At 43.8% G+C, this 72,089-nt stretch overlaps 1 protein-coding gene across 2 annotated transcripts; it reads right to left on the minus strand.

The window, feature by feature from the left end:
- Positions 1 to 14,310: 14,310 nt before the first annotated feature.
- On the minus strand, positions 14,311 to 51,267 carry LOC112970750 (translation initiation factor IF-2-like). 2 transcript variants are annotated; one of them, XR_003255157.1, is made up of 5 exons: positions 51,150 to 51,267; positions 50,890 to 51,043; positions 46,758 to 46,886; positions 15,589 to 15,992; positions 14,311 to 14,421 (listed from the first exon to the last, which is right to left on the minus strand). XR_003255157.1 is itself a non-coding variant. In XM_026075482.1 (3 exons), exons 2-3 carry the CDS (start codon positions 15,898 to 15,900, stop codon positions 14,341 to 14,343), a joined length of 393 nt encoding a protein of 130 aa, XP_025931267.1. In that variant the 5' UTR covers positions 15,901 to 15,992; positions 21,195 to 21,281; the 3' UTR covers positions 14,311 to 14,340. The 2 variants fall into 2 exon arrangements, 1 of the variants encoding a protein (XP_025931267.1); XM_026075482.1 differs by lacking the exons at positions 46,758 to 46,886; positions 50,890 to 51,043; positions 51,150 to 51,267 and adding an exon at positions 21,195 to 21,281.
- Positions 51,268 to 72,089: the final 20,822 nt, after the last annotated feature.

Below are 72,089 nucleotides of genomic sequence, written 5' to 3' on the forward strand. Positions count from 1 at the left end.
GACTACATCAGTCTGTGGGATCATTCACAACTCACCTGGGAGATGATTTTATACTTCTATAAGACTACAGAAAACACCTTTTTCCCTCAGAAACATTCCTATCAGGTGCAAGTCGAACCTATTAATCTAATTTTTGCCTATCCTGGCTTTACATCCAAGTGCCAAGCCCAACTCCAAGCCACATGGCAGCAGATCTGGAGTCATTCATGACACTGACCTCTGTGTCAAGCACAAACTTGGGAACCAGAGCAGAATTTGACCTGTGGTATTTATTAATAACCTCCTTATTAATCATCTTTTGTCACTTCTCTATTGCCTCCCATCTGTGGATCCAGAAGCACTTTATGAGCTGCAGCGAACTAAAGCGATGGCGTGGGTTAAGAAGTGTATCTCCATTTTACAGCTGGGAACAGCAGAGCACATGGGGTTGTGTAATTAAGGCTCAGGAGACGCTGGCTTCTGGCAGAACACGCTCCCGCAGCCCGAGATAAGTCTCGCCGCAGCGCACGACCCGCTCCCACCGCCGCCCTGCACGCACGAGGGTACGTCCGCCCGTTGCCACGCCGTGCGAAAGGAGCACGCGACGCCGCAGCGGCGCTGCAACGGGCGTTTGAAAAGGACACTGAAAAACAACCGCACACATGGTCAGGGAGGGCATGTGCCGGACAGCGGGGATCAGGACAGCGGAACCATCGGGGAAGAAGTTTCCATCCTGCAACTGCAGGAATTTAACAGCCGTCGCCGCTGACAACAGGAGTGCGGAACAACGCACTCGAACGATCAAGTTGTTCTGTTTGGCAGCTGAGGTTATACGACCCGGCAGAGACGGTGTCTAGCTTTAGCACGGAGTTTTGCGGCACCCACGGAGCAGTTCAGCTCAGGCAGGTACTGCCGCGCTCCCGCCTCCCCTCGGCGCTGATGATACTTTGTGAAGGAAGGAAACACCTTTGGCGACATGAGCAAGGAGCCAGCAGCCAAGATGACTGCGGCCAGATCCTCCGCTGGGGTCAGGCTCTGCAGCTCCCCCAAGCCAACGGGTTTGAGCCAGAGTCCTGGACAGACCCAGATGAAAGGAAATGTTGCATCCAAATGTGCAATCCCAATTTTGCCACCAACTTGCTACTCGTTTGGCTACTTCTCTTGTGTCTGAGCTTCCCTGCCTGCCAGACTGGGGAATAACTGTGCCCAGGGGACACCGCAAGGCATTAACAGTCATACTGTGCTTTGGGAATCTCGGATGGAGGATGCTACAGGAGTGCTACAGCCCCAGCAAGACTGGGTAACACGTTCCAGCTTAACCTCATAACTCAGTCCCTCATAACTTTCAAAAATGAGAATTATGCACATGACATATTCTGTCCTCATGCAGAAGAGTGAGAGAATCTACAGGGTGAGGTATTCACTTTTGTTAGACCAACTGGAAGAGCTCAAAGGAAAAAACAGACAATTTATTAATAGCCAAGTTCTTCTTCAAATCATGTGCGTAATATTCCGTATTGTGGACTTCTACTGAATTTACTAATGATTCAATAATATCCTAAACAGATTTTCTGCTATCTTAATTGAACACTCTTAGCAGATCAGCACTGTTTTATGTGTATCAGGCAAAGAGCCTCACAAGTTAGCCACAAGAAAAGTGCAGAACAAGCCCTCAGTGTCTACATGTTATACTGCATAAGACCCTAAAGGGACTGGGCAAAAACTTTTTACATGACAAAACATGGCTTTTCAAATCAAAATGCTTTTTTAAAAAAAAAAAAAAAACAGAAACATTTCATTTAGACTGCTGCCTTTTTAACCAAAAAAGTTGAAAATGAAATTTAGAATGATTTTTCAGTACAAATTCAGGTTTCAAAAACCTTTAATCAAAGACTGGTCTTCAATTAAAAAAAAAAAAAGTCTGTCTTTGCCTTCTTCTGAAACACTGGAAAAATAATATCCCTTTAAGTTTTTAGTGAAAACTCAGTCTCCCCCCCAACTCCCAGTAAAACACATTTAAAAAAAGGGGGGAAAAATCAGCATACTTTAGCAATGCATATTTCCAGTAATGCTTTCTTTGTATTTAACCTCGCTAGCCTTAAACTGCAATGAAGAGAAGCTCAGATTGAAGAGATCTTACATAGGAGGTGTAACTCAGTAAAGATAGGCTGGATCATATATCAATAAAATTGGTCTAAGTGTTTGGATTGAAGCATATATTATCAGATATGACAGAAAGAAGAAAAGCTCCTAATAGCACCCTGTATTTGAGAAAGGGCAGATGATCCCACAAGGAAAGCGCAGGCTGCGCACGCAGAGCACCGAACAAAGGGTCCACGTGCAACCTTAACTTCTGCATCTCCCGTCTTCGGAGCAACTCACTCTGCAAGCTCGCTCTCAGCATTGCTTTAAGGTAGAATTATCTAGTAGTTTTTCCACACTGAGAGGCGCTTTTAATACAGCGGAATTTGCAGAAAGCCGTGTTGTGGGGAATGGGTTCAGCTACCCGCTATTAGGGATCGTAACAACAAAACACGGGTGACTGGAGGGATACGACGATCAGGGTGCCGGGTAGGAGTTGGGAGACTTCGGTTTCTTGGCTCGCTTTGCTCCAGGCTCTCTGTGTGATCCAAGCCAAGTGAACACACTATCTCTGTATCTCGCTTTCTGCAACGGTATAGCGAGACTATTTCACAAAAGTGTTAAGAGGCTAAATTCATAAATATTTGAAATTCGCTTTGAGATCTCTGAGGGACAGGAATTCAGAGTGCCAAACAACTATAGCGCTGTACACCTTCAAGGCACAGGGAAACGTTAGCCAATTAACTGCGGATTATTATGCTTAGAGGAATTAAAATAAACTCCTGCATTCTTACTTTGTGCAGGCAGGAGGGTGTAATGGTCCCTCCGTTGTGTAAATATCATTCCTGGGTCCACGAATGAGCGGTAGTCATGCCACGGAGGAGTCAAGACATGCACCAACACCGTTCGGCAGTTGGTTATCGCCCTTCTCTCTCCATCAGAGGCTGTTTGGGGAGGGCTGGGGGGGCGTTTGCCTGTTATCTGACCTCCTTTGAGGCACTCGTTCCTCCTTAGCCCAGCATCTCCCTTCAACACTTCGCTTTTGGGGGGGGGGGGGAAGTAGCAAACACCACAATTGATTAGAAAACTATATTGCGCGTGAATATTTGCTTTTAAAGCTGCCGGAGCGGAGTTTTGTGCCCAGGCATAACTGGAGCAGTGGTCAGTTTCCCAAGCACTGGATATCGCCGACTCCGGGAGCGAGAAGCAGAGCCATGCAGATAAGGCTGTCATCGGAGATAACAGCAGTCAACAGCCCTCAGCGTCATTATCTCAGCAAAGGGAAAAAGCAGGTAGCTCCCCTTAATATACAAAGCGCAGCAGTTATATATGTCTCCTTTACAATGATAGATGGGAAGGGATAAAGGGGAAATCCAACCCAAAACCTTCAAAGCCAGCCTGATTCACATCCTCTCGCTCCCAAATTGTGAGTGTGTTTTCATGAACGCAGTAAACAGCCTCCTCCCGGCTCTCACGCGCTCTGTCTCAGCGCACACAGAGCGAGGGAGCTTTGGCGAAACAATTTCGTTGACATGGATCTAAGTGAGGTCTTTTTTCTCCTTTGGTTAATGGAATTTCTTAAGACGGAATAATGAAGCAGCGATTGTCAAACACGCCTAACTGGAAGGCAAACAAATTGGCTGGATCAGGCCTTTTTAATTTGAAAAAATAAATAGAATAAATGTGAATTTATTTGCAGTGGTTTGATGGCTCTCTGAAACCATTACACTGTTAAGCCCCTTTTACCTTATAATCAAACTCCAGGAGCATAACACTCTTCAGAGTGTAACTGTGCTGTGCGAGCCGCCCCGGGATTTAACAGCCTGCGTCCTCCTCTCCGCACACACATGTACACCGCACAAAACCAAACACTTTGCCGCCACAGCCTGCTGCTTCCAAACAGTGACTTTTGTGTCAGCACCAAGACACCGAAACATGAACACAAATGTGACATGTTGTAATTGCCCTTTTCAGACACACAGGCCAGTTGCAAAGCCCCAGACTAGTCGATCCCCAAAGAAACACCTTAATCAAAGCCCCTACAGCAAGCAGAACAAATAAATAAGTAAAGACACAGGGAAAATAAAAGCAGCAAAATCCTAAATAAATGTCTGGGTCTGATTTCTTTATGTGCATTTCTGAAGTGAGAAGAAGCACACAGAAGGGCATTTAATTAAATCAAAGAGTAAAGGAGGGGGTTGCCATGCTGCTTGCTATTATGTTACAGTTCACTAAAATGAAAACTTATTTTTAAACCTCTGGTATTAATTTGAGATTATTCAGATACTTAATTAAAAGTGCAGCATGTGTTAAATATTATTTCAACAAAGATTATCATCAAAACCCTATGTAATAAGATCCTTCAATGCTTAGAGCGATATTTTATGCAAATTTTCTATGCCACCAAATGAAGGTCTCTTCAATTTTTTTCCCTTCTTCATTTTGCTACAACAAAATGTTCCAGGCAGGAAAAAAGTTTCTAGAATAACAAGGATACTACAGATAATGCAGTGCAACAAATAGCAGCTCAGTGGTAGTCACGTTTCTGTGATCAGCTCCCTTACTGATAGCACTTCACAGTAAATGAATAGATCAAACAGGCTCCCATAAGAGTTAAAGGGCTAAATTTTGCTCACACTGAGCAAGGCGTAAGTCAGGAGGCAGGAGAAAATTTGTCCTAGCAATATTCTGCTGGAGTAAGAAAGGCAGAATTTCACCCTTTGTGCATTAGGAATGAACCAACTATTTCTACCTGTATAAGATAACGAAGTTTTCGGGGCAAAGAATATGTTTTCCTGTGTGGGACTTCTCCTGTGGCCTTTACTCCTGTGAATAGAGCCAGTGAAGTTGGTGGGAATTACTCATGTAAGTTCAAGGTTCAGTGCCAAGCTTTCAGTGCCATTTACATGGCTTTCAATTTTTTTTCTATCTTTTTTATTTATCCTTTTGATTTATCCTTTTTTTTTTTAGAATTAATTACTTGCTCTAATTGACACCATTTTGCCTGAAAGCAAGCAAATAAAAAGCAGAACAAGTATCAAACACTTACATAGATTCTCCTCTCCTACAATGGCTTCATCAGTCCTGCCACAAACAAACTTCGTTTATTGACTGGGGCCAGTGTTGTACTTATTCTTTAACGAACGCGGAACCGTTCTCGAGTGAAGACTTCATTGTTTAAAGTGAACGTACTAGGCATGAGGCCTTATTTTTAAAATACAAAACATTGATACTTCACAATACAGAAGAATTCTAGAAAGAATCACACTTGTTACTCGGAATATATTCAATACGCTGATTTTCTAAATACAGAAGGCGCTTGTATGTTTTAGAAGCTGCTGTCAAAATATAGGAAAAGTAGCTACTTTCAGTTTGGGGAATAGTTCAAATCATCACTAAAAAAATAGCATAAAAAGCTTCCAGAGCAAATGATCAAAAATAATGTTTTCAGTGCATCAAAGAATATGCCCCTATCTAACACCCACCCTGACACACGTGCACACAGACTGTCGCCCAGATTCTTCAGTTTGAATTCACTGCTGTCGCCGAGTTTGAGAGCCCGGCTGAAATGACAAGCAATATATTCTGCTGAGATCACAAGCCCTGAAAATATGGTGATGGAAAACACTGAAATCAGATTATAAAAACTGGTACTCAGCCTCACGTTGTGGTAAGAGGTAAGCTGCAGAAGCGACTTGAACAATATCTAATATGGAATAATAATTAAAAAAAATAGCAAAGTCAACAAATTCGCAGAATGCCAGCCACGGCTTCAAGCTGAGAGCCAAGAGGGGATTCCTGTTTGTCAGATAAGAATTATTAGTGCCACTGTCCTCAGAACGAACTGCAGAAAAGGTGCAATAAAGCGTATTTAAGACAAACAGAAAATCATGGAACGAAGAAGCAGCGCTCGTTTGTAACCATTTGCTCAGTGCTTTCGACTGCTCACTCCTGTTCGTTTGTGCAGCATCTGTTCAGACTGCAGACTCTCCGGGGCTAGTATCTCCCTCATACTCGCCTGCAAAGTTCAGAGCAGGGCACTGAGGCTACAGAAGTGAGGGAAACAGTCCCACATTGGATCCAAAAGGGTCCTATTTAAAGGATCTTGTTAACAGGCAAAGAGTGGGTTGAGAAAGTAGCCATCATTGGCTTTTAATACTGAACGCGCACGTGCTGAAAACAGAAGAAGTGCTGAAATAACAACTACATGGCAATCCATCATGTAATCTACCCATAGCTATATTTTGAAACAAAGATCTGAGCATAACGTGATATATCATCTTGGGTTTCATACACATCTACCCACAAGTAAATAGCTATTTTCACAGGAGCATATATATATATATATATGTGTGTGTGTATATATATATATACACACACACGATATACGTATACTCAGACGATCTTCGGATGCAGCGGGTGTTTTTTGTACAAGCAACACAACATTGCTTCTAGTTTGTTAGCGATTCGGGGGAAAGCTGAGCGGGAACCCACCCCAGAAGCCTCCCCGCTGCGTATCCGCAGCTGGACACGACGCCACAAGACGCCCTTGGGCCGGCGTGTCGCCCTAAGGAGGGCGGACGAGCGGCATCGCGGTTCTCTGGGCGCGTGAAAACGACTCGAGCGGGACAACACGGCGCCTCCGCCCGCGGCCGCGGCCCGCAGCGCCCTGCGGAGCTGCCTGCGCGGCGGCAGCGCGCGGTGCGAGCCGAGCAGCCGGGAAAGCGGCAGGATGCTGCTGCCCTCTATTGGCCCCCCAAATGCAGGCAGCCCGCCGCAAGTTGGGAAAGCCGAGCCTCGCCCCTGCCTCCTCGCTGCTGTTCGGTAATTAATGACTTCTTGGACCGTCGCATTCCCCACGGAATCGCCGATACTTCTGCTCGTGTCGTTTGCAGCCCTCTGACAACGCAGCCCAAAGCACAATACAAATATGCAGCCTGATGAAGCTGTTAAACAAATATGAAATGCCTGTGTTTTGGCCCACCAGTCTAAACAACGTGATAATGGCAATAATAGCTCTATTCACAACATAGTGAAAGTTTACAAGAGCTGTACAGGGAAAGCGATCTGAACTGTTAAACAAAACTCGGACTTTATCAAGGGCCTTTTGTGCTTTATCTCACTACTTTATACACTACAAAAGGATCCCAAGGAGTGACCGAGGCTATCCGGGAAAAGAAGAGGGAGCACAAGATTCCTGCAAGAGCAGCTGATCAGATATATATAAAAAAAAAAAAGACTCGGGACTCGCTGCAACCAAAGCAGTGGAAAAAAAGGTTAACAGGAGGGAAGGCACAAAAGCAAAGCACAGAACTGCCGCACTTGCTGAGTGGAAGCGGCCCCGTCGCAGTAATTTTCCCGCACTGGGGATAAAAGCTGCGCGCTTACCCGTTCCCTTACGGCGGCTAACGTGCGAGTTTGCCTGCACACGAATGCTCACCTTCCAGGAGCGCGAATGTTCTTCTCGATCCTGTCTTCACTTCCACTGCTTATGAAAATCTGGAGAAACGCCACAAAATTCAGTTAAATCAGATTTCCAAATATAGTCATTTTAAAGGGTAAACTGCTGTTCCTCCTAATAATGTATAAATGTTGGGGTCAGTCCTATTTCCACTGAGGCCTACGGCAAGCCCTTATAAATGCACATATACAGATTGGTGTCTAAATAGAGAAAGAATTATATACGTGTGTGTATATCCAGATTGCATTAAAGATAATAAATACACACATTCTCTCTGCACAAACATACATACTGGGGTAAGCACTGAAGCACAAAGGAAATATTTTTTATTTTGCAGACATTTAAAGTAGCTGATGAGAACATAACTACTGGGCACTGTAAACTTACAGGGAAAGCTACAGATTACAACATAAAGCAACTAACATCGGACTGATCTTTTCAAAAAAGAAGTAAGACATCAGCTCCCAGATGTCGATGAATCCTGCCGCTCAGGTAATAGCGAGAAAAATAAACCAAACTCTGTTTTTGGTACTAATCAGGACGCGTGTGTGTGTGTTTCTCTGATGGGGGCCATGTAACTGCCACGGTCTCGGGACGAATTAATGCTTCAGGATGAACTCCCAGGCTGGTCAATGCTGAATAGCCATCCTCACTCTTAACACTACATTTAATAAAAACAAACTAAGTTAATCCCTTCCTGAAGGTCTTTCGGCCTTACCTGCATCCATCTGTTGGTCTATAAGAGCTTCAAGAGTAAGGGCTGCTCTTAATTTCTGTGTCTAGTGCGAGGCAGAAAACAGCATTCACGTTAAAAAGCAAGTTGTGGGGAGAGCGTGCTGCGTGACAAAAGCTGAACAAAATCAGTAACTTTGTGCTATACTTTGCAAACTTTATCCCATCTTTTTACTCCATTGCTTTACAAACAGATTAGCTTGCACAGATAGTAGGCGGTGAAGTGAAGCTCGCCTAAATGGCACAGTGAAATATATTTTAAGTCGTACTAGTAAAGATCTCAGTCGAAAGGTAGTCAGCATTCAGTGTAAAGAAATAAGAGCGTGAGCAGTTAGCAGGTCCTGTGGATTGAGTTTTATCTTTATAAATGAATGCATCGCTACAATAACTGTACATCTGTTTGCCTGTATGGAGTCCGTTAACAGCTGGGTCATACTTCAACTCCTAGAGCTTACAGCATATGCAGGGGAAATTATTTTTCGGATGATCTCTGGTCCTACTTCTCTGCAGACATTCAGAACCACCCACATAGCCTACACCCAGCCACGGTCCAGGCTGCGCAACGCTTGTTGATCTGTATTTTTAAACTGCCCACGTATGCAAGAGGTTTTCCATTAAGCAAGAGGATTGCTATTGGTCTTCCCCAATCTTAAAGAGACACCAGCAACATGAAACGTTGTTGAAATGGATTTGTCCGTTTGTTTTTTTTATCCTCTGAAACAAAGCAAAGAAGAAACACAGCTCTTCCAAGAAAAAACAAAAACCAAAAACGCATAGCCCAAACTTTAGCATGTTGGTTATTTACAGACTGCACAGTTCAACGTTAATTATCCAAACCTGCCTGCTCTCCAAACATGCTATGTCCCACTCTGTCTGTTAATTACGCTGAAAACTCTCCCAGTTATTTGAAACCTCGATTATCCAAAATTCTCCAGCGCTCCCCATTATGTTTAGATAATTGAGGTTGTATGGAGCACACTTGCAGACAGTTAGAACAGCAAGCATTATCTTTCAGTTGATACAACTATCAATAGCAAGTGTACAGCATATACTACAAAGGCTTTATTGTGCATATGTAGGGAGATAGAGATGAGATATAGTTCCGGGAGGCAGTTTGTCTAGTGGTTACAGTACAGAGTTGGGTGTCATGAGACCAGAGTTTTAATTACTACCTCTGCTACCGACTCTGTTACTCAGATAAACCACTTACTGTCTCTGCATGCCAGCATCCCAACCTGCAAAAAAGGGCACTGTGAGAATTACCCAGCTTTGTAAAGCACTTTGATATCCTTTGATAAAAGGCTTTTTATACATAACTGCTGAGTATTACTGTCCAGTTAATTGTATTTTTAAAACACTTTTGAAAGACAGGACTGAAAAAATAGCTGAAAACATCTGAGAGCCAGAACTTTAGTTGGTGGGCCCTGGCACAGAGCTGTGCTGATTGAGATCAAGTAGGACCTGGCCCTTTAAACATAGCTTGCCAAATGTAACGTGACCAGTACGAACAAGCTGTACCTATGCTTGGTACAGACTACTCAATGCAGATTCCTATTTATTGCTGCAAAGGGCTTATGCCTTACCACAGACTGGTACCAGTACTAACTACTTGAACAAGAATAATACAGATTTTGTTAAAGCAACAACCTGTTCGTGTTCAGCATTCCAGTATCACTGTGCTCAGAGAGTCCCAAAACTTTTGCATATGAGAATCAGCATTAAAATGCATCCTCATCTTGGGTGAAGCCAACCGATGTACAGCGTGCTGCATGCCATTACCGGGAAGGGTGCCAGAGTCAAAGAGCACATCTTAAAAAATTGCTATGGTACCATTAATGCTTGCATCATGTAAAATGCACAAGGATAATAGAAAATAAATGTCTTCAAATAACAATAAGCCTCCTGATTGCAGGTGAGCGACTACACAAGCTATCTACACAAAGCCGTAACTTCCAGCACAATACACCCGGATATACTGCAGACATATTTGTAATCACCATCTACCCAATTCCTTAAAAGCAGACAGAGTACAACCCCACGAGGTAAGGAGATGGCACCTGAACACTCTGCTATCTTTCTGCTTTGTCTTATAAGCATCTCAAATTCCGTTTTAAGGCTTTTCCATGTGGTGATTTCTGTAAATCACCCTTCTCCGATGGAGTGCTGAGGTGAGGGGAAAAAAAAAAAAAATCCTGCGCTCGCTTAAAGCCTTTTATTTCTCTTGTAACATGGACATCTTGGAGAGCAGATTAGCCAAAGGAGAAAAAATAAAAAGCAAACGGTATTACTGGTGACCTAATCCTTCCTCTCAGAAAAAGAAAGGGGAAAGAAAGCCTCTTGTGATCTCCAAGGAGGAACCTGCCTTGTAAACTAGTCTCCTGTTTGAAACGGAAACAAGAATGTGAATCCTGATACAGAGAGGCTACCAAAGCAGGGAACAGCTTAACAGACCCGAGATTTTCGTTTCAGTGTAACACAGGGTATCACACTACGGTCCTGCCTATGTTAGAAAAACAGGCAGGGAAAACTTAACAGGTTTTAAGATCCTTTAGACACAAAGGCATCCAAATGTGGTTATTTTTATACAGTAGGCAGGACCGTAATCTGTGTCCAAGTTTATAAACTGTGGACTTGTAGTTCATTAAAAGGATTCTGTTACTAACTCCTCTCTCGTAGGTTATGGTAACCAACCCCCACGACATACGTTTACAGCCCTTTCAAACCTGCCCCTCTATAAAACCAGGAATGCTGCCCCTGCCCCCTCCTCCCCTTAGGGAATGGGGGCAATCAGTGTTAGATTAACTAAATATTTGAAGAAGGGAACCATTTTTTTACTGGCAAACGCTATTTGGAATGAAAGTTTGTACTTCCTAAAGTGCTCAGATATAAGAACATGAAGTAAGCCACCTTTGCTGCCACTGTCCTCCTCTGACAGGTAGGAAAAATGAGGTCTGGGGTAAGTCCCTGGCAAAATGGAGCAGCACTGAAACCTCTTGATTTCAGCCCCGCTCAACCCACATTTGACCCCTCGGAGCCCCCTTTGCTGTACCAGAGCAGACAATTGGCCCATTGAGCCCAGTCTTGTCTCCAGCTTCAACCAGCTAAATCATTCCTATTAGCTAATGTACCAGACGAACTGAACTTCCCTTCCTGCATGTAAATACCCATGACCAGATTGCCGTTCCCTCCATTTTTAATTGTTTGGAAATATTCAGAGGGGTGGGTTTTTGGTAGCGTCTTTAAACTTCTAGGCTCGATTCTGCTTAAACACTGCAAACGGGCTCATCAGAGCACCGCTGCGGCATCACTTCCGTTCCTCTGCAGTAGCAGATGCAAGCACTGCTGGCCCAGACACGCGGACACAACTGGCACGAAGAGGTTCCAGAAATACTCACATGTGTATGTGCTTTTTTACTCTCCGGGAGCACGAATGCCAGAGAAAACCTGAACTGTGGGGAACACATGCAAAAAAAAAAAAAAAAAAAAAAGTCACTGCGGCTCCAGCTAATTCATTTTTTAAATTCCAGGTAATATCTTTGGACCTCTTTTTTGGCATACTTCCCCAGCTCCTACCCAAGTATCTGATCTCCATGGCTTCCTAAAGCATGGCGGCAGATGCCATTCTGATAGGAAAGCAGAAATTCCTTCCTGACCCAGCATATTACGTCATGCCTCTGAAATGCAGTATCAAATCCAATCCAGCTACCTGTCCATCTCAAGACTGCCTATCAATTAGCATTAGACACTAATTTGATTAAATCAGTATGTTGAAATTTTATTTGATTCCACCTAAGGAGTATAATTCCCCCTGCGTGTTCTCTGTAACCCACTAATTTTCCAATGGAATGGGAAACACAGGTTGGGATTTGGAGGCTATTTCTTCTACTTGTTAACATGTGAGCTTAAAACCGCAGTAAAAAATAAATCCATACAACTTTATAGAATGAGACTTGCCAGTTTAAGAGAAAACGGCTTTTTTACAGAAGAACCCAGATGGAAAAAAAATGTATACATTTAACTCTGAAACCTGAAGTGTTCTTTGAGGGAAAACGAATACGTTTTAGCCTTAAAGGGATCACAGACTGCAATTATATAATTCTTGTCAACTGATGTTAAAGATAGGCTGGAAAGAATGTATGCTGAGGCCCTGCAATAAAACGAGCTCCTTTACTCCTTTCAAATGTTTGCAAGCCTTGGAGGTTATCCAAAGGTCGAATACAGGAAAAGTCTTGGTGAACAGAAAACATAATCATGAGCTTTTTTAATATGGGCTCTTTTTGTAATAAAATAAAATTATTGTAAGGGAGGGGAGGGCGGGCTCTGTCTCCTCAGATCTAGAGCCAGGGGGGCTGAGTTTTAATCAGACGCTGCTGTTCTACCCTCCTCTCTCCACCCCAGCCTGTCACTACACGGAGAGAGGAGCCAGGGGAAGTGTGCCCCAGTGCCGTGCAGAGCACGTGGCTGGTCGTTGCAGAGGTGCCGACACACATCCAAGCCTGGCACTGAAGCCCCTTGGCTTCGTGGTGATACAAGGGCATGAATCCCAACAGAGAGATGCAGAGGCAGATCTTCATCGCCAGCCACCTCAGCACAGGGTAGCAGCAGAGCCCTGATGCCTTCCGGTTCTATCAGCGGGTCTTTTCCAACGCACCCATCACGTACAGAACAGCTCCGTACGATGCTGTATCCGCTACCAACACGCGACCACTTCTGGGGTGCACCGGAACAGCTGTTCAGCTTCTGACAGAAGCTCCACTGGAAGCAGTAAGCAGGATGTGAGGTAGATGGAGAATATCATATCCAGCTGCAGCTACAGAGGAGTTTAGGGAACTGGGTTGTCACTATTCACACGGATCTCGGGGCAGAATCCAGGGCTGCAATCTCTTAGCAAAAGTGCTATGGCTCCTTTCACAACCATCTGTGGTCAGGAAGCTAAGTTTTCACCTGGAGTACCTGGTGACATTGACTGAAGTCATACCCCACCTGGAGTGTAGCAACAAATCAGAGAGGCACTCACAGTATCACCTGAGTTTGGCTCAAAATTTTTCTGTCCAACTACTGATTTGACCCTCTCTCCCCCCAGGCTGCTAAATGCAAGTCTGAAGCTGCAAACCAGAAGCATTTGGAAGGAATTCATGAAGCAGTCATTTACTGAGGGCATCAGGCGCTTCTAAGTTGTGATCATCCTTCACAGGAAAATCTGGGAGGCACACATGAAGACTGGCTTTGTTCTAATCCCATACTCTCTCTAACACTTAATTACCATTTGCTTCCTATGGTGACTCCCCCATCATCCAACTCTTCCTACACTACAGATCCACCTATTCCTACAGGCTGAGAAAATAATCTTCCAACAAACTTCATGTTTTTTCTCTCAGATAGCAGAAGCCTGATTTCAGGATCAATCTGCACTGCTTGGGGACACATTTGCTTTCACAAGTCTGCCACCATTTTGAAGATGTTGTTTCCTATTTCTTGACTTTCTTGTGGATTTTTTCTGCCTCACATCTCATCATTACCATCTGGAGGGAGAGACCTTTTCCATTCCCTTCTCCAGATGAGTAACCAGAATTAGAGAAAATATGACAACACCTACCACTCCATCTACATGAGAAACTTGTTTCAGAACTGGAGCAAGCTGGATAGACCACCAGCAAATATACCTGCTCCATTTGGATGTGAAACTAACTCACATTAGCTGAGCTCCCATCAACCACCTCACAGACTATGGGCATGAAGGCTTGAATCCATGTTTGGAGTACTTCTTTTGATATCACTTCAGGCCAGCAACACGTTTCCCAAGATCAACTCTTGCTCATCAACTTTTGCTCTCCCTCATCTTAGAGGAGGGGGTATGGAGCTGTAATTTCATAAAGCCATGAGACAACAACTTTCTAAAGACTTTTGACACTATTGTGTGTGGAATATGACATATCTTTATTTTTAACAGTATGGGCACTCACAAAAGGGATGTAATTGGCAGTCCTGTTGCACTCCAGGAGCGGTCAATGGCACATACTGTTAGGGTACAAAGCACCCCTTTAGATATGATCCTGAATGCCACCTCTCCTTCATTTCATTTTACCTCACCATCTTTTACCCATTCCTTCTCCTCCTGTTGAGAGCTGTTCCTCGGCTTTAGCCATGCGCTCCTCCTTCTCTTTTAGCTGAAAAGTCAACAGAATAAATACATGAGCAATTTTATGAAATCACTGGAAAATAAGCTGCTGATATTTAAAAATAAAGGCCCCTATTCACAGTCTGACTTTACAAAAACTGTTTTGGTATGTGCCTAAATCCAGCTGATCTCCAGAAGGCTTAAACACACACTTAAACACAAATCGAAGCACCCTTTCTGAGTGAAGCTATTTGCCCAAATTGGGGGATATATTAAAAGGAGATATCCTACAGAAATGACATGTACTCAGGACAGCTCTGAGGTTCAGGAAACAGGGATAGTGGCAAGCTGACCCTGCAAACACAAAATGGAATCAGAGCCTAGGGAGATGAGATCCAGATTTTCCTGTGTGCGGTCCTGAACACAGAAGGTGGATACTCAGTGGTGCTGCAGGCAGTCAGCTTTTCAAATGAGCTCCACACATGGGAACAAATATGTCCAAAGGCCTCACACCCCATGGGGAGCTGCTGGGTGCCTAACACATCTGAAAATCTGGCTCTCAGAGTGGGCACTAAGCCCTGGCAAATTTGACTCCCAGCCCTGCTGAAAATCTGTCACCACATCGTCAATGTTAAAAGACAGGTTTTTCAAATGGGAAAAGTGCATTTATCACCCTCAGCAAACTCACGAACAGCACAAGGCATAATTTCTCAAATGTCAAATAAAAATTCTCGTCCAAGTAAACACCAAGCGTAGACCTTTTTTGATCCCCAAATATGAATGCTTTAGAACAGGATGAGCATGTGGCCAGCGGGGCTGTAATGGAGAGTGCTTTGTATCCTTAACTATACCAGGCATGATAAAGTGCCCGCTATCATGGGGGGGGGGGTGGAGGGGGAAAACACTCATCAGAAAGACAGAGGGAAACCAGATGGGGAAAGAACACAAAACTCCCAACAGGAATTTCAGGGATTTTTTTTTTGATTGCTTTCAAATTTTCCAAAATAAAGATCTCGCCCCTATCTCCAGGCTAAGCAGGAATATAATCCCATCCACCTGAGGCATTCAGAGGGCAAGGTTGAAAGGCCAGATTTAGCATCAGCTCTAGAGCTGCAGCCTCCCATACCATTGGGTATCTGTGAACCTAACCAAAGGGGAGCATGCATCCACATCCTGGTTCCCCCCAGAGGCAACCCGAGGCTGTGAGGGTCTCTACCTCAGCTATTGCTGATTGCAGCACCTTAGCCACTTCGGATTTTGCTATCCTTTCTGCTGCTCTGGCAAATGCTTCAGCAACTCTTTCTCCTTCCAGATCTTCTGATACTTCCACCACTACCATTGCCGCTTCTGCCTCCACCTGCCCTGCCGCTGCTCTTTCAGGGGTGATCGCCTTTCCACACGGGCCTGCTCCCTCTGGGATTTCCATCTCCCCTGTTGCTTCTGCCTTTTCTACTGCTTCCACCTCGTCTTGTGATGCTGTTGCATCCTTTGCTGCTCCCTCTGGTGCTGTGACAGCCAGGGCTTCCATTTCCCCTGCAAGGTCACCAATGCCCAATTTAGCTGGATGCCCCTTCTTGGTGGACAGCACAGGCCTGCAGAGTCCGAGAGCTGGTCTGGATCCTGTTGGTAGAAGATGCAAAGAGTAAGCAGTATAAGTACAAACAAGTGCATTTCCTAGCATCATGACAAGCGGTTTGGTGAGGGGACCTGGAAATGAGGCAGCCATCACGGGTTGCTTTTTAACAATCTGTGTTTTCTGCACAGACACAGAACAAGAGCCTGGGATTCAGAGCATCTGCTCCGTAGCACAGCTTTGACTCTCACATCCTAGTCCCATATTCTCCTGTGGGTGGCAGTCAATTTTGGGACCTGAACTGAGGCCAAGAATACAACTGTACACCAAAACATCTTCAGTGCCTCATATCAGGTGGTTTGTGAAACATTTAGAGACAAAGAAGACAAAAAAGGGAAGACTGGCTCTTTTCCAATATCTGCTTGCTTAATATCCTAGAAAAAATATTTTCTCCACCAGAGAAAACAGAGCATGAATTCCAGGGAACAACTTAAACGTGTTTGTTTGTTTGTTTTTCCAAACTATCATAACCTGGTGAACCTTCTGTGAAAAGAATCCAAAGGACTTCTCCACAGGAAGGAAATAGCAGGCTTGAGTCAAACAGACATTGTGCATCTTCTCCCAAAATTTCTGCCAATGCGTCTCACTTCTGACCTGCAACTGCTGCTGCAGTCCTGTGATCCCCATACACAGCTAGGCTGTTCTGTTTCAAAACCCCTGCTGTCATACTACGTCTTAAATCGGGATGTTCCTCCCAATACAATGGAAATTCCATCAGCCCAGAGAGGTAAAATTTTGACAATCAAATGATCATTTCTGGTAAATACACAAAGACACTGTCAGAATACATTTGTAACATTGTCTTATATACATATATTAATTGACTTTTTCATTAGAAAGATCCTCTGTCAAACGTACTTCTACTGTCAGGTCAAAAGAGAGACTGTAGTGAAACAAACTTTGAGAGAAATCATAACAGAGATGCTCCTCCACCTCAGAAGCCAGGAGAAGCCAGAGAGGTGATTCTTGATGGAGTAAGTTGTATGAATTCGGAGTTCATGAGTCAGAGACAGCCACCAGGTCTGTTCATACCCACCACTCTGGGCAAAGAATCACCATTTGACTCATTACCCTCCATTTTGTCTCTTCTTTCCCACGGAGACCAGCACAGGCAGTTGATCAGCCAACAAGTAACTTTTGGCATGTGATTATGCAATAATATAAAGGGATTCCTGTCGCATGGGAGGCATCCGCACACTCACAGTAACCCAGGCAGCACAGCACCAGGGTTTGGCACGGCTCGCAAATCCCCGGTACGCCTGCACAGGCAGTCTCAAGAAAGACACAAGTAACGCTTGTCAGATGTGCTAAGCAACTGTGATCCGTGGGGGATCCTAACGCAAGCACACTCAGGATAGCGCGAGGCAGGAGGTGCTGGCTGTTCCCAGCTCACACATGCTCCACAGACCAATAGCAGGGAACTCGGGGCAGCCCTTATGAAATAGTGTTGACACCACCATTCAATGCCATTTAGCATCAGTAACTGAAGAACAACTAATTGAAGACAAGAAAAAAAGTGAAAAGCTGTAAAAGAACAAGATGGAATAGACAAGAGGTGCTGGGGCAGGAGAAGGGGAAAAAGATGGGAGAGAAAAAAGGGAAAAGGAGAGCTGAGAAGACAGAAGAAAACCTGGAGAAGAGGAAAGAGGGGTGCAGTTCTCCACTGCTAAGGGAAGGACATTTGTGCTCAACAGCACTTGGAGAGGAGACCCAAAGGGCCGACAGCCACCTGAAGCACCCTGGCATGCACACCTACATCCTGTGGACACAAGTCACTCACTCACTTATGCCATTGAACAAGTTACCTGCATATCTGCTTCATTAAATAGTAACCCTGTAGGTCTGCTGACAACAACATACTTCTCTCTCCTTTGGTAATTAGCCCTGAAGGCTGGTCACGCTCACTGGCCATGAAACGCTGCAACAAGCAGCCTTTTCATGCCACAAGCTTTACCTTTGTCCCTGTCTGTTCCCATCAGCCAGGTGAAGGAAGGCTGACACCAGCACTCCTCAGCCACATTCATGCTCTCCCCTGCCGAGACACACGCAGATGTCTCTCAACAGGGCAAATATGAGCTTGTTAGCACAGTCGGCCTATGACCGCAGAAACCCGGAACTTTCAGCCTCTTCCTTTTGCTTGGGAAAAACAAGGCCAGAACCAAGAATGGCAATTCACTGCTAGTCAGCCTGATACAGCTGCAACTTGATATACTGGGAAGAGGAAGGGTCTTATGAGGCTCCAGAGATATAGGAGAGGAAGTGCAGGTTTTTGTTTAAGGAACTGGACAGGAACTGAAGACTCAGCCCTTCTGCACAACGCTGGGCACACTGTGTGCTTGCCAAACCTCACCTGAGGTCTGAGTGTCTTTCTGTAATTTATGCCACTGAGGGCAGGACTTGCCTCCCCACTGTATGTGCCAATCACGACAAGGCTCTGGTGCCAGTTAGTGGTATTCTCATAAAAGCAATAAATAACCAAAATCTACTTCCACCAAAGTAGAACTCCTTCTGAAGACCCTAAAATGTGTGTCGAGTTAAACTAAAGCTGATGTGAACTCAGCATAAGAGATTAAAATGGCTTTTTAAAATTACTCTCCTTGTCAAAACACAAAGGAGAAGGCAGGTTAGTAAAACTCGGCCCCTTCAAAGATGTCAGGAGCCTGAACCGAAGCATGCACAACCCAAAGCTCTAGCTTTATCATCACATTTCACCTCCCAAATACTTTGGAGATAAACTCCAGGCACCCCAGCAACTAGAACAATGGAAAAGATTAGAAGTAAACATCTTCCTAGTATTTCCTCCTGTTCCAGTGGTGAGACCACAAACCTGGGAATGAAACTTCAGCTGTACTCTGACTTGAGATATGGCCTTGAATAAGTCACACCTCTCTCAGGCTTGGAGTCCCTTATCTATAACACTCTGCAGTCAATGACTGGGAATTAGCAAAGGTTACCCCTTATTTAATGCTGTCTGAGGTTTGGTCACTGCAAGTTTGATTTTTCAAGAAGCTTGATATCCGCAGTTTTTATGTACACATTGGCATTTTCGACCACATTTGCACGGGGGCCAATTTAATCTCATAACCTCCAATTCAACCTCATAAATTGCCCCTGAAATACCGGAGTATTACCCTGCTCTCCCCAAGAGAGCAAGCTGGCAGACTCTTGGTTGAAGCAACCACTCACTCAGCTGCACTACAATGTCAAAAATCCACCGCCTTCCTACCCAGAGCACTTGAATGCTAGGTCTGAATGCTAAGAGCGTTCCCAGCCTCACTTGCCTTTTCTGAGCAATCACATACCTTGCTCAAGATTGTGCAACCTTCGTGCCTCCCATTTGTTGTACAAAATCCCTTTGTTCCGTGGGAGCCCAGGCTGAGGTCTGTTTTCTACTCTGCAGCAATTTCATTCACTGAGGGAAACAGTTTGCAAGGCCCCTTGTTAAAATCTCTCCCACCACTTGGCAGTTGCGTAGTTTGCCCCCAGCCCATTTGTTTATATCTGACTAATGCTCATTGCTTCAAAATGAGTTTGAACCTAATGCTGTGTCTCCCAATTAAGTGTTTGATGGAATGACATCAAAACCAAAACAGACAGAAAAAATTATTTCCTTTTGATAGGCTATGTTGTACAGAACTTGCTATAATAAGACTCCGGTTGCTTAGAATTTTGCCAGACTTTAATCTTTTGAATTAAAACTTTCCATGCTGATTATCTGCCTCAGTTGGAATCTGGGGTGAAATTTCAGCTAAAATAATTCATCCACTAGAGGAAAACTTTTTTTTTCCACATTAAAAAATATATACAGATATTTCTTACAAGCGTTCGGTTGAAAAGCCTCAGTGCTAGAGTTTGGAGCACTGATTTAAAATTTGGCAGGAAGGTCACAATAGTGCCACAGTATATATTTTACAATATTTAGGAGAGTGGCACATATTTGGCCAAGCTTTGAGCCCCTGAAAAATCACAGTTTGCATATGTTCTGTAGAGATTTGTGATAGTTTGGCCGCTAAAATATTTTTCAAAGTCCTGACTTCACAACCTGAATATTCTTTTTGTGTAGTTTGGTTTTCTTTAATATAATCTATAAAAATAGCCAGTGACCTTTAGTGACATCTAAACGGGCTCCCGGTTTCCTTCCATGGTTTGAAGACTTAAACAATAGCCCCAAAGAAATGACTCATTACTGCACACATATGTAGTCGATGCCTGGGAAACTCTGCTGGCTGTCGGTCAGCAGGAACAAGAAGGAGATTCACACAGTTCCAAAGTGTGGTGGGTTTGGGCAATTTGGGGATTCATGCATGAAAGGCCTAAGATTCAGCGAGCCAACTTCCCCCCAGCTGCTGCTCCACACACCAAGCCAGCTGCAGGGAGGGGATATCCACATGTCTGGGGGAAAGACGATGGGGGAAGAAACGTTCTGGGCTGCCAGGTCTCTTGGTGGCTATGCTCACCGAGCTCTTGACATAATGCTTTCCATGCCCCGAGCCTCCTGGCTTCTTAGCACAGGCTGCTAAATCTTTCAGCGTGGTAGAGTGGAGGACTTGTTTTCCAAAATAGCGTATTCATATAGGTCGGGCAGGAGCATTCATTTACCCTTATTCTTAAAGGAGGAGGAAAATTACAGAACCCTATTAGGTAGCGTTCACTTGATGCCAGCTTTTAACACGTGTCCTGTAACTTCAGCCAGAAAGAAACCTTCAGCAGCTCAGCTGGTGGAACTGTTGCCTTTAGACCACAAGTAACATGCTGAAATCCAAGAGAGGAAATATGCAGGTTTCTAAACAAATCAGGATTCTGGAAGTAGGGTCAGTCTGTTGGCTGATAGGCACAATATGACAACCGCCAGTGTTCAAGGAAAGTGGATTGTAGGCAAGTGAGTTATGCTGTCACTCCAAAACCCCTGTCTCCCAAGAACTTCTTTTCTATATACCTGCCAAAGCTATTTACCCAACATAGCTATAGCACTTGGGTCATTAAACAATACCGATGGCAATGCCCAGAGAACTCTGAGCACCTATTGTAGTATCACTGAATTCCTCCTTTGATCACCATGGTCAGAAATATCTGATTTTTATCACTCTTTAATAGCTCCCAATCAACTTTAAGAAGTTACCACAATGCTTATGGTAGAACCTTTGTCAGGCCAGGGTAATCATTGACAAAACTAGAACAGCAGATCTCACTAGCTCAGCGTTGTCAGTCACATGTGACCTTCTCCATGGACTCGCTACCCCAGGGACAGGGTTTCAGCTTCCACGTTGAAGATTACTCTGCCCATGTCAGAGCAGGAAAGGCTGTCAATGTGAAAGCCATTTTCTGAGTTTCCCGCAAGAGCCTGCAGAGATTGAAAAGGAAGAAAAGTTGAAGCACACTTGAATCATTTCTGGAGGAAATATATTCCTATGCATAAAGTAGGAGCTTTCATGTTCATATGTTGCCACTAGTTCAATTCCGGAGAAACAAAGCTTTCCCACTCCTATGACACAAAGACTCTTCCTTGCAAAAATCTGTCACCCTTCATCTATGTCTTAAACGATGCTTACAAATAATCTAGAAATATTTTGTTGTAGTTGTTACAACCTAGAGATACAGGTACCCACTACCACTTTTCCAGAGGTGGTCTAATTGGCACATACCTAACCAAACCCTGAGCAACTGTTCACTCAGTATGTGCTTAGTGTTGAAAGATGCTGCTTCTTTTTCAGACTTAAAGAGCAGCTCACATGCCTCAAAGTTTGCCTAAGTTTTCCAGCTATACCAGTTTGTCTAATAAAAGATATTACTATAAGCCTTGTCCAGCTGTAATCCGAGGGAAGTATCTTGTCTGATTCCAATATTTGTCAGTCAAAAGGAAACAAAAAGCCAGTACTCTGATACACACTTCTAAAACCAAAACGACCATCATTTGGATGAGGTTTATAAATGCCAAAAAATTACAGAAGTTAATTATTTCACAGATTTCAGTTCTCTGTATGCTGATGAGTGGCTCTCAAGAGGATTTTCTATCTTTGAAAACTCCAAATAAACTTTCAAGAAGTAAAAATGTTGAAAGTGAGTTTTAGGACTAGGCCCTCACAGACTTCTCCAGAAGGAGACACGAACACACTTGACTGCTTGGTTCAGTGGAAAAGAAATATTATCCTTGTTTCTGGATGCATTCTGTAAAATTAGTGATGATTACAGCTCAGTTGCAACAAATTTAACAAATCACACTGAGCAGCTGAGAACTCACTTCTGCAGAGGAAAGAATCAAATCTGCAGCTAGCATTTTAAGGGGAGCATTTTTAGGTAATCATAAATTATATAATTACATGATTAACCCACTATTTTTTAGGTAGTCAAAATCTAATAATAATACATATAATAACCCCTTTTATCCAACTCCTTAGTGTGGGGGTATGGATGCTATGTTCGGATAAGATTTTCTCCCTTTATTACCTAACTGGTGAGGTACACTGGGAATTTTTGGACTTGCACTGAAGCACCACGCATTAGCTACAGGCAATTTACTGGATTTGATGGGCAGCCATATGGTGCCTCTGCCAATTCACAGGTGACTTTCTAAAGAATTAAAATATAGTTTGAATTTACAAGACTTGCATGTTCCTGAGGAGCAAGAACAAAGGCAAAATTCACATGTTTCTAAATGAAGTACTTAGAACATGCAGGTTGGCACAAGCAAAACCTAGGAAAGACTAAGCAAAAATCAAGGAGCATATTAATTTCACTTTAAATAGCAGCTGTGTATCTGATGGAAGTGTCAGTTTCTTTCCTCTAACATGTGCACACATTTGTCCCCCTCAGTTACAGATCACAAATTGATTAGTCCAAATCCTTCATCTTGTACAGTTTACTAAATCGTAAGGACTTCATTCTCTGGTGCGTTTTGGGAACTCTGCAGACTTTCGTTCTCCTACTCAAGTCAGCCATGCAGCCAGATGATTAAGCTAAATTCCCTTAAAGGAAAAATCTTTGTTTAATATTTAAATGAAAACATTGAGCTGTAAAACATTAAAGCGTTATTTAATGACCATTATAGCAATATGAGAGCCAGATGGAAGCTGGTCTGTGCTGTCCAAGCTCAGCTTCCCAGGAGTGATGCTCCATACAACATAAGCCCTCTCCGCAGCACGGTCAACATCACAGAGCAGCTCTACAACGTCAGTCTGTTCACCAGAGGTCAAGTCCTCGACCCGACGTAGAGCCAAAGAGCACGTGAGTCTCCTCTTACTCTGGGTGGGACAGAGGGACCAAAACTCTCCTTCGCTAATTCCTTAACAAAAGCAGCCTTATGTTGCATCAGCCACTAAATCGCCTGAGCCACTCGTTGCATCAAACTGCAACAGCTTCCAGAGCTGCTTTTGGGCTCCATCTCTTCCCACTGAAGCCAATGGGCATCTTGCTACATGGCAAATGGGAAAAGGCTTGGACCAACATACTCCGTATGGCAGCAAAGTCCACATAGAGCATGCACAAGAAAAGAACAACTGAACCCTTTCCACAAAGCTGCTGTCACGGAGGTGGAAAGCAATGTCTGTTTACTAGTAAGGTAATAAAACAATCGAGGAGTAACAAAGAATGAACACCCATTCTCTCAATAAACACTTTATAATGAATCAATAATATACGGATGTACCAGGCATTTAATTCAGTCAGCTCTAATTACTGAAAATCCCACAGAACCAAGTAGCCAGACCTCTCGCTCTCCCAGGGACACCTGAAAAGCTCTCCTCTAATCACTACACTGGATCAGAGAAGCAGAGTCAGAAAAATTCAATCAATCCCCACTGGATTCTTAAAGAAAGCTCTAATCCAAATCCTACCGTCTAACGAGAAATTATGGTTTTGAAGGAAAAAGATCCGTCTCCCAGCATGGAAGCTTCCTCCAGCATTTGAGCTGAGCCAAGTGCAAATGAAACCTTGAACCTGTGCCTAGCATGATCATCAAGAATTGAAACTTTTGAATTAGGACAATATAAAAGATGCCAATAAAAATTTCTTTTCTGCAAGCCCTGTTCTGCTGCATAAATCTTGCCCCACTTCTCTTCCAACCCAGCTAAAACCTGGGCTGTGCCAAATCCCAGGGGAGACCCCACTCACAGTATTTCTGACACAAGCCAGGGAGCAGTTGAAATTACATAAGACAGTTCTCATGAGAATCCCAGATCAAAGAAACCCACCTCCATTTGCATGTAATTTTAGATAAACATCCAAAAAAGTCTGAAGTTCACTGAAGGACTGACCCTTTTCAGCAGTCACCCTCAAACAAACCTGCATTTGCCATTTGTCTCTATGGGTGGTAAGGTCTTTAGGGCAGGCACCAGGACTTCCTATGTATTACTAAAATGCCAGCACCATCAAACCCCGGATCTAAACGGAGTCTGCATCTCCTGCCACAGTATAAATAATTTTCATAATCCTTCTAGCCCTAACACATGACTTCATGATGACCCTCCCCTCATCCGTCCACACTACTCTAGGTCAATGAGGTCAAACTTAGCAAGATTTAACACGTGAAAATTAATCATAAACGGTACACCCAAATGATCGGAGACTGGGAAACAAGACACATGATCAAGTCTTATCAGAACAAAACGGAAAAATTTATAGCAAAAACTCGTCCATATGTCTGTCTCTCCTCCTTTGCTTTAAGCATCAGAAGTTCTCCATTCAACTACCTGCTGCCTTCTCTGAAATTTAAATTTAATGTAAGTACTCCCAGAGCAGTGAAAGGAGCACAGAAATGTCCTAGCAGAAATTTGCTTTTGCCTTGGCATATTATGCCTGGTAAAAAATAAAAAAAATATATATATATATAAATAAAAAGAGGTAAAAATCTTGTGATGACAAGCTAGGTTTGGGCACCCTAAGAGCTCAAAATCTCACTCTTTTCCTCGCATTAAAGTGAGCAGTTTCACAAAAACTCAAACCATAGATTATCTTCAGGGTTACTGTGATGTGACTATGAGGCTTTCTCATCAGGCTGCCAGTGGGGAGGAAAAAAAAAAGCTTTCTGAATCAGGCCCTTATCATTTATACCACATTACAATCCAAAATGAAAAATGACTTGCTCTAGATTTGATAGAATAAAGCATCTTGAGATGCCATAGAAGTACCCAATTTTCAACAAAGACATTAAACCTAAGCTTCAAAAAAAGGGGAATAATTACATCATTTTTGCTTTGAGTTTTAATGTTAAAAGTGTCAATTTATAAAACTAGGTGAACATCCACAATTCCTAAGCAGACTGCAGCTAATTAGACCCCTTTTGATCTTTTATTTTGCCTAGAAGCTTATTTAACAACTTTACACAAAACTCAAGGTTTTGACACACTAGTGGGCTGGGGGAGGGGAGAAGACAGCAGAAGAGAAAAACTCTTTCTGCTGCTTATTAAGGTAGGAAGCTCGTCATTCCCCAAGCCCACATGCCGTCAGCAAAACTGAGAAACACTTTCTAGTGATAAGATGGACTCTCATTTGAGCTGTCTGGATGGAGACATGATAGAGAATAAATATTAAAGAGTAAATTGCAATACAAATAGAGTCGTTACTAATGTTCTAGGATTACATACACAATTTGCGTGTATGAATTATTGTTTTAGGAGAAGGATATCAACACAGAAGAACAAACATCAAGGATCTAGAGCAACAAGATGGGTTGCCTTTAATTGCTTCTGCAAATAAACTGCGCACTGGTTTTGCAGGTGGGCAGCGTTCTTTGAAAAGACTGTGAAGTGCAGAGAGAAGAGGGCACTGCAGCCTCCCACCTCAGCAGCATCCACTTGCATTGCAGAGGGATTTCCAAAGGGGTCTGGTGGGAGAGGGACAGGCAGTGCTGAACATACAAGCAGAGAGCAGTGTGAGGTACCCTGCACCAAAACAAATCTTTAAGTAAGCTGACTCCATCTTGGGGCAGCAGGAGGGACTAGATAATTTCTCTAGGTCCCTTCCAGCTCTCTTTCCCATGAAGCTGAAGGATGGACAGTAAAATAACTGTGTAGGCCAGATGGCATAGAAGTCACTAGGACTTTTGCACTTGTCATTTCTGTGACTGCATTGCAACATCTCTTCCCTTTCTGTAACAGGGAAATTCTTGCCTCTGAGACCTCGATGTCTCCCAGGAGCTGAAGGCAGGAGTGTTAAGGGGAGAGAGCTCCTTGCTCAGTCCTGAAATGAAACAATATTATTAGATCTAAAGAATACAGGTCATCTGGCTCACACACACAGACCCTGAGGACCAGGGAGCCAGACTGACCCAGGAATGACTTAGTCACAGCCTGGAAAAGCATGAGTTTATTTATTTATTTCTGGAGCTGGAAGAGGATTTTTGACTCATAACATTGCTTCATTCCTTGTAATAAAGCATAGGGAGGGTGCAAATCAGCTTTCACATGTACACACTGTTGTGCAGCAATGTGAAGCTGGGGGGGTGCAATCTGAAAGGCAGCTGTTGGGCTTCCTGGGACCATGGATGGGCCAACAGCATGGGGCTGGGCCCTGCCCCCATCAGTGAGAAACAACTTGAAACTTGGAGTCCTGTGTAAACAGGCTTTTAGATGGTTTAGGAAAGGGTGCAAGTACTGTTGGATAGGGGCTTGTGGCCTTTTACATTAAATAACATCCAGAGTCAAGCCTAGCAACGCGGAGGTCAGATGTGTGTTGCTGGGTGGTTGCCTGGCACATTCATGACCTTGGTTTGCCCATTCAGAGAATGGAGAAGACCTACACCCTCCCAGTGCAAAGCAGGAGTCTCTAAAGCCCTTCAAGATCATGGGATGAAGCTGCTCAACATCAGCAATGATACTGCACCAGGGCTGAGAAACAGCCAACAGCAAGCGGAAACAGCCAAGAGGAAAGCCAGCCCCTCTCCTCTTCTCTCTTCCAGAGCAAAGGAGCTGGTACTAACATCCTCCCACCCCAATGCAACTGCAAGAGGAGACCATTCCCACTACGTATAATCTTCATCCTGCCTGGGCATCCTGGTGTCTCTCTCAGCACTTGTTAGCCGAGCCTGTACAATTTCACAGCATTTGCCTGCGGTGCAGTATCCTTCCCATTCCCTTGGGGTGAGAGACAGCCCTGAAAGTCAGCAGCCAGGCTAGAAAGCAGAGCATGGAGAAGGAAGGAAGAGTGTTAGAGGGAGGAGACAGGGGATGGGGGAAATCAGCTGCTTCCAACAGTATAGCTGAATCTGTTTCTTCTCTGCAGTAATGGGCTCCGGTCTTCAAGCAGTTCCTGTCAAACCGGGGAAGCTGGATAGATTTGAAATGACCACAACCCTTTGGATTTACTGATACATGCTTCAGTTGTGTTAATCTCCCTCTCCAAAGGGCATAAATCTGGGACCTGGTCTAAACCTCAGTTCAGTGACAGTAACACCCCTTCATTCCCACACTATCACCACTTACTTGTAACTATCTTCTGCCTCAGGGGGAAGGTCCTAGCTTACCTGATAACTCTGTTTAAGATTCATTGTTCAAATAGGCATAAACATGCTGATTACAGCTCTCATCCCCCACTGAACTGTTACAGCCTCCCCACATCCATGCTAGGCAACCACATAACCTTCTAGAGGATCCCAGCCTCCAGCCCTAGGCTGTGCTCTGACTCCCTTGCCCCAGACTCACAACCCCTAAGAAAGCCTTAACCATTGCATTCAATTTGTTGAAAATTTGGTTTTCCTCACCCAGTTCAGAGGCCATCCTGGCTTGCAATTTTACTTCCTTTTCTCCTTGCTCTCCTGGAGGTACATCAGCTGAATGGGACTTCAACAGAAGAAGGGAAGGAGGAAGTTATCACAGACAGTACCTATGCAACAGCAGCAAGAGCTATTTCGCCCCTTGTGCTGTGCATCACAATATTAATGATTTCAAAGAAAACCATTTGCAAAGCTAAAAGCTTAATGTAGTAACAAAAATCAATAGTGTGCTCAGAAAATCCCCTGATGCTGGAGACTTGGAAGCATCATTCAGGTAGACAGCACTGGGGCATTCCCTCTGGTAACGGCGGCACAGCAAGCCATTAGAGAGGGGAGGCTGCTTTAATTTATTCTCTTTGTCATTCTAATATAGATCTTCCCTTTTCAGATGCTGTTTGTACCTTCATACTGCGATGCGGGTGCATAAATAGAATGAGTCCTAAAAGCTAGGATCAATATATCTTGCATCCCCTTTCAGATGGCAGGCAAAGAGAGCGCAGCAAAAAGGAGATGGCCAAATGCCATACAGGCATAAACAGCAAGTTTCTTGACACTGCAGTTTTACCATTTAAAGTCCAAATATAGACTCAAAGTTAGTTAATAAGTATTAAAAAAATTACTAGTCATGCTTACATTCCTAGAACAGCTCTGTGCAAATAAATTCAAGCCTTTCCCAAATGCTAATAATTTATCATGTATCATTACTAATAATACTGCTAAATAGTACTGTTTAGATGCAGAAACTAAGCAGAGAGAGGCTGAGCTATCCAAGGCATCACAGAAAGTCAGTGTCAGATCAGAGAGAGAAGCCGGCTCACCTGCCTCCTGCCCATGCTGCCTTTGTCACGAAAGCATCCCTCCTTCCCTCCCAATGCTCCTTGGTTTCCAGGCAACTGGGAATTGCAACTAATTTACCTGGAACCATCACAGCCAAAACAGTAGTTGATAGAAATCATAAAAGCTCCTTTTGCCTGCACATACAAATGCTGTTTCAAGGAACAAAAGCAGTTGTGTGAATCCACGGGAATGCCAACCCCTGGTTTCAGTAGCAACTTCAAATGTGGCAAGTCTGCTCAGTCTGATCTGCCTCTTTTTAAGAGCTGATTATTCCCAATTTTTGGTTTGGTTGTTTCATACCCCAGACTGCTGCCCATCAAGCAGAGGTCATGCATAGGAAGGCATTTCCTTGACTTGGCCACAGTGGGCATGAAAATATTCCTAAAGGAAGCTTAACAAACAACAGCAAACAGCCTGGCATAGCTCTTGCTCATCTCCCAATAAACAAGGAGCAGAAGGAAGTGAGTCAAAAGAAAAATGAACCGGATGGAAGATTTTAAAAAGCAGCTACCTGTCAGTGTTTAATTCTGTCTCTATGTGTCAATTAAATTTGAAAGAATTTGCATATTCTGGGTAAATTCCAGAACAGAAATTGGTCCACACAAGTAAGAACTAGCTACAGACAGTTTATAGACACTGAAGTGATGTTGGTGTACTGAAGAAGATCTCTGGAGCTTGCAGGCAGAAGTAACAGGTCAGGGTGCACAAGCCACCCTTGGGTACCCTAGGGCATCCCTGTACCCCAGGATCATTTATGCATTCTTAGAGGAGGGTGTGCAGAAGGCCGCTGCATTGGTGACACAAGCCTTTTCTACAGTTTGTTTTTTCTGATATAGTTTATATGGGTTTCTTAATTTGACACTGCCCAATCTAAGGGGCAGAGATACTCTCTGCTTCCATTAAATATGCTTGCCAGATCCATATAGCCCTATTCTCTGTGCAAGAAATCTCCAAGGATTCCAATTGTTTCAAATAAAAAGCATAACTAAATGAAAAACAAACCCTCTTCTGCCACCTACTCAACAAGCATATGCAACCCTACCAAAACACACTGCTGCCTATGCTTTGCAGTAACACTTGCTCAACAAAAGCATGTATAAGTCACCAAGTCATTCGGCAAAATCACATCTAATATGTCAAAATATTTCACTTTCACTCAAATACTTTAAAATATTTAGTGCTATTTGTTCCATCTCTTAACCTTTCTGTCAGGCAAGCCAGATTTCCTGCTAGAAAACAAAGTCAAGTAACCTGCCTAGGATTATAGAGGAATGCTGCCTGAACCAAAATAATAACTAACATCTCATCCCTCAGTCTGTCCTCCTCCAAAGAATGAGGCTCCACTCCTTCCACTTCAGTACATTTCATCCTGGCTTTTATCCATTGCTTATTCCTCTTATTTCCTCTCACAAAATCCAAATAAATCTGTGCAGTGCTAACTGAGCTCCTACAAAGCAAAAGGTGGAAGAAAGGTGTCTTGTTCACTTATTCACCCACTAGCTCAGGCAGTCAGGACAGTGTGCTGCCACATGTCCCTCGGGGCCGTGCTCAGTCCTCTTGCAGTGACTAAGCAGGAAGGGCGCCCACCATTTCCCAGGAAGGGCCTTCCGCAACTCACTCGTTCTCACTGACGTTTCAGAGAGCAGCTGCATTAGCATTCAGGGATGGAAGCTTCAGTTCTGGCTTGCTGTGCTCTTTCTCCTGGGTTTGACTCAACCTTTCTACCCTTCATTTGGAGCTCAGACACACCAAGAAGTCTTAAGACACATTTACAAAGTGATGACTCAGAATTTGTCCAGAAAGCTCTATGAGTACAAGCACTTTTGTTTTTACAAGAGAAATGACTGCAAGGCTGCATTTAGAAAAATGGGGAAGAAACATCTGTGTACACACAGCAACAGCAGAGGCACAAGCTGCAGCTGTGAAGCCCCTCTAGCTCGGTTGATGCTGTCTACTAACTGCTGGCATAAATATAGTAACAGTGTTGCACATATGAAAGGCTGTTTAATTTTAGAAATCAAAACTATTGAGTGATTAAGTTAGTCATCCTTCCTCAATTTGGGACCAATACAACAGTACCAGAGGCAGTGGTCATAACCACTGTGGTTTGCAAGAGAGAAAGAAAGCGCGTGTGCATGCTCAGGCAGAGGCAGGGACTACCAGAAACACTATTCTGCTTCGCTCAGTCTGTTTTTCAAAGCAGCATCAGGCAAAAGGAAAAATTTAAAGCAGCCTTCAAATGAAAAACAGTGCCTGCAGATCTGCACGCATGTGCACGCACATCCTGCAACATGCTCTGTGCAAACACAGGCTTGATTCAATGTAGCAGAACCGCTGCTCTGAACACACACTTTGAAGAAGCGAAACTAAAATAATTTTGTGCCAATTGGCCTCCTGCCTCTGGAAGCAGGACACATTCAAATCGCAGTCGGTCCCCAAGGGAAACTAATGAAGAGGCAAGTGGGAGGTGAGTTCAGCCAGTGCAGCTGCCACAGTGCAAATGTGCCCACATCAGAAGCGAGGCAAGAGCGAGTTGTGTGTTCAGACGCTTCACAGATCCTTACCACCAGTTAATCTTGTCCTACTGCGCTCAACGGCCCTGTCTGCGCCAATGCTCACACACCTTGCACGCGTACAGCGGAGACCCTGATGCACCACAGAAGCAGCAGCTTCCTTCCCCAAACTCCGCACTTATCCTCAGACGCAGCGCCAGTTGCATCAGGAGGGCTGCAAAACCCAACGGTATCTTTCCCTTCCAGTGAAAGCCAACGAAGGAAGAAAGCAAACAAGCCATGGAGGGATTTTCTGTTTCTCTAGACAAACACACTAAGAGCAGTTCAAAAGAGGCTAATTAAATTCCAAAATCCCTGTGCAAATACATTAATAATGATTTTGAAATGAGCAGTTAACCAAGGAAGTTTGCAAGGTGGGAAGTGTTTGATACAGAGGAGCGCGAGGAAGAGCTGCTCAGCGCACGTTAGAGACAATCTCTCTGGATAGCACAAGTGTTCAGGGGAGTGGGCAAAAGCAAACGCTCCTGGGCGCAGGAAGAGCAGCGTCCCCAAGCCGCAGGGGGATAGAGAAGGCAATCCCCTTACTTCCCAATCGCTGGGAAGCAAAGCAAACACTAAATGCCATGGCTGTAAATCTGAATGATCACTGTGTAGCCCCATCAAAGAGCTCTTCTTACACGTTTCCAGCTTAGTTTAAGCCACTGTAGATCCAGGACATAGAAAAAGCTGAGATATTTCTTCCCTCCTGCTACCACTACAGGAAATTTCCAAAAGCCAGATAAATCTTTTTCCTCTTTCCTCACAATCCTAGTCAAATTAAAGAAAAAAAGAAATTCAATGGCACAACAGGTGTATAATAATTATACGTGGGGAAGTGTTTGCTCCGCAGTCAAAAAGACCTTTTACTTGATTTTTCTAGTTTCTGCAGCTTGCATCAATAACAGCACTGACAGAAAACGTGTATGAAATGCTACTATTCTAATAGGAACCAGAGTCTCCACTCCTCGTGCATGAAGCATGAAATGATGAAAAATGGATAATTTCTTATAATTGCTCATGTGGCAGGGTAGGAAATCTGACATTGTTACATGGTATCCGCTCCCATGGTTCGTGGAACCTCTCAATTTTAAATGCCACCATTCTCACAAGCCAGCAGGGCAATAGTACCATCTTCATTTTAAGGATGGTATACCAAGGTCCAGAGAAAGAAGGGAGGTGCCCTCATGAAGTCCGTGACAAAGCTTGGAATTAAGCCCACTGGTTGAGACCCTGAAGACCAGGCCATCCAGTCTTCTCAGTCAAATTTCCAGCCATAGTCACAGCATTACTCCCCCTTTCACCCTGTTTTCTTTCCCCTATTTCTTCTCTACATGTCCTTACTCAGTGCAATACAATGTTGTTTCAGGCAAGATCTCATGAGATATTGATTCACATGCTTGTTAAAATCCAGATCCATTATACCTTACTTTTTGCTTTCATTCACTAATTTTATTGTCCTGTAAAATAAAAGATTTTCTGATGAGATATATTCACCATGTCACCACTACTGCTAAAGGCATACAGCTGCATCATCTTCCGGAAACATGTTTATTTAGTTCATAAATCCTTGTTTTAATATTTTCCTAAATACAAAAATCACGCATACAGGACAATAAATTCCAGGGTCATTCTTCTTCTGGTTTTGACAATCACAACTACAGCTCTTTCCCCAGCCCTCAGGTACCTCTTTTAAAGAACAGTCAGCAGTGTGATAATTTTAGATAAACCATTTAACTTCCAGAGGGAGCTTCGTTCATGTATACATACAAGTTGTAGTCCTCTGGGTGCTCTCTTATTCTCACTGCTGCCTGCTGGGAAGCAGAGTTTGCGTGAGCGTGTTACTAGCAATCCCTGCTTTTTGTATCATGAACTTGTCTCATTCAAAATTTAAGAATCTCTTTCACGATCCATAAGTAGCTATATTTCTTACTGACCTCAGCAGCATGCTGAGTATGCTGCTATTCTGCAGTTTCAACAACTAGAAGAGATCCAACAATTGCTTTACCACTGTGTTATTTTTGCAGGAAACTGAGAAGCAATAAAGTGGGGAATAAAGATAGAACAAAAATGACCAAGAACTTGGTGGAAGTGATTTAGGAAGGAAAACAGTAAAGGAGGGGGAAACCTATCCAGCTTTGACTCATATTTGAATGCTACAAGAAAGGAGGAGAATTATTTAGGCCTAATCCAATTGGTAGAACCAGAAGAAAAGGAAGTTAACTGCAAAATTCAACTAGACCACCAGAAAAAGCCTTCAAGCAATTCAATTTGTTATGCCGTGGTGAATTCTGCCACAGAAAGGGATAGAACGCATATTTAAAAACAGCCCAGACAAAACAAATTAGAGGTGTGATTGCCGCATGTAAGTACACACAAAGTACCTTTAACTTAGCTAACTTGCACACTGATAGCAGCAAAGATGTGGCAAGAAATACTACTGCGCAAGTGAGATGCTCAAATACATCCCCAAGACTTCAAAATTGTAGACCCCTACAAATAGTATTTCTCCCCCCAGCGAAGGATCCCATTCCTGTTGGCTCTCCCTTTTCCTTGCTGAGCTTGAAAATACTAAGAAATCTTTAAAATCCTGTTAGCACAGATCTATCCCATGGTCTCGGAGGTGACGGGGTAGAAAAAATGCAAAAGTTTGATGGCTTGGAGAAAGGTGTAACCTAAAAATTCAGGTGCACCGCACAGGTATTTCAACACCTTCTAGGCTGCTCTTAGAGAGGAAAACCACTGGCTCAGTGCCACCATGCAAGTGGTGAGATGACAGCGAGCCTGGATGACCTAGCAGTACAGATGGTATGCAAGTACCCAGCTAAACACTGTGGCTTAGTAAAGGAAGGAGCTGGCAGATACACAGCATCAGTTGTTTGGGAACAGAGAGACCTCCTTGGCTGAGCTAAAAGCACAGCATACCTTAGTAAAGCCATTTCCAAGGTAACTTCCATCGTATGTAATACAGTTGCTGTCAAATTCCAAGAAAAAATTCATTTGTCTGCAACATATTTTAATGTGAAAGAACACAAAGGTAACCAGCACCAAACATCAACAAGTATTTGCTTTACACAGCCGGTCCTTTTTGTCGGAAAAAGGCATGACATCACAGCTCAAGTGTTTGAAGGTCAGCCAAGTTGGTCAGTGGGCCAGAGCAGGGCATCTTGGCTCCTATTCCCTGCTCAGGGAAAGAGAATTGTCTGATAGTCGAATCAGCTGAACCAGGATCAAGATTTTTTTTCTAGGTCAACACTGACCCACTACATGACCTTAAACAAGATGCTACATCTCACCTTCCCCATGGGGAAATGGCAGGATTTAGTGTATGGGTGTAATTCTTGTTCATGAGATGCTTTCAAATCATTGGCTCAGAGGTGCCAGAGAAGAGCAGAACCTTATTGTTGTAATGTGTCCTGGCCTTATTCTACATGATGTTAACAGCCTGGGTCAATGTATGTGAATTTCTTCCGGCACTCCATGAGTTCTTCTGCATAGCAAAGTTAAAGCAGGCGAGAGAGAGACGTCTCCATTTGATTGGCTGTGACTAGCTGCAATTAAAAACTATAATTTATTACCCTGGATTACGAGTATAATTTCAATGCAGAGAATTAAGGTTTTCTTCTGAGATGGAAATAAAGATTAATTTTTAATTTCCTTTCTCATTGCACATTTAAGAGCAATGGACTCCATAGAAAACTACAGGTCAAAATAGTTTTATGGAGGAATGACAATGTTTCGTTGCCGAATAATTTAATGCTCTTGCTGCCTTTTTAATATTTGACTGCAGCTCCCTCATGCGAAACAATGGCAGCAGACGCTATACACATTTGCTGCAGCACTCAGGTCAATGTGACTTTGAAACAACAGAAAGTTTCACTAATCAAGACTTGGGCAGCTCCGAGTTCCCCTGACGCAGTGAGCCACCTTCCACAAGAATGACACGCATGGCCTTTCCGTAAGGGTAGGCAGCAGGTCCGGAGAATGGGAAGGGCAAGACTAAATTGCAAGTTTAGGGGAAGTAGAGGGCACCAGAATGGAGTGATACAAGGGGTGAATAGTCACACAGCAGATGCATCCCACCAGCGACATGGATAGATAGATTGAGATAAAGCAGGAGAAGCATTCCTGTCTGGGAAACACTGCTGTAGGACAGCAGGATTGGAAGGTTCTGCCTGCAGGCAAAACATGTTATTTTCATTTCCATAGCACGTCAGCAGAGCACAGGAAAAACTGCGAAGCACAAGGTCATGAATTCACTGCAGGCCTGCCACTGTAATAGGTCACTGCTTTCCACAACAGCTCCCAGCCAGGGGAGAAAACAACCCAGGAAAAGCTGGGAAATCCACACCATTACACAGCAATTCTGAACGAGCTATAAAAAAGCATGCAATGCAGCAAGAAAAAGGAGAGGAGGTCTGTGTGCATCCCTTCCCTTCCAGAAAGAGATTCTCTCAGGACAGGATTTTCTGTTGCTGTAGATAGCACAAAGACAACATCGCATGCCTTAGGCCCAATATTTGACCCTGGCCAACTGTCAATGAGAGGAAACGTCAATGAAATTTAAAAGTATCTTAAATCATTGCTCTGGTAGTAAGCAATTAACAAAAAAAACTGCCATACTAATGACTTGGATTCCAGTTAATTGAATAACCCTACGTGGACAGAGCTGTATGCTAGATGACTTAATAATAGGTCTTTCCAGCGCAGGGCTTTTTAAATTTATTTGTATCTTATAATTGGTATCTCAGGGTATAAATGGGATTAGATGCCTAAGCGACATGACTGCTGCTCACTTGAGGGTTAAGCTGACGACTGTGCAGGGTCACAGCGAGGAATGATCCCCGAAGCACATAGGAGTAATAGAGTGGGTAAGTGCTTTCAATGCATCCTGGGGCCAAATCCTTTGAGTGCTGAAGATACTCAGCTCTCCTTAGTGGTTTTTAGTGTGAAATCTGTTGGAGGAGGGGAAAGGAGACTTTTTTTTTTAATCCCCTTACCCAGGGATCTCAGAGGTGGCACAAGACAGAATAGCAAAGCTAGTTTTCAATATCTCTGTCCCTCTAGGACTCCTAGAAAACATACAAAGTACCTCCATTTTCAGTGCAGATCATCAACAAAATTAAGCACCCAGTTTAGGACAAGCCAACACCAGTCTGTTCCTGTCCTGTCACTGGTATTCTGGTGCATAAACTGACCCTGTGCGAGATGGCAATTTCGTGAAGGATCTCATCAGGAGCGGTGCACAGCTCTAGGGAATTCATCTCTTTGTTCCTTAGGTGAGCATTGGAGCGGTGGCTGCATACTCTCAGCTCCACCAAGCCTGGGCCTCAAGAGATTGCCAGGGGCCAGTCCCGAGTTAGGTGACAGGGACCTACACCACTGTGTAACTAAGTATAATCCTGTTAACTTCATTGCGGAAAAAAACAAGAACTCCCTCCCACAGACTTCTACAAACACTGCTTTCTTCCTGCAGTCTCTTCCTTCCAAAACTGATAAAGTTTCTCACATCCTCCAAGGCTGCCTGGATCAGACTTGCCTTAGGTAGAGCACAGAGCTTCAGACTAATAATGTGACCCATAAAGTAGAGCTTACCAGAGCAACGGACTTAAAGTCACTCTCAGTGCACTCAAGGTGGGCAGTGCACAGGAGGATATGCTTCATCCCAGGCCAGGAGAACAGGCCAAGCATTTCTCAAGCTGCCTCTGTTCAAATTGGGGAATCATCCCCTTGCTGAGGAACTGAGTCTTCTCTGAGGTTTGAAGGCCGTTAGATGTATTTACCTCCCTGTCTGTCGAGAAGGCAGCAAAAACTTGAGTGCTTCTGGCCTGATGGGAGGTGCCAGAAATCATACAAGAAGAAGGGTATTCAGACATATTACAACACCCCTGAATTCACAGGTGTCTACACAAACTGTATTTCAGCCTTTTCATGTTGAGTCTCAAAACCGGAAGCGTAATACCCACAGACACAGCTTCTCATAACCCCCGCTGCCCAAATATCCTGACTGCTTTGAGCCTACTTCTTATACTGAAGTAGGGACAGCTCTAGCTATTTGATGTATATCTGCCCATATCAACTCAGGCAAATACTTCTCAGAGCTCACAGGTTAAAGCAAGATGAGTAGTTAGTTGGGAGCCCTCTGAAGCTGAAAAAAATTAAGGCAACTGAATGGGGAGTATTCCTTCCTTCCAGGCAGTACTGCCCACCCGCGCAGGCTGTTTTGGGATACTCTTGCTTTACATGAGATTTTAAAAAGAATGTCTAACTAATTGCAGTTACAAGAGCTGTCCCAGTACTTTTTGCAGCAGAGGTGCTAAGTAACAGTCTGACTGATTTCTAACTCAGGCATTTATCACGTCCTGACACCTTACTAAATTCTCTGCGGATTTCCAGTTGGCTACATTATTTTCTTTCACTGTCTATCCTAAACAATTGTGTCCAGACATTGTTCGCTTTAATCAATCACGTTTCTATTCTCATGTGGCTACCTTTCAGCAGTGAGTGAAGCACTCACTAAGAAGTTTTCTTCTGATGGCTGAGGACTTGCAAATCCTATGAACCGGATACACACCAGTCTGGATGCAACCGGACTTGGGCAGGGCCCAGCTTTGGTAAGCCTACAGCACCCAGAGGTTTGGTCAGTTTTTCAGAAGTACTTCACCTCCTGCTGCTCCCAGCAGGATGCTTGTGGGCATCTTCACCAAATAACCCCCCACACCGGGCCACTTGGAAAGTCAGAACTCCAGTTTTGGAGCTCAGGAGGAATAAAGGAGATATAGAACCGCAAGCTACAATGGAAAGCCCTTCTCACAGTCTTTCAACATCAGTTTTGTCTCCAGTAGCCCATCCCTGGTATAACCATTGCCTGAGTACAAAGACTGGTATGTGTCTCCGGAAATGGAGTTTAGATGTTTGTCTTATCTGAACAAGTTCAGTGAGTGAACATGCTACACAAAAAAGCGTAAGCAACCCTGACAAAGCAACTGCCACCTCCTTATCACGGTCTCCAAAAGGACTGAAAAGAATCAAGCGTCAGAGACTTATCTCTTAAGAGATGTTCAGCGCCCATGCCTGGCTTACCGATCAGCTCTAACTCCCTTTTTCACTAGAGTTTTGCTGTCATGTTTTTGGCCACACAGTACAGCCTTGCCACTTCCTGAGTGTGGAGGGGTCGCGAGGGGAAGGACGGTGTGGAGGATGGGCCTTCTTTGCCGATGCTATTGTCTTGCATTTCTGGACAATGGGATGTTTTTACCAATGACAATTTTACTGTTGTGATAACCATAACAAATGGCCAACCCAGTATCACAGGAAGGTTCTGAAGTTTGGGATGATTACAGTGAAACAGATGCTACGGACAGGTTTCAACGCAGCCAGATTAACCTGGGCTCCCATTCAGTTCCTCTGCACAGCCTCTCCCACATGTTCAAAGCTCAACTTGGGGTCCTGCTGCCTGTGCGCTGGCTCTGCCAGTGAGAGGTGTGCACCCTGAGATGGGACACCTGGCTGTGGCCTACTGCTGGTTCCAGAAAATATGGACTTAGCACATGCCACTGTGCATTGCACACAGCTATTCCTGCCCCTGCATGGTACAGCTTTAAGAGTTGTGGGAATTAGTTACAGACAACATATTCAAGAGAAAGGATACTGCAGCATTAAGAGAAAAATCAATATGGTCTGAAGGATTAAAAAAAATGTAATCAGAGGAATGAGACATATTATATAGACCAGGCAGAAAGCAATCATAAGCTCCTCTCTGGAACAAATGCCCCCATATATCCCTGCTGACTCCTTCCAATTACATTGTTCTGCATGTCCTACAGTCGCCACAATGTTCCTATACAAGGTAACTTAACACATCACAGGAAGATTGTCTTTCATGACACAGTTTTCCCCATAGCACTCCAAAATACTGTTCCTGCCATGAAACATGGAAGATCTGTTGATGCCCTTCCCTGCCTGCTCCACTTGCACAATCACGAGGCATGGGATTTCCAGAAGTACCAAGCACAGGTCTAACAGCTCCCACTGAAGTCTCAAGCAAAGTATCTTTTCATTTCAGTAGGAGCAGAGTTTGGCAAAATCTGAACGCTGTTGGAAATACTTCACTAAAGGACAGAAAGGACAAGTACAGAAATGCTTGATTCTGGAATATAAGATATCAGGCCAAAGTCACCATTGAGTAGGAAGGATTATGTTTAATGACAACAATAGCTTACACAGGACAAAAACTCAAATAAAATTATGTTTTACTCTACTAAAAGTCTTAGGAAATGAGCATGAGCCTTCCTAGGTTGAGGTGTTACTCAACAAGAACAGAGCTACCAAAAGTAACCCCATGGTACCAGGATACAGACAGCTTCCACACCTGCCAACTGGCACTTCTGCATTTTGGGTGTCAGGAAATAATGACATGACTGTTTAGTTTGGACCCTGTCTGCAAGAAATGGGTTGGGTCCCACATCAGCTGTGGTTGGGATGCAGTTGTGATGGCTGTACCCACGAGTTGATCTCCTGACCTCCATGTTCAAGAAGGCAGAAATCCAAATGTACAAAACATCGACTCCAGTGATGGAAGATTCTGATTCTCACTCATACCCAAATCCTGAAGCAAAGTAGCCTAAAACAGGTCAGCCTGTGCCTCCAATTACAATTACATTTGATCTCCTTTCACTGCCTCAGCCCAAGTCCTTGTATTTAGCCAAGCAAACATCCTGATTTCTACAGACCTATAAACCAATATATAGACTTTTGAGAACATTCTTTGAATTCAGAGATCATTTAAATAAATGACAAGAACATTTCTTTCTTATTGTCTCTAGCACTTTGCAGGCAGAAAAAAGCTTAAAATTAACATCATGCTTTATTCACCAGAAAACCAACATCTCTCCCATCAAAAGCTCAGAGTCTAAGGCATGGCAAGAGAAGGAAGGTAAAAACACTGCAGAAACAGAGTTATAGCAATATTATCACTTGCTTTCTGAGGGTTACACAGTTATTCTCAGTTATTATTTGTCATTTGCCTGTGTAAACTTGGGGAGACAGCAATATTTAAGGACTGGGCAAAGTCAGAAGACCTGCGTTCTAGCCCAGCTCTGATCCTACCTTCCTGCACACAACCCTGAGCAAGTCACTTTACCCCTTGCGCTTGCTCTCCCTCTCCCCAGCTGTCTGCCTTGGCTATGACTGCCTTAAGCTATTTGCAGCAAGGCATATCTCCCCTAAGCACATTCCATGCCTTGTTCAGTGAAGCCCTACTATAATCTAGGGTCTCTAGGCACTTCTGTAATACGTATGTTCAATAATAATATGAAATGGATGCTAACCAATTGTTCAAATATCTCCATTCATTTCCATATTTAAAAATCTCTCCTCTAGAAAATGCAAATAATGAACACAGAAATGTCTGTTTAAGAATGTGAGGCTGAATTAACAACAGTTGATGTTTACGGACAGGTCTCACCAATGAAGCTTTACACAGCTAATGTCCTCTATCAGACATTCCCCAAACAGCTCCCCTCTCACGCTGTGCTGAACTTAATGGATACAACAGGGGTTGGAGTGGAGGTTTCAGTTGACAGATAATAATTAATACTTGAACCCCTTTGTCCCCTGCTGCAGAGTCTGGAGGTTTGGTACACTGGTTGTATTACTGAGTCGCAAGCTCCACTTAGCTCATGGGTTCATCTCAATCCAAGCAGGTCAGATTGCAAGGGACAGAGTGGAGCTCCATGACAGTGCCTCAAACGCCTCCAGCAGTGCCAGAAAGTGAGCTCTAATAAAAACTTCTCAGAACTATTTTTCATCAGGTTTTTCTTGTGGGAGGATATGGACGTAGACCCGCTAGGCGAGACAAAGATTCTCTCAATTGTTGTGCAGTAAGACTGCCGGTTTAAATCACAATTTGCCATTTCTCAAGCTTGTCAAGAACAAGGAGACTTAAGGAAAGGCCCTGGACCCTCGCTCCTGGGATCTCTGCCATAGCGAGTTTTTCAACAAAAACCTTTGCTGCAGAAAAAAAATAACCATTTGCAGGCCCCCAAAGTACTGTTTTGAAAATTGGGGGGGGGGGGGGGGGCTGTAACTAAAAACTCCTATGAAAAAAGGAAAAAATAAGCAAAGGCTGTAGGTAATACTGGCTGGCCACTGCCCTCAGGGCACCCAACTTCCTTGGCAATCTGCACAAGGACAAACTTCACCATGGCCCAGGCTGACTGAACAAAGCTCTGAGAAAAGGACATTTTGTTTTTAAATGTTTTCCTCTTTCAGGCATTGAATGAAGAGAGAGGAGAAAAAAAAACACACAACCCAAGCTCTGATAAGAAAGATAAATTCTTAAAAACAGTGACAGACGCCCAAAGCAGATACCAGAGGAAAAATGCCACCAAGATCCGATTAGCACTGTGAATCAGCGCTGCGGACAGTATCTCTAAACCAAACTACCCTTCCCTTTTCCCCTCCCACACTCCTCTTCCCATCGTTGCAAAGCTCTCCCAGCCCACAGCCTTTGCCCACTGCTCAGACATGCACACATCCTGACTAGGGGCCCAACACCATAAATGTTTGCTCACACAATACCACTGATACTGGCAAAGCTGATGCTCAGGTAGGCAGCTAGGCCTTGGGCTTTGGTTCACCTCACTCTCCACAAGCACAGTTGCTGAGCCCTGCTTCTTATGTTAGCTATCCTTTTCCTCACTCCTGCATTTGGGGCAATTTCCGGGCTCATGCGATTCATAGAGATTGGCCTGGCAAGTGGAAAGGAAACTTTTTTGTGCAAGGAGAGAAATGTCTCTTTTTTATCAAAAAGGATATGCGGTTGTCAGAGCAGCAAAGCTTTCATGCCTTTACAGCCCATTCTCTGCCCAATGCACTGCCTATACCAACAGAACTGGTTTCTTCCAAGGGCTTGTTGAAGTGTGGTAAGGAGAAGGAGATAAGCCTCCTAAAAGGCTTCTTGGCTTAATGAGCATAGGGTCTGCAGGCCAGAGTGAGGAAAGGTCCTGTTCCCCACTCCATGGATCGGGCCCCATGCACCAGTCAGCAGGCCAGTGACTGCAACTCACCAAGACATCCCTGAGGTAGCTCTAAACCATCTAGTCTGACATGGGCTATACACAAGTGCATGGTTGTTGGCTGGATGAGGAACCTGCATGGAGCTCTGCACAGCCAGAACCACGCAGGCAGATGTACTGGGGCTAGATTTAAAGCTAGCTCAGGAAAGCTTCTGTGTGATTCGGTCACAGCTGTGCAGACGTACCTCAAATGCATTCCATCAATCAAACAACAGCATACAGCAGGCAACTGAGCAAGCAGCTCTGGACAGGCTGCCTCTGTTCTCAGCTAGGATCCCCTGGGGACAGGTAAGATCTTGTATCACCTGGGAAAGGTAAAAACTACAAAGGGGACAAAGATGTGAAGGGGATAGAGGGGATACTGCTCTTCCACAGCTTCGAGTTCTTCCTTCATATAAACAACAAATAACAGCCCCAGTGAATTTCACAGTAGTGACTGACACTGGAACAGCAGTCTGGAGAAGAAAAATTTTCTCCAGAATAATTGACAATGTGATTCAGGAGCAAAGAGGAAGAAAGAAGAGTGGCAGAAGGATCCATCCTGTCCTGAGTTGACAGAGGAATTCAGTCAGGTTTCAGCTATTCCAAGCACTGAGACTCTACTATCAGATTACTGACTGTAAGCAGTGTCATATCACCCCAGGGCTGGCCAGGAGGTCATGTCATAGTTTCCAGACTAAACGGGTACCATTTTGGTCTCTCCAAGCTCAAGAGACAAACCATGCCAGGAACCATGCTTGATGCAGAGAAATACTCCAGGCATCACAAACCACTGGCAGCTGTTTGTCCATGTAAGTGCAAACATGGTCCCTATATGTCAAGCTATAGGAGCTGTTCAGCTTCCTCTAAGCCCCCATCTGCAGCGCAAGCTTAGTCCCGCTAAGCAGAGAGGCTCTTCCAGGCCTCTCTTTCCTCTCTGTTCTGGAGCCAGCATTAGCAATATCTCTACAGAAATGAGCTTTAATAGTTGCTCTGAATCCAGCAGGAGGAGATGCCTAAACACACATTTTTGTCTTAATGTAGGGCCTAAATAAACAGTCAAATAAGAACTCAATTAAAAAAATCCTGTAATTTAAAGGATTCCCTCAATTCTCTGTATTCTTTTTATTCCCATGGCAACTGATATGAGTCTGATCTGCAATCCAAGTATATTCTCCTGCCTACTTTTCTACTATAACTGGGAATAATGTGGCATACATTTATATGCATATATTTCTCTGTGTGCGTGTATATATATATATATATATACAATATAAATTTGATGTTGACTTGTACATTTTGCACAAATACTTTAACACCTTTAACCTAAGTAATTGCTGAAAACCTATTTCATTCTTTAAATACACACATCAAGCCCACCAATATGCAGGCAAAATATCTACACAGCTGAGGGATCCAGATCTACTCAAAGCTTGCTATCTGTACAGTTGATGCCGGCAGTGCAGGGGCTCAATTAACTCTTAACTTCTAGCCTCGACAGAGCCCATTTACACAGTCATCTCTGCAAGGAAGTAGCAGCACACAGACAAGCCCACTGGTTGCCACACTGATGCAGCAGTAGCCCAGCTACTTTGACACACTAATTGCAAAGCAAGCAGAATTTGGTCAAATGTCATTGTCACCAGATCTCCTAATGTTCACCTTCCATTAAGGCTTTGCTGCTATAAGCCATGGCTTTTGGTGGGAATTTCAGCTTCTGTTTAACCAACAATTCAGTTCTGGTCCTTGAGGCTATGGAAGGAAGGTTCAAACCACAATTCACTTCCTCTTTAGAGCTGAAAGTAGATGGAAAGACCCTCGTTTTAATTAGGTGGTTTAGAGATTTATAAAACCATTGTCTCAGTCTTTGCGTCTTCACTCATGATTTTGCAATCTGCTGGCAAAACTGCCGTGCTGAGCCCTCTTCAAATCCTTACCTCATGGCACTTGCAGGACCAGCTCCTTATTCTACGTGCATCTTCCAACTCATTTAGCAGTGTTTGAATCACTTTTCAAAGGCCTGTAGCCTTCTCACTGAAATATGTTTCCTGAGACACTTTAAAAACTTTGTAAAATACTTTGCACCTCAGCACCTCCAGCCCTTGTGTGAGTTCCACATCCATTAAATAACAATAAAACAACTCGCTCTTGAGTTGTGAGCATGTTCTTTCAGAAGCTGGGAGGCAAGCAGTACGGGCTTCGCAAAATTGTCAGATATATGCACCTGCTTATGAGTGGGTATTTTGTCCCATATTTTTGTACTAGGAAAAGAAACCTGAGGTTTTACCTGACAGCTTCTTACAATCCAGCCAGTGTAAGGTATAATACAGTCTTTTTTTTCCCTTGCTTCTCAGATCTCAGGAGCGTGTGCCAAAAGACTGTCAACTTGTTAAAAGTACATTAATGCAAATTCCAGAGCTTTCAGTTATGTTTATGCTAATAGAAAGCCTCCCGCTCTGTGACAGGCCCAAGTGAAGAGTCAGTAACAGGAAAATTAATTCCAGCTGTTGAAATTGATTTAAAACTAGCTTATTCATAATAATAATAACAATAATAATAATAAAGAATTCCTGAAATAAAAATAAAAAAGGGAAATATGGAAAGCACAAAATCATGTTTACTGCATGAAAGCAGAAAGGGTTCTCCTGTTGCGAAGAAATCTTCCAAATTTAATCAAGCCTGGTTAGAAGAAAGCTCTAGCTTGTTATCAGGTTGTAAGTGTAGATTAACATGAAAAGAATTAGCTATGTGCACAGTCTGGTTTTGCAAAGGAAACACATGGGTTTTGTGCATGTATTCTGTTTTATATTCCTTGCGTCTAATCCACAGGCAGGGACACCAAATCCAAGCTGCATTGGGACAGGTAGTATTTTAGACAATAATGGTTGTGTCCTGAGAAGAGCAGAGCTCCTGGGTGGGAAGATTAGCTACCCATGACCATTGCATTTATTCAGTGCTTTTACATTCATTTTTGCTGACTTGAGTTCTGAGCGATTTCCATGTTTAGACAACCGCAGGCTTGGGATCACATACCCCAACTTTGCTAGAGTTTCAAATCAAGATCTAGATCTGAAATTCCTGGCTGGCCTGTGCTTTCCAAATGGAACTCAAGTGTTCATATTCTTGATCTAAACATCCAGATCCTTTCTTTTTTTTAAACTTCTTAACAATGATCCCTGTAAAGTCTTTGACTATCTATACGTATGGCCCTAAAAGGTGTTGTGCCATTTCAGTACTATCAAAAGCAGCTGAAGGAACATACCAGCCTGCAAAATTCAGCTTTGAAATGGAATAGGAGGCAGTCTTTAAAATCTTCTCCCAGCTGGACTTTCAAGCATTCAACACTTGCAGCTGGAACCAGATTTGAAAACAGATGGTGTTCCCATTTACCCAGATAAAAGGGCCGAGCTTCCAAAGCACACAATGTCCACTGACCTATACTGCAATACCCTTTTGAGTAAGAGCCCTGTCCCCTTCATAATGAACAATTTTGAAGAACCTGAATTCTTATTCAGGGGCCTGCACAGATGCTGAGCCCTACTTTTGGCCCCTAGAATATCCAGTTGCCAATATATGAGTAATTAGCCACGATCGTATCCATTTGATTAGGACCATATTCCTTGCTCCTTTCGAAGGAGCAAAGAATCATAAAATCTCTCCACTGACTTCAGCAAACTTAGCATCTAGCTTTAAGGGACAGTCTTCTTTCAATTACTGAAAACTCCTAATACCCTTCCATGAGACTACGTCTTTGCTGCCATCATCTTTCAGTACCATAGGTCTAAGGCTCCCCACCTTGTATATATTTTCTGTTTGTCTCTACTTGCAACACTGCACTTTTTGGGGGGGAGAGAGGGGGAAGACACAGACGCCATGACTTACATGGATCTTAACCAATTTATGACACTGAGTAATTCATGTATGTGGGTGGCTCTGAGCATAAAGAGTTGGACCAATTTCAACAAGAACCTTGACAGAAGCCAAGTCAACCTCATGGTTACACAGGAAACTAATAAAGGCCAGGAGTCCAGCCCTAATGCTGTAAAGAAAGAACTGGGCTGCAGAGTTTGCAGGAGGTTGCTTTCTTTCAAGGGGGCGAAGAGGGGAAGGAACTTCCTCTAGAAATCCTGCTTAAATTTCAGAAATTTGCCCCATTTTTGTCAACTCACTGATACTAACTGCCAAAACGGAGAGACTGCCAGTTCAAAGACTAACAGGATGCCCAGGTCTTGCCATCGTAGGAAGGAAGGAACAACAATAAAGAAAGCACAGGCTATTTCTCAGGGAGCACCCCATGACTTCTACTAGCACATGCCAGGAAAGAAGGATACTGTGCATTTTTAACTGAGGAACGTAGCTAGAACCATCATTTGAACTTAAAAGGACCATTCACAGCTCCATCCACCAACTATAGTCAATTCATATGGGGAAACAAAGGACTGCAAATTAAATGAAAACCTTATTAGTACGGAGGAATGGAAGGTATCACCTTTACAGGACTGACAAAGCTCTCCTGAAAAGTGGGGGTTTATGCATGGAACTAGAAAGGATTTGTCTTCAAGGACTGGTGTTTCCCTCTGTAGCACTCACTCTGTCCTTGCTCACCCCATGATGCAGGTGGTCGTTCATCAGGCTCAACATGCTCAGGCCTTTTTCAAGCAAACTGCCATGATCCAGCTTCTGAACTAATGCAAGTCAGCCTCCTATCGATCTTCAGCTCCCCTGGCCCAAAATCTGCAATGAAAATCCAGGAATTCAAATACCATCAGTCTGGGGGGAAGGGTGTTTTTAATAACAATCAGCTTTGGGTATATTTCTCTGCCTGCTGGATTCCAAGTCTTTCAGGCATAAACAAGCCACATTTTCAAATTATGTAGGGAAGGGAGTTCACAAAAATATAAGGACTAAAAACACACCTTTAAGATGAAGCTAAAGTTCTCAAGCAGGTTTTTTAAATTTATTTATTTTTTAAAACACCTAGAGCCTGGGCATTAAACAACCAAAAGATATCACTAGCCTCACCAGAAAATGGTGGTGCTGCAAATACCCTTTTTCTATACATTTCTTATCCACATAAAGGAACTTGACTTGAGAACAAAGCGCAAACAAGCTTCAGGATTTAATCCTATGTCTTAAAGAAATTGTTACTATCCAAAGTCTATAAAAGAAAGCCAAATCATGAGGTTCTTCCTTTGTTCTCCTCGAACAAATGGAGTTTGCATGAAGCAGGCAGCAATTTCACGTCCATAAAGATGCATACTCTTTCTGGGCCAAACAGTGACAATCAGGCACATTAGAAAGACTCATTTCCCATGCTTTTCCCAGCGCTTTTGAGCCCACCAGTCTAATCAGTATGATGGAGGGAGGCAGGACTTTGAGAACAAGTGAAAAAGTAGTTATCACCTCAATAGATTCCTGGCTGCACTTGTCTGAAGTGATTCCCGAGCCTGCAGGAAATACCAGAATATGCAGGATCCCACATGCACACGGTTTGCTCAAATTCTCCATGCACTGCCCTGTTCCACATTCTCCTGCAGAAGGCTAAGCTGGCCAAAACAGCTGAAACGTTTGAAACAATCTCAACTTTGTGCACAGCTAATCAAACGTTTCCCAAAACAGTACTTAAGCTGTGCAGCACACATACACCTCCTGCTGGATCAGGCCTTTATTTCAAGAAGCTGTAGCCATGGAAGAAAGGAGCTGAACTCTTTTACAAGGCATTAAGTTTCATTTGCAATTACTTCGGATTTTATTGCACTACTGAATATAACAGGTTCATTAACTGGGCCAGCAACATTGTATCCATATGCCTTTTTAATAGAGCTTTTCTGTTATTGTTTCCTTATTGGTCTTTTCCCTTTTGCAACATGCAACTGGATTTTATTGGCATCCAGCCTTTGCAATAGGTCCCAGGTGGCTCCTCCAGGAACCTTATTTGCTAATTTGATGGCTGAATCGGTGTATAAGGAACAAAAAATACTTTATGAAAAGCCCAAACCACTACTTTACAGCAGCCTCAACAAACCAGCAAATGTTCCCCAGAGTGAGCCCACTGGACAAAGCAGTACCTGTGCAGTTCATCCCTGGAAGCAAGATACTCTTCACTGACACAACTACTTTCCTCTCCAATCAACTGTGACTCCAATGGGATGGAGAAGAGCCATAACAAATTGCCCCATGAGAGTTGCAGGGAACTGAACATCCCTGTGCTGCACAGAGATGAAGCCACAGCAGAAAGCACAAAAGTGAAGGAAAACACAACTCCTGATCCAGCAAATGTAAGCTTCAGTGCATCTGCTGGATTCCAGTGTGCTGGGCAGTCAGCAATTGAAAGAATTGGGTCCTAAATTTGACAAGCCACAGAGTTTCCATACAGTACACCATTTTTCAGGGCAAAGCTTCGAAGAACTGTGGCTCAGTCCAACAGTTTCCACCAGGAATTTGATGGTGAGGTTTTCAAAAGAACTCAGCACCCACCAGCATCCACTTTGCTAAGTGCTTTCAAGAGCTTGAGATCCTTTGAAAACCAGTTCCCTGAACCAGATGCCAGCAGCCGATGGTTAAACGTTAAGGGCATACACTGTTCTTGCTCTTGCCTTGTTAAATAATCCATTTCTTTCTACAGCAGATAAGCACTGAAAAGCCTCATGGAAGAAATACATCTAAAGAAGGGATTGGAATAGAGAGATAAGCTGATGGTAGAGAAGAGGGAGGTCCACTTGCAGTATTCCATGTCAAGAATTTCTTTCATGAAAAGAACCCCCCCCCCATCAGAAATGCCAAATTATCACAAGCAAAACATTGTGTAAGAAAGGGCTGATTCTGAAGAATATCTTGACATGGGGGAAAATTGGGAGAAGGTTTCAGGTTTTTGTTTGCAATGACTCCTCATTTCAACATTCTGTTTAATTTACACTTGGAAAAGACTTCAGAATAAAAATGGTAAAACTTGAAATGAGATGTTTCAATCAATCAGATCAGTTGCATGGGGCTTTAGGTTTTTAGGGTGCTTTTCTTTTAAGATTTTTGAGAAGAGCCATTTCTATCCTGATTTAGGAGATCACTTGATTTTTGCTATTTTTCTTTTCTTAAAGTATTCTCCTGAGATGGGAAATCATGGTAAGCTCTGTTCTAGACCCAAGTACAAGGAACACATCATCAAAAAGCACCTCCACAAGACAGTGCTCCCTTCTGCTGAAAGAGCATCCCAAAACATTTGCATTGCCAATAAGAGAAAAATCAGAACCAGGAGGCTCTTGCTGGGGTTACAGTCCAACACTGTCAAATACAATCTCCTACTGATCTCCTACAAGAGAGCATCTCATGCAGGCTGACTGACTCTGGACCGCTTAAGCAGAAGATGCATTACAGATAAACCACAGCACAGATGAGAAACTTACTTCTCCTCGGCGCTCTTTCCCCTTTTATCTTCTCTAGTTTTCCTTTACATTTCCCTTTTGTTATGTCAAAAATAATGATGAAACAAAACAAAAAAAAAGGTTGGATCCAAGAAAGCCCTGCTCTGATATAATCATTCAGTCCCGCCAACAAAACCCCCTTCTTATAGCTTCTCATCTCTCCCTCTCTTCAAAGCCCACAGGAGCCCTGGCAGCATCTTCTCCACCAACACTCTACCAGTAACCTGGACACTTGAAACAGTGCAGGTATCTCCGCACACAATCCGGCACCAAATCTGAACCCTTCAAAGCATTCTGGAACACATGGAGCTATCTTCAGAATCCCAAACAAATACATTAATTGCTTTCAATTTATCAGCCTCAAATCATTCTGTCTAATTACCATTCATCTAGAGTTTGTGTTTTTAATGGTTTATGGGTATTGTTGGTAATCTTTTAATTTCTCATTAAAAACAATATCTTCCACGCACTATGTGTGAAAAGCTCTAATCCGATAAATCAAGCAAGAGTAACACAGTTAAAAGGAAATCAGTGGAACAATATTTGGGTTTATACATTTCTGCCAGTCAATTTGTAATTAAAAGTTGCTACTTTAAAAAACACAGTTGTTGCTGTGAAAGCCATTATCAGTCGGCATTTTCATATGAATACTGCTTTAATTAATTAGCAAAAGTAAATACATTATATATCAAAAACTGCTTTCCCACTGAACCCATGCGTTCCAGAACAAAAGGCTTAATAAATCACACAAAAGAGGGACAAATTAGCTGAACCCACCCTCCCTTTTCAGGTTTAGATTCTTTTAAAGTTCTCCAAGGTTTTCCCCCACACACATTTGCCTTTTTTTTATTTTAATACATTGTTTGTTTTTCTTTAGAAGTGCATATGGGGGGAAAAGATGCTACACAAACACAAAACATGCCATTCAAATTAAATGATTTGGAAATCAGTTTTGCTGGTTCTTAGAAAACAAGAGTGTTTATGATTATTAAAAACCAAATGTAATTACGATCACATACAACACGGTCCCTTTGGAACAAATTATTTGCTGAACATTAAGGGGTTAGAGTTTGATTCACAAAAGGAAATGATGTGTTTGAAAAATCCTTTTGTCTAGGGGCTTTCCAGAGACAGGAGACAGCGGGAGAAAATTCTCTGGTTTCATCAATAAGCTGGAGAGAAAGTGTGGATAAACACTGTCATTTCAGGGAAAGGTCCATGGTAAAAACACCTTAAAACATCAATAGCAGCTCTTATCTCATGGTGCCTTTAACAAGAAACAAGGGTCCTGCCATCTCACGAGTGAACAAATCACTCACCTCAGACTGGCCCTCTCTTTGCCTAATCGTTCAAGTGCTGCAAACCAGGGTCTATCTGGGAGTTATGAGCAGAGAAGGGAGCAAGTAGACTCCACATCTGATGGCTATGGCCAGGGCTGAACTTCCACAAGATAGCTGGGCGGTGAAAGGCAACCTGGTGGGGGGGACCACAAATGCAGAGAATCTGACAGGAACAAAAAAACCCAACTGGATAAGACTCTGTCTGCTGGGGAAGACATTCCTCCAGTTTCATTACTTACCTAGAGCTGGAATTGGCTGCACAGTGGTGAACAGCAGCCTTAGCAGGCTGAACCTCACCACTCTTCCAAGGGTGTAAATACATACTCCTCAGCAGGTGAGGCTAAGCACAAAATAGAAGACAGCTGGTTGAAAGAAGTACAAGAAGACTCAGTGGAAAAATGCAATTGTCCAAGTGAGAATTTATACTTTCCATAGTCTTTCTGTGACCATACTGAAGGCTTCCCACCAAAGGATACCTAAAAAAGAAACCAATAAACCAACAATAGAAAGATGCTGATATTGGATTGGCTAATTGCGTGGCTATTAACAACCTGTGCAGGCATCCAAAATTGCATTAATACAGGAAACCCAAACATGCACTCAGCCAAAGGCAGCCTGCAGTCACCATCTCCAACCCTGTCCAGCAAACATCCCTTCTCACCAGGTATTTCATCTCTCCCACACAGTTCTGATTTCTAGCCATCTTTCCACTTACACCAGATACTCAACATGCTTCCTCTCAAAGCAGATGGCAAGCAAGCTTCCTTCTTAAAGGAATTACTAAATCCTCCTCCTCTATTCTAGGATGCATGCAAAGATCTAATGATCAGTCCCAACTTCATACGTTCTGCCTTCTCTTATGCTCTGTCTTCCCTTGTGCTCTTAGACCGTAAATCCTTTGGAGAAGGGACAGAGTTTTTTGCTCTGACTCATAACTGTGCAGTACCACACACACCAACAGCTCCCTATAAGTGATCAGGAATAACGCTTCAGGACTACCTAAGAACCCATGGGATTTTGAAAGCTGTCCCTCTGCCCACTCAATCCCTTCATACCATCACATCACAGGAGTAGATCTCTTCAGGCTTTTCAGCCAGGAAATGTTCATCTTTACACCTTGTGTTTCATTCAAGAGCTTCCACGCAACCCATTTGATACCCTATCTGCCAGCCTCCATCCCTCGTGCACCAATTCTGTCTGAGCTAGTATTTGACAAGAGACGTATCTGCTTTATGGAACAATATTAGTGTTTCAGCAAGAGGCACTTTTTCCTTGTAGTCTCAGCATGACCTGGACACCAAAACACTGCTGCCTTTCTGAGAAGACAAAAGCATGCTGCTGATCAGTTGTTGGATTCTCTCATGGGCTGAGAGACCAGCCCTGCTGTAGGCTCACTGGGATGAGATCACACCTCACAACATTCAGGTGGTTACTCTCCCAGCCATGGTGTTAGCAGCATATGGTATTTACTCCTTGCTCTCTCCTCAGTCAGTGCATAGTCTCATTATGTACCATTAAACCTAGCCAGAATCCCCCCAGCGAAGGCCACATTTCAACAGATACGGAAGAGGTGTCTGTGAAATCTGTGGGGAAACAGTGCAGGGTGGGATGCCACAAGCAGCACCATGCTGAGGGTGTTTCAGCACAGAGAAGTGCAAGCTCATGCAGGCCTTCAGTGCAGGCATTCTTTTCCCTTCACATAACTGCATTGATTTTTATCATTGTTATATTTGGTTCAGCCGCTCATCTGGAAAGTTCTTGCCTCCCCCGGCCCCCATAAATAACCAAACCCAGTTCTAACCAAAGGCAGTTGACAGAATCAGCCCCATTGCCCTTTGGCAGTTCTTCCAGGAATTTTTAGGGTTTTTACCAGTCAGGAAAAGGCTTTGATGCTTTGGAATCAGGATTTTATGAAGATCATTTTGTAGGGTTCAGCCAACTCATGAAGTGTCAAATGGGGGGCACTCTTTCATCTCTTCGCTAGATGGGGAAAAGATCCTCCCTCTTACCGGAATGAGGGCTGGAGAGGGGGGAAATATCTCAGAGATGAAGGCTCATCCATAGAGGGGAGGGTTTCTCTTCTCTTGGTAGAGCTCACCCCCCACATTCCCATCATACTGAATACTACAGTCCTATCTGTCTGCTTTGCAGACTATATCAGATAAGAGAACTGCCTGTTCACTCTGGTGCTGATACTGTGCTGCAGGGGCCTCCCAGCATCAGAGCCAGGCTCTTCTTCACCCTCCTTTTCTATCTGCCTTTTGCGGACTTAAATGAGTACTGTGTTGGGACGGATGCTGTCAGGAAACTTGCCACTTGCAAAGAATGAGACAGCAGTCAAGACCAGCCTGAACAAATTCATCTTCCACTTTGCATTTCCAACCACCTGTTATGGAAGAGAGGAAGGAACCCCCTGTTCTTCTCAAAATTCACATGCAAATTCCTATCCAAAGCAAGTCAAAGGTCTATCTAGTATTCCATTTCCAACAGTGCTCAAAGCTATGTACTTCAGAACATGCCACAAATTCAGTCTGCACCCATTTCTGCAATAACAGATTCCAGAGGGAAGAGCAGATCTCTCCCCAGCTAGCAACCATGCCTGGATCGTTGAGGGCTTGCTTGCCATTGCTCCCTGAGCTAATCCCATTGTGGATGATATCTTGCAAACTGATCGGCTGTTTCTAAAATCTGCACCCATGCTGCCTCAATAATTGCAGATATCACTTCTTCAGAAGTCAAAGAAATCAACTAATGGATATTTGACAGAACTTGAAAGGGCTCGTGTGGGGCTGTAGGCTACAAGGCCCATCTCATCTGCTAGCTGGTATTCTTTCGCCTATCTCAGAAGAGCCAAGTTACACAAAGATCACTTTTGTCTACTCTCTCAAGGGTGGGCATGGCCATACTGTGACAGTTCACCTCAGTGCAAATACAAACTTCTTTGTCTATGTATTTTGCTCAGGTCATTCTACTCACAAACTATTCCTTTGCTGGCAGTCCCACTTGTTAAGTCCTGTCACTGACAGCCTTTCTGCAGAACATGTCCATAATCGTCCAGGTGGGATTTGCAAATGCCACTCTCTCCACCACTGAACCCACTGAAGATAATTCAGACCAGTGAAAATAGTGAGATGCTCCAGAATCAGACACTCAGACTCAGTTTACAAGCTCCAATTCAGAGGGGCTTATGTGCGTACTCAAACCAGGTGCCAGTTCAGTATGCATCGTCACATACCTTTCCCCTTAGTAGAGGAAAATAATAAGTGTTTTAAAAGATGACATAGTTGCATCCTGTTTCTACCTAAAAGTGACAGTGAGAGAACATGAAACATCTACTGAAAACAATCAAGCAGCCTCACAGCCACTTCTCATTTAACCAAGTACCAGTGGTTTTCACTGGGAAATTGCTCTCTCGAGCTGTTGCATCTAATAGGTTTCTACATATTAGGTCTTTCAGGTGTACTGCTGAAGGTGAGAGAGCCCTGTACTTACAGCACTGAAGTAGGACTGGCTCCCATTTCCAGCGCTGCATGTATGACCTTGAAAAAGTCATTCAACTCTTCTATGCCCAAGCTGTTTAACAGCAAAACAAGGCTCTTCCAGCTTTTGGCTGTCTTGTCTGTTTAGACTGTAAGCTCTTCAGGGCAGGGACTGTATCCTATTAAGTGATCATAACTCTTTCCTAATTAAGGTCTTCTACATAGCCAGGGCCCTCACAAAAATGTCATAAAACAAAGGCTTTCTAATAAATTTGGGGGAAATCCACATTCTGATCCAAAATTGCTCAGTGGTTTTCCCTGCTGAATATGGTGCTGAATCCCTTGTTAGAGTGTGTGGGGGAGGAGGGAGACTCCTTATAATTTAAAGAGATTGCATAAAAGACAGTTTAAGTCCTTGTGGCTGTATATTTCTTTTAATTAGTTTATGCACAGTGCATTTGCATGGGAAGATGCACAGCATGTGGACGGACTTAATTAGGAGAACAATACGTTCCCTTTTAAGATAATGACTTGAGGATTATGAAAATTATTATTCCAGATCCATCCATGGGTCATTCGAGGTTCAGTATCCAGCAACTTTTAAAATGCATTGAGGTCAGCAGTTTGGATACTGTCAGTAAAGTCACTTGATTTTACTGTTGCTTAAATGATTAATTATGAACAGCGGCTGCATGCATCCACCAAGCCACACAATAGCTCAAGGACTTGCCACAGTTCATGTATGCCATCAGCTACTCTGGGAGACTGACGTTAAATGGGGATATAAGATTCACTGTACAGTCATCTGCCAGCAAAGTCTCTTTTTCAACTCTCCCCTTCCCTTTCACAAATCCTTTGCCTTTTTCTATCCTGGCTGGGGAAACAAGAAATTTCTGTCTCCATTAATGTATCTTTGCAGGTGAAGAACCAAGAGAATTAGGTGAGTGTTTAGGAGACACTGCTCAGCAGCCCATGTGAAATGAGAGACAACACGTGCCATTTTAGAGTGAAGTAACTATGGGCAAATGAGTTGGAAATCTTATCTAAGTGTGCCTCAACTTTAACACTGGGAGTCTGGTGGGTCACAAAAAGGTACCTTCTCTGTTTCTCTCTCAGAATCATGTTCTTCTTTCCTAAAATAAGCGATCATTTTAAAAGCGCTCCAGAGACTCTTTCCTGCTTATCATGACACAGGGGAAAAATAGCCCTCTTCAAAACAGTTTCCACAAGGACTACGTTTCTCAGCCAGCTCCATTCAAATAATCTGAGAGCACATCCTGTTCTCCCTCTTCAGAGGCTGCCTTTGGTAAACAGCCTTCGCATCACAGCAGGGCACGCTGGGGTGGAGAGGCCCTCTGTCCCAGAGTTTTGGGCAATAGATGCTAGGATCACACCTAAAGAGAACAAAGTTGTACAATTTCAAGTGTTGAGAAGACTAAGGAAGCTACCGTCCTCAAGTCCCAACCACCAGAAGCAGGAAAACAGAAATCCCATCTTTCACATTAAAAGCAGAGCCAAAGGAAACACAAGTTTTCTGGGAGCCCCATCACATTTGCCAAAGACCACCATTTACTCTAAAAGAAGACAGAGATACACACAAGCAGTTTGGGAGGACATGGACAGCTCTATTAATATCTCTAAACTTGTCCCATTTAAGAAACAGTAATTACACCTCAAGTATACCTCCTTTCTACTTGCCCTAGAATGATATGGCAAGTTTTCCATTCAAATGCAATGAGTGTGAATTAAACAGGGTGTTTTAGTAGCAGTGACAACAGAAGTTTGGTGAAACCATTATACGTGAGGTTACTGTTAAAGCTGAGTAAAGAGCAGTTCTGGAGAGAAGCAGACAAGACCGCTTCAGTGCGGAGCTTCCACTGAAAGTCTTTGACTTGAGACATTAACTTGTTTAATATGCAAAAAAATCCACATTTCAGATACGGGGCACAGGGGAGAGGGAGTGAAAGCGGGAAAGGAAATTCCAAAGGAGTGTTTTCTGGGTTTAGGGCAACTCAGCCCAGTGACTGAACTCCCCAGGCTCCCTATACCCACTCCAACGCTTCAAACCAAGAGAAAGCAACTTCTATCAGCCCAGGATGAATTGCACCTCTGCAATCACACTGCTGAAGGGCAAAATCTGTGACTGGCTCTAGAGCTTCCTGCGTGTGGCTGTCCCATTGCACGTCTCTCCCTGGGACTCTTGTCCGGTCCTGTTTCTCAGAAGGGAAGCTGACCACTTTCATCCTAAATTGCTCGGGTACTTCATGAGCAAAGTCACAGATCCCTTTTAAAAACTGGAGCTTTGTTGCACAGAGAGAGGGCTCAGGGGCTTGTGAGGTGTTTTCTTCTCATTAAAAATATGCCTAGAACAACAGATGTCCAGGTCCTTTTCTGGAATAAAGTTCCTTTAAGGCAAACCAGAAAAAGCAGCATGTCTGGGAATCAAGCTGTTGATAAGGACAGCCTCTGAACAGAAAGCAGCATACTGCTGGCCTCCTCTCTGATGAAGAATACCCCGTGCTTTCCCCTGCTGCCTTCGCCATGTTAAGGTTTCTTGAGGCCACAGAGGACACTCAAGGCCAATCATGGATAGCTGAGCATCACAGATTAGCCCTAAAAGCTGACGCTGTTCCCGGAGCACGAGGCGCACGGCTCTGCAGGGCTGAGGGGCAGGCCTGGTGGGCTTCGCGCAGCACGGCAATGCTGCCCATCTCACACCGCACACCGCCAACACACTGCCCACGGTGCGGGGCTGGGCTGGAGGCAGGTGGAGTGCCAGAGCTGCAGCTGCTTCCTGCAATGGCTGAGAAAAACCATTCCCAGGGAGTGATCCCAAAGCACCTCCCAGCTTTTTGACAGTGTAGAGCCCCACAACGCACAGTACAGAGGCAGTGCTCAGCATTAGTCATTTCCCATCCTTTTTTTTTTTTTTTCCCCTCCCCCTCATTTGCAAGCCCAGAGTTACACAGCAGAGCACCAAACCTGGGCAGTTCCTGGGCAGCAGAATCCCTCCCAGGACCAGAGAGTACAGGGGATCCATCGACTAAGGAGATGGGGAGCAGGGGAAAGAAATCAAAATGTATAATTAGTCCCTGGAAGGATGGGAAAGGAAACAGCCCACACTCGGCAGGGTCAATAGATACAGTTTATGAGCATTACTCAACCTCTGTTGTTGATAACGTGGCACCCAAAGCATGCTAGCCGCTGTACAGTGAAAACAGAGATGTCCCTGCCCCAAAGAGATTACAATCTAATTCAGATTATACAGTCACATTTCAAAAGCACAGTGAGATCAAAGCCCTCTTCTCCTCCCCCCGGCACTCATTCTCTCTGGTGGAATATATCTTGATTCATAAACCAGAGAAGCAGCACATCTCAGTGAACACTGCCATTCAAGACATGTACAGAGATGCCAAAGGTAGTCCCAACACCACATTAGAGCTCAGGAGAGTAACCTTGGGGAGCAGGGGAATGTACAGCAATCATTATTTTTCTATTACCAAAGCATAGTTTTGTCTGGATGTAGTACAGCCAGCAGTAACAGCATGGGACAACAATCCATTACACTCTAGAACAGAAAATGAAAAAAGAGAGATCATTGTAGAAACTGCATGAAACTTCAAGGAGACGTTTGGGGAGGTGGTCTGAAAATACCTGAAAAACTGGGACAAACATAAGAATAGAGCAACACTCATTTGGGAAAAAACACCTTGAAATAGAGTAGTATTCCAAGTACAAATTCCAAGGCTTACTGTTTTCCAATTCACTCAAGGATAGTACTTCCAGCGTCAGAGCACACTTAAGCACACAGGAGTAAAGACAGTTGTCTCCAAAGCATTATCCCCAGTGCAACATTTAAGGGTTACCCCTCCCCTCTGCAACAAGATCTGCAATTCAAACACTAAATTTGCCCCTGAACTGTTTAATCTGCAAGCTCCAGTGATCTTCCTGCACTGGGATGAACAGGCAACAGACGTTCAGAAACCAAGTTGGCAGTTTGCAGCACCTGAACATGCAACTGGGAGCAAGACAGAAATGATGCACGCTGCCTGCGACCATCTGATAACGCTGTGCCCTTCAGAGTTCGTACGTCTGGTGAAGGGGCAGGAGTGGGGCTTAGAAATTACCAGAAGCTTTCTTCTTGTTCCATGAGTCACTCCTGCTTCAAGGCGCAGCAGCTTTGATTATTAACTGGGCTAGTCAGCTAGATATTTAAATGATTCCCAAAAGTCATTAAGAGCCCAATCAGATATGCAGTGCTTGACTCTAGCACAAGAATGCAGAGAGGGAATTATCTGCATGAACTATACTTTAGAGAAACCCTCCATGTATTTTATATTTCAGGGAACTGGGGAATCTGATTTAACTGAGTTAGGAAGGAAAAAAAAAAAAAAAAAGCTTGAGCAATCTATGGGACCACATTAAACATGGAAGAGAGAAAAAAAAAAATCAAAATATCAGCTACCACAGGGATTAGGAATAACAAAAAATAACGTCAAAGCGCTCTACCTCTGCCTCCTCTGAGCAACAGGCAGCTCCTTCAGATTTCACCTGACTTTTCAGAGAGAAAATTCAGCTTCAAAAGTTAATGTCCTGCCTGAAGACACATGGCCAATCAGAAAATCTCTTAACCCATCTGTCCTCTGCCCCAACTCTAGCTCAAGCAGGTGAGCTAACACAACAGGAGAAGGGATGGGTAGATACCGAAAACCTATATTGACTCTCTATCTAAAAGTATCAGGCTTTACATTCATGCCAAAGCCCAGGCCTCCACTCCAAAACCACAAAACAGACCATCCTGCACCAAAAACTCAAAGCAAATGTTCTGTGGAGGAGTTTTTATGGGAAACATAGGATGAAGAAACCTATTGGGTCTGGTAGGTCTGAAGGCAACAGTACATATGCATATCACAACAGAAAGTAATACCAGGCTAGGGGCCATCTTTGGAGATAGGCAGAGGATTGCCCACCTTGGGTGCAGCTTTACCAGTGGTACGTAATCCATCTTGTGTCCGCATTACACCAGCCCTACAGGTAGCTCCTGCCCCCGTTCTGTGTGGCCTGAGCCATTCAGCCCTTACCAGTTATCTCCCAGAGCATGGGGAGCAGCTCAGGCCAGTCTGAGAAGGGGCTTGTTTGGAGGGATCGTATCCAGTAACTTGCATCCTTCCTGCTCTAGGTTAAAATCAGAGCCATGACAAACTACAGATCTCTTTCCAATATCTGCAGCTCAAACAGAATTCATCCAAAAGTAAGATTCAGGATGACTGGAAAGCTGGACTAAGCCTGGAATTTTTAACAAAACAAGAAAAGAGGTAAAAGCAGGCTCTTTTGAGGCTCCATAGAGATTTGCATGGGACGTTAGCGCTTTTGAAGCAAAAAGCAATCAGCTAATTACACCAGCTTCATAGACCTGCACTTCCGACAGAAAACTAAGCGTTCTCATAAGGAGTCAGTAACCAAGGTAACCTGGAGCTGGTCACCGAAACTCTTTATCCTTCGGTCTCCCCACCTGTAAAACGGGGGTTAAAATATTTTACTTCCTTCTTTCCTCCAAGGGATGGAAGCTGACAGATTAAACACATTCATGTCTACAAAGCCTTCCCCTAAAAGAAACTGCCACAAGGAGGGCAAAATTGTTACTGTTATTATGATTAGAGACCAAGGTCCTCCTGCGCAGTTATTTAATTAAACCATAAATACAAATGGATAAGTGTCTAATGAGCCAGCTCTACACAGTATATTTATATTCTTCTGAAAAGAATAATGCTTAAACTAGTTGCAAATAATAGTCTTCTCTCCCAGCCTGGTTTTCTCTGCAATCGGGAATCAGGCTGCACAGTAGTTTGCTGACAAATTGGTTCATGTTATGAAGATAATGAAGGCATCAAATTACTTTGCACTCCTTCCCCCTGGAAGCTGTGAGGCTCTTGCAGAGAGAGATTGCCAGGGTTTTATTTGTGCATGTATGTGTGTCATTTGTGAAAAGACAAGCCCCAGAGGCCTGTCAGCCAAGGCAGGATGGCTCTAACCACTGTTTCCTGGCAAGTTCATAGTGTTGCACTGACCTTCTGGCTGCACACTTGTCAGTGCTGTACAGCAGGTGAATATGGCAAGGATCCACAGACCCCGAGAGGCTTTTCTTCCTCCAGTACCCATGGAGATGCCCCAGGTTGTTCTGAGAGCTTCCTTAGGCACCACAAGCAGTTTAGTCATGTTAGGGCAGCTTTTCTCTCACGCTGATATACTCTGCTTTCCAGGAACAAAGCCTAAAGCAGCAGATCCAGCAAAGCATTTAACAAGGGGTTTGAATAAGGTCATCTTCACAAGGACTTAAGCACTTAGCTAGATCACAGCCTTTCTGGACAGTGGCTCTGGAAGTTTTCGGGTGTCTTTCTCTTTATGCCTAGTGAAAAGAGCTTTAACTCTTTCTTTGGAGGTGGATACTGAAACCCAGGGGTGGAAGGAGAGAGAGAAAAAAATATTCCCAACCCTGAGCTGTTATTAATAAATAATGTATTCTGAACAGGTAAGATCTAAGTAAACTGGGTCCAAACAGCTTTTTAAAGCCCCTCCAGCCACTATGAGAATCAACAAACCCAGCAAAGCTCTTTAGTGATCATAACAAATGTGTCAGGCTTTACCCTGCAATTGATTCGCTTTTGGGAACATAAGTTAAGCTTTAAATCTATATTTCATATATAATCAAGCAGCCAAATCAGTCTTTTGATATAGAACCCAAGCCAGCCGCCGTGTCTTTATCTCAGAAAGCAGGAGGGCCAACAAAGCTACAGCCAGGGAAGTGACAGTTCTTCTTTATTATCCTCCCCGGTCGTGCCCATCTCCTCATCTCCCCTATCAAATTTCTGGGCCTTTTTGATAAAAAATAATTTAAGAGCGCGCTCCGCAGGAAGCGCATGAAGGTTACAGATTGAGCAATGCCTGGGAACCCCTCTTTAAAAGGTGCAACCATAAAAAGGGCCTGCAAACAGGAGCAACGTTCCAGTCCTGCACACAGCCTCTTCCAGCGGCACAAAAGAGCACGCTGGGCTAAACATCACAGGGAAAAGTTCTTTCCTTACGGTCACTAACATCCCCTTCTGCTGTTAAAACTCAGACAAGGATTTTTAAATCTTATTGACTGTGCACTTGTTGATGCTGTGTTGTTTTGTTTTTCTTTCCTTTCTCCCCTTTCTACGTTGCAAGCTTCCCGAGACAGCTCCTCTCTCCACTTTGGGGTCAGGAGGACCAACACTGCTTCTGAGGGTTTTTTGCTGTTGTTTAAAAAGGACTTAGGTATTTTAAGTACTCTCTCCATCAAAGCAGTCTTCCCCTTGTTTTATGTTTTGTTTTTAAACTGTTCACGCACTTGTTTTCTCCTCCTTTGCTGAGGTTAGGGTTTCATGTTACAAGTTCAGCAGCAATACCAGCTTAGGGGATTCCCTCCCGACTGTCTCTGCCCTGCAGCGCGCAATCCCCTTTGCCATGCTGTGGCAGCAGCGCGTGACACCAGCCTTACAGAACTGATGCACTTCAGCAAGGAATACGCGTGGCATGTTTAAAGGTAGGGTTTCTTTTTCTCCTGAAGCTGGATCAGTTCCCCGAGATGCTTCACAGCACAGCCTCAGAAAACTCTGCCATCACAAAAGCAGTGGGGGGAATACCTCCAGAGAGCGATGCCGATGAGCAAGTTTGCGGCTGGAATGACAGCTGGCCTGGGCTGGTCCATGCCTTGCTTTGTTCTGCTGCAAGGGAATCGGAGCACAGTGTCTTTGGGGCAGGGACTATGCCCAACTATAAAAAGCTTACAAAACAAAGCCATTTTGACGAACCTAGGATTTTAGCTTAGCCCCTTGTGGAACATCTCAGATTTGAGCATCCAGCAAGGATCCAGGAAATCTGAGCATCTAGTTTAGATGCATTTCACAGCCAGCTACAGAAGAAAAGGATACCATCCACGAATAAATGGTAGAATGGATTTATGTTCCAATTCACTCTTTAGCCCTCTATGAACGCTCCACAAAGCAATGTGTTTTTCCTTCGCATAAATATCCCACAAATCAACATGCAACAGGAAATTTAAAGTTGAGGCTGGCACCTCCATCCATAATTCACACTGTCAAGTTGAAGAATTGGAGGAAAAGACCTAAAGGGCATATTTTGTGTATCTAGAAAAAATCGTGCAGAAGGTTCTGCCAGTCATCCACAACCTTATCCCACATGGACCATGCTCTGTTACAGACCAACACACTACAACACTCATTTTCAATGGGCTGCATTCACAAATGCCAGCCTCTCAAAACCAGATCAACAGAAAGACAAGGGTTATTTATTACTTCTTGTGCCAATTTCCCACTGCTGTAATTTGCTTCCAAGCCAGTACTTAAAATTTTGTTACTTTGCAAACTTTCAACCTTAGAATAGCAATGAAGTGCTGGTTTCAACATCTTGCCCTGAGATAGCAGATGACTATGCTAGAACGCCCTTCCCTTGTATAGCAGTATCACACCAAGAGAATATGAGAAAAAGTAGTTGTAGTGGATTTAATTACAGATGAGTATGCTTCAAAGGAGCTTTGTTACACTTCAAGCTTTGCCAAATTCAGCTTAGATTCTTTATTTAAATTATCTCACAAGATGTGACAATTTCAGCACTTCCTATGCCCCAAGCCAAACTGTCTAACCTGATCTTCACAAAAGATTGGAGTTTGCTTGGTTGTTGAAGTTGTCGGCTTTTTTTAGCATACTACTTTTGGTTTTGTCTGGAAATATCTTGGAAACAGGTAATCTGGCTGATGGCTAATGGCTAAAACACCTGTAAGATAGGGTTATTCTTTTAAGATTTTTCCAGTTTAATTTGAGTCAGTTGTAAAAAGATACAAACCAGGATCATCACATATGTAGGAAGTCAATGAGAAAGGCAAGATTTTCAGAAAAGATCTGGGATTTGCAGAACCTCCACTTTTAAGTGCCTCATTTCAGACATTTTTAAAGAACTTAGTTGCTTAGAAAGGGTTATTTTACACCACTCTGTGAAAGTCATCTCATGCCAAGAACCCAAAGACTGAGTACCTGAAATCACTAGGCATTGCTTAGAAACTCAGCCTATACAGACAGAAAGATTACAGGGTTTTGTTTGTTTGTTTAATAGTAGTGCTTATGACCCATATTTCTTTTTCCTATAATTCTACACATTCACTTAATGCACCTCAATCTTGTCACTGCAGGATATTTCACTCTTCCAGCCCTGAAGGCCTCCTCTCACTATGCCTGCACTCTTTCAGGCCAGGTATATTGATGGCAGAAGTCTGCCAAGTTCTCAGGAGCAATGCACCAGCTTTTTTGCAATGTGCCCAATAGGGTCTATTAGCATACAAGACTACAAAATTCCCTTCAGCTGAAATTTAGCAAGAAGAGTTCAACTCCGAGGCTTCTGACAGGAAAACGGAGCACCTAGGATCATCAGTATATTGCATTTGGTCCAGCATTAATTCCTCCTATGTGGAAGATTAAAAGATGCAAAGGCTGTTTAATTAGCACCTCATGTCATGCTTTATAACTTGTAGCCATCAACTGGTAGTAACCAGACAGACACACAAATGCACATGCACAAATACACGTGCAGGCACACCATCTCTCCCTCCCTTCCCCTCCCGCAAAATAACAGAAGTTCCTCCTATGCAATTATGGCTGGGTGCCCCCTAATTCTCATCTCTTGAGCAATTAATGTGTTTGCTCTGGGGTCTACACAATCCTGCTCTAATTTTGCCAGGGGCCTTTGTATCAAAGGCCTGAGCTGTGTGAAAGGTGATTTAGCAGAGATGGTGTCGGTGATTATTTTCAAAGGAACTGCTGCAGCCCCACCACGAGGGACACTGCAGCCTCCAGATAGGGGGCCCTTATCATATTTTCTATTCTCAGATAAGATTATGTTTCCTTTTTTCATCCTCCTTCCTGAATCTTCTTGATAACAATTGGGGGCCAGTTTAATCACGGAGGTTGAAATAACCAAAAGGGTTCCTAGGGTAGTGGTGGGGAGGGCAGGGAACAGGGCCAGGTGGGTGGGGAGGAGGGGGAACGCTTACTGGTCGGAAAAGTTGGGTAAGAGCAGCTAAGAAATAAAGCCAGCAGAAACCGGGTTATTTCAAAGGGAACAGCTGTTAAGCTGCAACCAAACGAAAAGCACATGCAGCCAATGTTCTTGTGGTCGCTCGTCAAAAACAAAAACAAAATGAGTTGTTCACGCGCCCATTCTGTGGTCTAAACAAATTAGAGTGAAAATGGGACTGGGACAGGGAGATGGATGACCTCAAAACAATAGGGATAGACCCTTTGTGAAACAGCCCTTTCTGTTGTTGGTGGGGGGGTTTCTAAAGGCTATTAATATCTTTGCGATAAGAAGAATCACTTAGGCAAGACGTGAATTGGTTCCAGGGAGCCGACCCCGACCCCTGGAGTTCGAATCTACTTGGACCAAGCATCAAACAGAACAGAGACAGAAGGGAACAGCAAACGTCCTGTGTTACTGCCCAAAACAAGGAATTCAGACCTGGAGTTGGGGATGCAGGGGGCGCTCCGTGCAGCTCTGGCCAGCACTTTGCCCACTTCAGGACAACATGGTAATGTTACAGCATCGCAAATTCCCAGCATTGCAGTCGTCTCTGCTTTCATACATTCAGCAGGGTCAAAGCCCAAATAGTATTTAAATGAGAAATTTCCTCAGAAACATCACTCTCAGCTAGTCATTAATGATACTGTCCTCTGAGCCGATACTGAATCGGCACCCTAAATGTTGCATCAGGAGGTGCTAGGCTTTGAGAGTGTCAGCCACGGGGCAGGAGGTGGGGTAGGGGAGGTAACACATTTCAGACTGTTCATCACCTGTTGTTGTTAAGCACCCCTCCCTCACCCACACAAACTCAATCTAAGTTGCAAAAAACCTGCAAAAATCCCATTTTGCTTTGATAGCATTACCTCCATCAAAATAATTCTAGAAACATCTCTTGATTTTCTGAGCTTGATAACTTTCCCTAGAGGCAGCCTGGAGAAGAGGAAACCTTTGAGCCACTGCCGCCTCAACGTTACACTGGAGGGGTCTTGGGCCAGCAGGAGCCATCCTGGCCATAGTCCCCACTCACACCTAGCAAAAAGGGCTGTGTTTCCAACTAGAACATTTGGAGGCATCTTAACATCCCTATGGGAGCAGGTCACACATAGGGCCTCCAAACACAGGTGTCAGTTCATAACAGCCATTCTTCTGGAGTCATGTGTGGCTGGGCTGCAAATGCCCAGACTGCTGTTGGCCACTCATGGTGAAAGCTACGTTTTCTCCTCAGCTCAGCCTTTGGGGTCAGAATGAAACCAACTGAACAGGGATCCGCCTCCTTCCAGAGATGGCCAGTCCAGACTGAGCCATCAGAGCAGAGCACTTGTCCTCAAAGATACTCACACGCGGAGTTCAAAGCCAGGCCTGTCTGACTGGAAGGCAGCGGATGGCAGCTTACCACAGAGTTCTTGGTAATAAAGTCTATTTGAAGACTCTCAGTGAAAAGTGTGTTCCTAATAAAGGATAACATTTCATGGTCATTATGCGATACACTTAACTTTAAAAGGAACAAAAATGCTGAGAAAGTCATTTTCTGAAAAGGGCTCTCGGATTTCATTACTATGGGTCAAGTGCCTGGGGAGAAGAATTAAAGAAAAACACGAACTTGTGCACAAATTAATTAAAGATATTTCCACTAATAAATTGTCCCCGTATCCCAAGGCAGAGCCTTCAGTTTGCAAAATGTGGTAATATTCAAGTTGTGGTTTTCTCCACCAGGCAAGCAGTTCAGCAACATTTAAAATCAAATGGACAGAGCCAGTGATGTGGAGCTTGGGAATGGGAGGGGGTTACTTCCTTCTTGAGCCCATAGAAAATTTCTGGTATTTTAGCATATTTCTAAGGAAAAAAAAAAGTCCTAGTAGCCCTCAAAAAAAGAAAACCATGATGACCTTTTAATTTCTTATTTTTCCTTGATGCAGCTGATTTCTCCAAACAAGGTCTCCTTCTCCACACTCCTCCAAAAATGTGAAGGGCTTGGTTCCTTTTGACACAAAAATGGTGCCAGTTGCTGTAACATGAGGAAATTGCACTACAAAGGGAAAACAAAACAAAACAAAAATCCCAGAAGGAAAAATAGAATTCACTGTCAGTAGCTTTCTGAGTAGTGGGCCTGACACAGCCCAATGTCAATGACCCCTCCAGACAGAGCGGCAGCTACCATGAGAGGGACTATATTTAAGCAACTAAGAGCAGCTGGGACGACAGCCAAGTGCCCTGGGTCTAAGCTGTTCCAGTTGAAGACCAAAGCTTTTTGATCTTCTTGAGAGGCTTCACAGACTAGAGGGGTGGTGTCAGGGCATGGAGCTCTTAGCTCTCAGGTTATGATGCAGCCGGCACAGAGGCGCACGAAAATTGTTACCTTTTAAGGGTGCTTGCACAAGGTACGTGGGCTGCACGTTCAGGCCCATTTATTACCACCAAAAAACCCCTGAAGCTGAATTTAACTTGATTACTTTGATATTCTCACATTTTATTGTTTGCCTGCTTGCAGACATTCAAAAGCACTTTACTGAATTTTTTTCATTTGGGGAAAAGGAAGGTGGGGAGATTTGCAATCCTTTCACAGCCTACCTTCTGCAAAGGCAACCACTGTCTTATGGACCACTAACGATCCACCCACAGAAGATGGGAAGACTTCATTCTCCAAAGAAGGTAATCAGCAAATCAGAAGAATGTAGTTCCTAAATACACAAATACAGTTAAACAGTCCTGTCCTCGGAGCTTGGATAGTTTGTTTGGTTTGTATTGACCTGATCCCATTTGAACATCCCTGTTCTCACACTGATCAGGGGCTGAAACGGAAGGAAACTGCTTCAAGCTTCTCTTTTCCTTTATTTTTTTTCCCTCTCCCCCCACCACTTAAATTTCACAGGCACCTGAATCTGATCACAACTTCCTCTGTGCAGTGTAAAGTTTAGTCTGAGAGAGTGCACATACCACAATGCGTTGGGATAATATTAATGTATAGTATTCGAAGCCCCAGGGCCTGTATGTTTCATTAATTTCCTCCCCATTAAAGTAAAATGAGGATATCCTGTAGAGAATTGCAGTGAACCATTCGGACTGTGAAACTCGTCCTGACCCTGCTAAGAAAAACAGACAGAAGAGGAAAGAGCAGCTGATCACAATATACAGCCACCCAAATGAAACACACAGGTTCCTCGCTCAGCCTCCTTTGCACTACTACCGTGCAAATATTTAGCTTAACAGGATGTGAAGAACTGGTCAGCAAGCGTTAAAAAAATATGCACTGATTTTTATTTGTTTAAAATGCGAAACATTTCCCGTACATTCTTTGCAGTGCATTAACCTCAGGCGCAATTTCCACTCTGGGATTGAGCAAGCCAGGGACCTGGGCTGCACACGAATAATTCAGATTACTGCATCTGCGTGTGGTTGGGGCGTGCATACCAATCTTGCTTGCTAACCCAGTGCATCCAAACTCTGCCAAACCCTTGAAGGCTTGCATCCAAAAGAAATTGCCTCTTCCAACACAATCGGACATTGTGGTGGTCAGTACCAGCCCACGAGCGGCTCTGTCACATTTAGGACAGATCCAGCAGAGCCCAAGGCCTTCAACAGCACAATGCCATAGCCTCTTCTCCCTGTCCTAGCAACTTATCTTTGGTCTTGTTCCTCACATAGAGCCCTCTGATCTCCTCCACCTAGTAACCCTGTTACTCACATCCTGCCACAGCTCATCTTTCCACCTGAGTCACTTCACTGGTTCCCCCACTAAGTAGCACTCAAGCATCTTTGCCCATGCTCTCCAAACACCTCTTCAGTCAGCTCCTACCTTGCTCTGTTTTGCACTGCTCTGTCCACACTCTCACTACCAACATCACTGCCTTCAGCTCTGTGCCATCTCTCATGCCAATCACTATTTTGGAACATGCTTTCCCAGCTCTGCTTTATAAAGTCATCCTCTTACTATCAAATCCCTCCTAAAGCCTCACTTCTGCCATCACCAACGTTCTGTGCCTATCTTTTTGATTAACCAGTGGACATCTGAATCCAAGCACCCTTCTTGACTTCAGCTTTTTACAACTTGAGCTTGAGTCACGCCAAACAAAACCAAGCTCTTCAGGACAGGGTCTATAACCTCACATACACCAACAAGATACTAGGTAAGCTACCATAGTTCAGCTGAGCTATGGCAACTGTCCCATGCTGGCTGCCAGGTAACAAAGTTCACTCCAAGCTTTTTCAGTGCCTTGAATCTCACAACCTCACAATCAGAGTGGCCTGAGAGCATGCATTGGAGTGGTTACAAACACCAAACCCCAAATTTTCTATTTTGGACTTGAAAACAGAGGTGTAAGCAACTAGATTTTTTATTAGCAGCAATGATTTCTTTGTGGAGGACACAGACAGCCATTCAGCCAAAAATTCTAGTTCTACCAGTTCCCTTGCTTCAGCCATTTCAACCAGTTCTGCCCAAATGCACCAGCCCTGCTGCTCCATAGCAGCTGGCATTGACAAGCAAGGCAGGAGGCAGATATGTGACCCCCTCTGAATATCTGAATATCACTGAGCAGCTTCTTTGCAAGTGAAAAAAAACTCAGCCACGGTGCTTGCTTCCCTCATTTTTGGCAGCTGACTACCTTGTTCTGCTGGTTTTTCCATTTGTCCTGTAATCTTAAAGTCCTGCCAGAAGCGTTCCCCAGCAAGGCAGGGTGAAGTGCAGTGAGCCTGGGGACTAGTCCTGCTCAGGAAACCTGCCACAGTTTTCAGAGCTAAGGTACTTGCACATACACTTGCATTTCTTTGGAGAAATCCAGTACCAAGACAGGCCTAAATTATCTTCTGCCAACATGGGATATTCTTGGAAAAAATGCAGCTGGGAAGTGAATTTTCCCCTCTGTAGCTCCCTCCAACACCAACCCTTTGAAGACCTAATTTCAGTCCCCAGTAATAGCTCCGTCTTGGTCCCAAGACTGCAGGTCAAAAAGCACATTGTGGAGGCAGTGTATTCCCTGCCCTGGGGGAAGAGGCAGCTTGAATTACCCTGCACTAGTCTCTCTGGATTGTTAACAGACCTGCATGGCCGGGCGGCAGAGGACACCCTACCTGTGCCTGGGAGCACAAGGGTTTTGTGATGCAAGGCAGGGGATGAAAGCAGATATGGGCAAATTTCAGCAGGACCTGGAAGGTGTTCCCTCACCTCCGCACAAAGAATGAGAAAATTCCTCTCAGTGCTTTTTTCCCTAGTTGCTCCCTTTGCATTGCAGTATTCACAGCAGCAGGCAACTTGACCTCAGTAGAGGTCTTGCAAATGGTGGTGGGATTCAGGAGCAGAGAGATGCCAGAATTGCAGTAGAGCAAACCCTTCCAAACAAGAGCCGGTTAAAATAATCCCCAAGATGCAAATCCTTTGAGAGAAAAATCCAAAGACTTGCTGGACTGGATGACTGGAGAATTTGGTTAACTACCCCCCAAAATCTTTAGCTCAGCACCTCATATTCTTCCTGCCAAACTCTAACTTTAATTCGCAGTCTTTACTCCCAAAACCTCTTGCCAATTCATTTCCCACGCCAGAGATTCATAATAAACAACCATTTGTATTTACTTGAATTTACTTGAAAAAAGCTCACTTCAAATGAACCCTCTTATTTTCTAAGACACCTCCAAGGTCCATGACATCAGATTCCACTTCCTTCTCACCTTCTCACCAGCTCCTTCCACCTAACCCCAGCAGATTCTTCTCCAATTTGACTTCACATTTTCCCTTTGCCAGCAACTCCTTCCTCCTCCTTTTACTTCAGAAGTACCTTCTCTTACCTATCTTCCAGATCACAATTCAAAAAACGTCCTTAAATTAGAGGCAGGCCTGAAGAGTGAAGGTTGAATCCAGATTTTGCAATGTTTCTGTGGTGTTTGGCTTCCAGGCAGTGATTTGGGCCTGTCTCTGCTTCAAATGCCCCAAATTGCATAAAGAATTTGGCCACTGGGCATTACAGGAATGTATATAATTAATCACAAAAGCATATATCCCAGTGATCACATTTGTGTCATTCAGATTTGAAACAGGCCTTTAATGCTCCTGTTTACTTGTAAACTGCCGAGCCCCCATTTGAGACTATATATATATATCACATACACACACACAGACACATATATGAATATATAAAAATTCTCCCATTCTGCACAGACTCTTGCCTTTAGCCAGCTCTCAGCAGGGTGGGAGCAGAGGGGGAGGACATACTTGTGATATAATATGCAACAGCCTGATCATTACTAATATTTCTCAATAAAAACCCACATATAAAAATACCCTAAAAACCCCCCAGCCCCCAGCTCATGATTTGAATAAGGGGGAGGGAAGAAGGTGTGTGGGGAAAATTGTCTTAATTAAAATTCTCCCTTTCATCCTGGTAATTACATTCAAACAGGCGACAGCAGCAGCACCGCTGCTTGTCACCGTGCCAAAAAAAGAAATTGATTTGATCACCGGGACATCGTGTTGCATTAAATAAAATTCTTAAAAATCTGCCAGGAATTTTTTTTAAACTGTAATTACTTCTAGAGCACTGCAAAGAAGGGGGAAAACAGAGAGAAAAGAGAAGAGGAGGAGGAGGAGGAGGAGGAGGAAGGGGACCCAGTGGCAGATAATATGCCAATAATGATGGAAACACCTGTAAGCCAGCGGAGATCTAGCAGCTATCAGCTCTGGCTGCATTCCATATCCATTAGCTACAAGAGGCTGCTTGGGCTCCAGGAAAGGCGGGTGTTAGCTCTGACAACTGGTGAAAAGCTGATGAAAACGTACCAAAGGGGCAGTCACGGCGCTGCCATTTGATAAAGAGAGAAAAAAAAAAAATAGAGAGAGAGGAAAGGGAGAAGGGAAAAAAAAAAGCCAGGAGTAAATCAGTCTAATTAATGGCTTTGCTCATTTATCGGGGGCAAATGCTAATTATTCTTTTTAATCACTTCTCTGCCACAGTTGCTCATTCTTTTTTTTTTTTTTTTTCCTGCCAGCTCTGCTTAGTGTGAGAGGCCAGTAGAAAAGCAATCCAAACCTCAGGCTTACAAATAAGGAAAGCACAAGAGAAAATGAAAGAATGGGTGAAATCATTCCATGAATTCCCACCAGGATTTTCTCTCCATTTAGTAGCTCCCCACACCCTTCCTGGTCTCCCATCTTTCTTTGTGACCCACGGGCTAAAAACAAAAATGCAGAGCAGCCCTTGACAGAGAAAGCAGAGGCCCAAAGGCCCTGCAAGACAGCTTTTAAAAACATCCCTTCAAACTCTGAGCTGCTGCTCTCATAAACCATGTTTCTGCCCCTTACTGTTCACCAACATTTACATGAATGATTTAGTTCATACAAGTAGACGGGGAACAGCTAAACTCTGCTGGAAGATCCATTAGCTTCTGTGTGCAAATATGCGAGGTCAGCATTCCCTGTTTGTTGTGCTGTTCACAAGGTGCAGGGCAGGACCGTCAAAAGCAGCAAGCAGTGTTGGTTGCTTGTCTCCAGACACCTACAGGGCTTGGTTTTGAGAAGGGGGCTAACTCATCACTTCCTCAAGCCTCTTTAAACTTGTTACCTGAAAAACAAACAAACAAAACACTAATTACCACCATAAACAC

This window comes from Apteryx rowi, unplaced genomic scaffold (genome assembly GCF_003343035.1).
Source record: "Apteryx rowi isolate R43461 unplaced genomic scaffold, aptRow1 scaffold_405, whole genome shotgun sequence".
Lineage (NCBI taxonomy): Eukaryota > Metazoa > Chordata > Aves > Apterygiformes > Apterygidae > Apteryx > Apteryx rowi.

Coding starts and splice junctions, on each gene's coding strand:
- LOC112970750 (XM_026075482.1), bottom strand. CDS start 15,900: ATGGAAGCCCTGGCTGTCACAGCACCAGAGGGAGCAGCAAAGGATGCA. Junction 14,422..15,588: donor TGCAATCAGCAATAGCTGAG/GTAGAGACCCTC, acceptor TTGACTTTTCAG/CTAAAAGAGAAGGAGGAGCG.